This window comes from Coptis chinensis, chromosome 9, assembly GCF_015680905.1.
Source record: "Coptis chinensis isolate HL-2020 chromosome 9, ASM1568090v1, whole genome shotgun sequence".
Lineage (NCBI taxonomy): Eukaryota > Viridiplantae > Streptophyta > Magnoliopsida > Ranunculales > Ranunculaceae > Coptis > Coptis chinensis.
This window is the reverse complement of record NC_141464.1, coordinates 37,541,913-37,613,318: the sequence shown is the minus strand read 5'-3', so window position 1 is coordinate 37,613,318 and position 71,406 is coordinate 37,541,913. Positions and strand designations below refer to the sequence as shown.

The window sequence follows — 71,406 nt, the reverse complement described above, 5'->3', positions numbered from 1 at the left end:
TAGGAAAAGAATACGCGTAGACATACATAATACATGTCTCAAAATATTGTGTTACCATAAGTTTTTACTTTGACACATCCGTATATTTGTATTTTAGATGGGTAGAGGGAATGGCTCCAGTATTTTCAAGATCTGCTTGGCGTTGTACTTGGAATCTTATTCAGGTACACTTCCTTGGTCTAATCACAATTCTAACACAAGTTTTTATTTTCCCTTTTCGGTTGTACTAAGGTATGTTTTCTATTTACAAATGATTCTGATAAGAGGAAGAAGAGTCGAGAGTAGCAGCTAATTATGAAAGAAGACCTGGAAATTAGATTAAAAAAGAAAAGGAAAGAAAAAGAAATGCTGCATTAACTGACCTTCCAGCTAAAGTAATTACAACTATGATTCCCCTCCTATGGGTAATTTTACTAATTTAGGACCTATGAAACATGATGAATCTAACCACTGGACTAACTTTTAAAGTATTGACTACAGTGGTTAGATTCATCATGTTTAGATTCATCCTGCTTTCAAAGTTAGTCCAGTGGTGAGAAAAACAAGAACAGAAGTATTGATTTTTTTTTGAGTTTTTCTCAATCATGGTCCAAAATAGATTACCATTGTTGACAGATCAGATTATCTTTGTTATGTACTTAATTGTGTTGGTTAATTTTCTCAACTTCCATTAGTTGAGTCCTCTTTCCCATTCTTCACAATTGTTTCCCAGACTTACTATTTTTGCCTATTCATTTTACCATTTGGAAAAAGTCGTAGATGAAAAATAATTGTTGAGCACTAACGAACATAACTTTCTAAGTCATTAACCATATGTCTAGTCTTTTAACTTAATGTAGTTGCTCCATGTTTGCCTTTACATTTTTGCAGAATGATCTTGTCCATGGATGGGGATTAGACATGAAACTTGGCTATTGTGCTCAGGTGAGATATACCTAGATACATTGTTCGAGTCTGAGACATTCCGAATTTTGATGTCTTTGAAGTACATACTTTTAATTTGCTACAAGCTCTTCTTTCCGTTATCCGATATTTTGGTGGATGGCATCCCACTCACAGGAAGCTATTCTGCTATGTAGATAGGTACATTCACTGTCATTCTGACCTAGCATCAGAGAAAACTCCACCCCACTCCGATATAGAGTTTGAAATAGAGGGCTTCATAAAGATGCCTTTCCCCCCACTCCGAAACCGATTTAATTTGTTAGAGAGATAGAGATGTATAAAATATTGACCATCTTTTATCTTTTGTTGACTAGTACCGTTTTCGTGGTACTGCTCTAGGTACAAAAGAGAAACATATTTTTGGTTGGTTACTTTTGCAGATACTCATACACTAATGATATGTTGCATTTACAGGGTGACCGAACAATGAAGGTTGGGGTGATTGATGCTGAGTTCATCGTACATCAAGGCGTGCAAACGTTAGGGGGATCAAATGCAAGACATGTTAGTTTCTTCTTAGTTTATTTTCAATTTTATTGTGATGGGTTGCTTATATTTACATCTTAGTTTTTGAGAAAATGGAAAATGTTATTCAATTTTTAACAGTTAACCTGAAATGGATGTTTGGTATCCCGCATTTGATAAACAAAGTCACGAAGGATTTTACTAAATTATAACTTTTGAGTTACTGGGGGTGAGGCAAATAGTCAATGGAAGTGCCAAAGACATGAGAACTCTAGGTGTGAGCATAATTGCTGGAACCATCTTCCAAAAGTTTATACTCATTCAATTTAAGCTTTGACACCTTTGGGGCTTTGAACCTCCCAACCTTTGTTAGATTTGTGGGTATGATGGTTAGGTAATCCAGTTATTTCTTAAAGACGCCTGTTTCTAGAGTAATACAGTATGTAAAATATTCGTAAGTTCTTTTGAGGTTATCAAATTCAAGCCGTGTCTTTTACTGTTTAATTTTTTTATGTATTTAGGCTAGCAGCTATACTTTACGGCTTCTTTATTTATGGTTTTGGCTCACAAGTCACATCTCATCTTCTTCAATAGTTCTATTACACTATTATCAACTTTTGAAAAACTTGGAGCTTAACCTTTTCATGTTAAAATTAATAGATGAATTGACTTTGTAGGGCCTGGCCTATACTTTGTAAGGACTGGCCCATCTAAAAACGGCAGGAAACATGTTTGTGTTTCTTCCATAGGTACATATTGTCTTACAGGGTCCCCTAAAGTTCCAATGCGGAACTTATTAAAATCAATGACAGGGTGCTTAACAAATTTTCAGAAAATGGTGTTGTCACTGCAAAAGCTGTCCCAATGTGATGCATTGATTTAATCTCTTTGTAGTATGAGACACGTGTCTTTGAAACTGGTCTACCGTAACTGGTCCATAGAAACATTTATATCAAAGATGACTAATTTATAGAAAGTTGAGATGATAATTATTATGTTAAACCAAAAGGGGTATTTCTGTCTCGACATATCTCAATTTGCTTGACCCCATCTTTCGAGTTCGCAAACTTCAGAACCTGTATTATAGTTTGTTACTAGCAAGTGCGCTCAAGCTTGACATTTGTGTCCTTGTCAGTGCTTGAAGTGTTGGTGAAAGCAGTTTTAACGATATGTGAAAAGCCTGGCGTTCAAGGTTGATTATTTGTTTTGTCCCCGGTCTCCGGAAAAACTGATTAGCTAGATTTGATCTCTCGACATATGGAAGCTACATAAAATCTGTGTGCTGTGATCTATTATGGGAACTGGGAAGTATGGCAGAAGAATTGTTCTATTAATGCCATAGTTGTTCGTTTTAAATTTCATCACCAAGATATCTTTCGAAATATGGATTGAATTTCTGATATATTCGTGTCTTTTCTGTGTTTGTTTTCACACCACATGCATTTTAAAATAAGTCCAAGGTTAGGATGCAGTTTTTTAAACCTATCACTAGTGCAACTACTAACGCCTTGTGTTTATGTGCAGGTTTATAAAGACGACTCCCACGAAGAGTCCATGCAGGTAAATTTCACATTATCATGATATATTTTGTCGTTTCCAATTTCGACGTTGCAAAGCAAGTAAAAAATTATTTTTTTTCTAAGTTGTATTTCTTTTGATTGTATCCCTTTAGGTACAGCGACGGAGTGCTGCAGCAGTTGATGTGAGGTCTGAGGTGAGCTCACTGAGCCTGTAAATAAAGCCATTTCCCCTTGCTGACTGAAATTATATATATGCACCAAAAATTTCTGTTGGTCATGTTACTCGTTCGTAATTTACTATCATAGCCAATGTTCTTAGAACTATATGAAATGTAGGCTGTGCTTCAATGATTTACATAGTTGCCGATTTTTCGCTTGTGCATACTGGTATAAATCAACATAGGTTTCTTCTTCTTCTTTTCTTTTTTCTTTTTATATTTTTTAATCCACATTGCGGATCCACTATGGATAAATCAAATTATTTGAATCGTGTCAGTAGTGCTGGTAATTTTCTATTATATGCCTTTGACTTTCGTTGTCACGTGAAGAAGCCTTTGAATTAAAAAGTAATGTGGCTAATTTTCTGTTGTATGCCTTTGAATTCAATATATGAGTTCATGTGAATTAAAAAGAATTGTGGTTTGCGTATTTTACGCAAGGTTGCTTGATATATTTTTGTTTGATAAAAAAAAATCTAGTGTGGAGGTTGTTGCTTACAGCCCAAGCCAGTGGGTGTTACAACTCTCTCTCCCTCTCCCTCTCTAAAAACATCTGGTTTTGATTGTGAATTATGTGAGTGTAAGAAAAGCATGCAACAAGAGTTCCCACTCTTGCAGTCTAGTAATAGTAACTAAAATTCAAGTCTTCCTATTGCATTGTATTCTTACTCGAGTCTCTGTAACGTGCTTGTATATCTTCACTACTAGTGTTTCAAATAGCTAGCGCATGAGAATGCATGTTGGTTATTTCCTTTCCGTTTGGTTTTACTTACAGAGTTTAATATTGCAGATAAGGAGGCAATCAACTTCAGAGCTTCAAATCTTTAAACAACGGTGGGAAAAGGCTGCTAAAGAAGACAAAAACTGGGTTGATCCCTACAGACAAACACGAACACAAACACGATACTTTTGAGATTCATCCAATTATTCCCACTGCTTTTTTAGTCTTTTTCCACCTGTGTATTAGTTTACTTAGGATTGTAAGGTTCTTCATATCCAATTCAATTCATTGTTTATAATTTGTAGCAGTTCAACCACCATCTTTTTTATATTGGAAAAACATTTTGAGTGGGCAGGTGAGGGTAATTACTCGACCAGGTTCCAGATTATTGTTTATGGAACTGCAACGTATTCCCAGGGGAAAGTTCATACCAAACATTAGAGGTAGAGAAATGAACTGATTGTCTGAAAGAAATCAATACATTTGTTATTAAAATAGGCTTTCCAAGAATTTGATCAGAGTGAGCTACATCACTAATCTCTTGGGCGTTCTTTTTAGTGATAAAACATTCTACAGTATAAGAGTTCATTAAGGGCTGATGATAAGAAACTGGACTTAAAAGGAGACTTGGCTATACAGCGCAGAGAAAAGGTTTTTGTTTAGGTGGCAAAAAGAGTAAGGTCAAAATTTTTCGCATTGCAATCTGCTGGTCGGACAACATAACTTTTCTTGCAAGTCAAAATATTATTTATTCCTTTTAAAAGCCAATTGAGGAAGATTGACTAGTCCTCACCGATGCCTCAAAAGTCATCATGATAAAAGGCAGGTACTCAGGTAGTTAGGTGCTCATGATAAAAGACAATCTTGCTAATCTTTCAAGTTGTGTTATTGGTATAATTCCCGTGGGAAAAGATGAGGAACTGGAAAGATTGGGGCAGAGCTACCTATGATTTAAGATATAGATACTTGATACAAAAGTGTATTTGATGCAAAAAATGCATGCTAATAAGTAATAACATAAGGAAGGTGCCTGATCTAGGGTTACATACTTACATATACTCAGATACTAATAGTGAAATTCGAAAATTCAATGGGTTGTAAAAGTGTAAAACTAGGACGGATTATGTGACCTTTCTTTCTTTTTGAAAGGTTAGAGTCGTCTATTCCATCTGGAGAGAGAGAGATTAAGCGTGTGTATATTCTTTTGCAAGAAGGTCTAGTGGTCTAAATAAAAAATTGGTTTCCTACATTTCAATGGAAAATTCGTTGTGTGGGGGGAGCTCTCCTTCAGAAATAAGCTAAAGTAAATCACCTCGAAATGTTGTATCGTCCATGTCTAAGTCATATACTAAAAGTTAGAACAACTTTACATATTTTTTCATAGTAATCTACACCAAGTATAATCTTTGACAACACTAATTACCTTACATAAACAAGTTCCTGACGAGATCCCACTTGCTTGGACTGTATATAGGAAAAGTTAATATAACTTAGACATATTTTTTTCATAGTAATCTAAGTCCAACAAACCATCAAAAAAGATTATGTCTTCTAGTAAACGAGTAGCGATGACCTCAAACATTCCCTCGTTCTTGCGTCTCCCCAAATTAAAATTCGAAACAAATAAGTTTATTGAGAGTTTGATTGGCAAGCATATTTTAAATGAGATCAGTAACTCTCTTCAAATTAAAATTCTAAACAAATAAGCTTATTGAGAGTCTCAACCAAGGTTAACAATCTGCTTTTGTCTCTCCCTGTTAATTGGTTTCCACCTTCTCTGAACATCTTAAGTTGAATGTAAATGCTAGTTTTCTTAAAACAAATAAACAAGAAGGTTATGGGTATGTGTTGAGAGATGACAAAGGCAAATTGGTGGGGAAACAAGGAGAAGCTGGTCTTCCAATGCAGAAGAGTCGGAATGTAAAAGACTTCTCAAAGCCCTCACTTGGTGCGCAAACAACCACTCCATAAAGCTTCATGTGGAGTTGGATGCGAAAGCTGCAGTTGATTTTCTGGGAAACAAACCATCAAATCTTTTTTGGACAGCACAAATGATACTTTCGGATGCAGCAAAAAATTTTGAACTTTTTTGTTCTGTAGATATTACTTATGTACCCAGAAGTGGCCTTAAGCTTCTACAAATCCACATTACAAAAACTGGACACTCATCCCACTAAACAGCAAAGTGGACTATCAATTTATTTTTCCTAGTATTCCCTGTTAGATAGTTCCAATATGGCTGAAACAAAGCCTAGAGCATGACAATGCGTATGTAATCCCTTGTTGATATTAATAAAACAGATTTTGATTATCAAAAAAAAAAAAAAAAAAAAACAAGGCAGAGTGAGCATGTCAATAGTAAACCTTTTTCCAAGACTGAAAAACAAGTTCCTAACGAGATCTCACATTTTGTATACAACAACAATTTTAAAGTTTTATCTTTAACTCCACCGGCAAAGAATTATTGGACGATCAATTACTTCTGGAAGAAGTGCTTTTAGTTGCGTCAAGCAATATAATGCTTCTCTTTGACAATAATGACCACCTTACATAAACATAGTTGTTAAAAAAAAAACACTAGTGCATCGGGCTAAACAATGGGCTGGGCCCGTGTTGTTGGGTTGGGCTAACCGATTAATTTGAAAGGTCAAAGTCGTCTATTCGAGCAACATATTTTTCTAAATATTTTCTCTCTTTCATTTCTCTCTCTCTCTCTCTCTCCAAGAAAGCAGATCGTCAGAATGGCTGGTCGTTACGACAGAAACCCATTCGACGAAGAAGAAGTGAACCCATTCGCGGTACCCATCTTCATTTTCATTTTTACTCGACGTACTCTTTCTTGTTCGAGTTAAACATAATTTTGGTTTGATTGTTTTTTTAGAATCCTGGAAACTCAAGGCTTTCACCTCTCCCTCCTGAACCTGCAGGCTATAACAACTATGATCGTGCTGCAACTGTTGATATTCCTCTTGATTCTTCCAAGGTCAACATTATTTTATTTTATTTTATTTCCCTTTTTATTAACTCCCAACTCATCATCTTTTCCTTTATTATTAGGATATCAAAAACAAGGAGAAGGAACTCCATTTCAAGGAGGCTCAATTGAAGAAAAGAGAGCAGGTATTATATTAACTTTTCATTTTCTTCTCATTGTCTTTTTTGCCTTTGCCTATAAATTTATCTCTTCTTTCAGGAACTCAAGAGGAGGGAAGATGCTGTAGCACGAGGTATTTCCATATCAAACAACAATATGTTTTTTACTTGTAGCTTATGCTCATAATTGACTGACTATATATATATATATATATATATTTTTTTTTGCCAGCTGGAATTGTCATTGAAGATAAAAATTGGCCACCATTTTTCCCTATAATTCATCACGACATTGCAAACGAAATACCAATCCATTTACAGAAGATGCAGTATGTTGCTTTTACCACTTGGTTAGGTATGTTTATTATTTGATTCTTCTTCTTACATTGGAAATCTTTATTTGCTCATACATTTAGCTTCTGATAATATATTGGAGGCACTGTAACCAAATTTCCGCAGTCAAAGTCCATCACCCTTCAGCGCCTTCTTTGCTATGCTATCAAAGGCATTATGCAGAGCGAGGCGGTGAACTATCTACAAACGCTGAGGCGCTAAGCTACAGTGTTGTTCAGGGGGTCCTATGCATAGCTATTATACAATGTGTATACGCTTTTTCGTATAATACGAATAATACAGGGAATGCTTTGAACCTAAGGGTTAATATGTGAATTCTATTGTACAGACTTTTGATTGACGAATAATAAAGTCCATATTTTTAAATGAACAAAAACAGATTATAAAAAGTACGCTAAACCTTCGAAACGGAAGGTTTTAACGTTTTTTCGTTGTTTTGGACCAAATTTTAAACAAATTATTATCCAGTGATGTAATTATCTATAGTGATTACAATTGATACCAATTTGATGTAACTTGTTGGTGGAAGCTTCAATAATCGATAAACATCAATTAATTTTAATGAAAGAAAAACTAAACCTTCGACAGGAAGAACAATTTTCTTAGAATCAATATTCCATAAGAAGGCCTAAATGCCTTTATATAATAAACTTTGTTCTTAATAGAACATTACTAACTAACCTAGTTCTAAAACAATTAGGAAACTCAAAGAAGGACAATTTTCTTAGAATCAATATTCAATAAAAACCAACCTAACAATGAAGGCCTAGATGCCTTTATATAATAAACCTTGTTCTTAATTCTAGTTCGACTCCAAAATAGAACATTACTAATTAACCTAGTTCTAAAACAATTAGGAAACTCTATTAACCTATTAGTAATTTTATTAGAATAGTAATTAAGTATTCTTCCATGCTCCTGCATCATTCAGACTTTCAAATTTTAGACGAATAATTTCCGCATTGAATTCTTGCCGTCCATGGATTTACTAGTTATGGTCCTATGTTCTATAAACTCGAAAAAAAAAATCTCCTATAATAATTTATTAAATTCTTATGAACATAATGAGGTTTTGTGTTTTTTTCTCATTTTCAAAGAGGTTTTAACTTTTACTGGAAAAAAAAAGCATTATAGCATAAGGCAAGGTATGTGAGGCATTCCATGACAAGGCGAGGCAGTTTGCAAAGAAAAGCACCGCCTAGGCCTTGTCTTTGACCGCATATCTTCTTAGCACCTGTGCCTTTAACTGCATAGGTTTTAGGTTTGCAGCTCTTTGAACGTATAATAACTTGCTGCTTGTCGATTATTTAAATAGGACTTGCTAGAGATCAATGCTGTATATTTTATTTGTGCAGATACATTTATTTTACTGTTATTATTTTATTCGTTTATTCTTTGGTAGTACTCTACCCTTCCGAAATCAGAACATGGTATTTTTCTCCGTTCTGTTTGCCTTTTTGTGTTTTTATTTTGAGCTTGGGAATTCACAACTGTTTAACAGGTAGTTTTTGTAATTGGGATGCCAGATTGATATCTGCAAAAGACAGTCTATTCTTTCCTGTTTATTAGTTGCAGCATTTTGTCATTGAAAAGTGTTTTCCTTTATTCTGTCTGTACTGTCCAGCCATATCTCTCTGGTTTGTCTGTACTTTGTACCAAGGCTTTAGCACTAGTACTTATATAATCAGTCTGGTTTTTCAAATCTAAGATCATCCTCATCAAAACTATTAATGCTACCAATTGTTTCAGCTTTAGATACAATTGAAAAGTTCCAATCACGCAAACAATGGAAGAGAGTCCTTCAAGTTCTTAATACATGTGTGGTAGTCACAGCATGTGCCTTGATTGTGATTTTTGATAATATTTGTCCTTTTGAACTCTAATTACATACAATTTTTGCCTTTTGGATACTTGATAGTTTGATTTTCCTTGAGATTGTTATTTGGCTACCTAACAATAAACCTTTTTAGACACTTGTATTTGTAAAAAGTGATGATTGAGTTGACAAACAAAAGTGACAGGATCTTGATTATGTGCAGGATTGGTAGTTTGTCTTCTTTGGAATATCATAGCAGTTACCACAGCATGGATTAAGGGAGAAGGTAGTTTGGAAGTTAAAACAGAATATTTGCGTCTTCCTTATCCATAGACTTCTTTGCTGTATTGCTTTATGCCAAATGGACTCCATCTTATTTGGATAACTTGCAATTCTGATTCTACATGGTAATTTTGTAGGTGTAACAATCTGGTTTCTGGCTATAATTTACTTCATCTCTGGAGTTCCAGGAGGCTATGTTTTATGGTATCGTCCTCTCTATCGTGCCATGAGGTATTATTTTCACTGATAATCTTTTCGTTTGAGGCTTAAAAACTTTGAATGGCTTGTTTTAAAATAGTTAGACACAAAAGCTACTTTTATATGTGTTTGAACTTTTGGTTGAACCAAAGTTTTTGCTCAGAAGGCGTTTTAGAAAAGGTAGGATGCTGGGAATGAGAGAGAGAGAGCAGCTTCCTTAATGCAAATTCGGTTACTCTTGAGCTGCAGGGTTGTGTTCTATGCTGGATGCCTGGACTTTTTAAACCTGAAGGCCACTCAAAAGCAGAATTTTTGAATCTAATAAATTTTAACTTTTTTTTTTATTTTCTACTTTTCTAGTACCCACATTAGATTCACACACAACTTGCCCTTCCTTTTTTCCAGGACAGATAGTGCCTTGAAGTTTGGGTGGTTTTTCCTGTTTTACTTGGTAAGGTTATTTTGTTATTATTACACTTATAAGTATTTAAGTCATCTATGCATTGTGTTGAATTCCTATTCCTTTTGATCATTGAGTAGTTCTCTGTATTGAGGATCGTCTCACATTTTTTTTTCTTTTGGCCTCAGCTTCATATTGGCTTTTGCATCTTTGCTGCTGTAGCTCCACCTATTATTTTTAAAGGGAAATCTCTGACGTAAGTTTCTTCTATAAAGCTAAATGACAGTCAAGATATGAGTTTGTACGTGTTTAACTTTGTGTTTGATAGGTCCTACTTTATATTTTTATTTATTTTTATGCTAGATATACTTCACAGCGGGGGGTGATAAAGTGGCTCCATTTAGAATAGGCTAACTTAGAGCGTTGGAGAATATGGATGAAAGAAGAAGTGGAAACAGATCTATCTCTGTACACTCGTCTTCTCCTTCCTCAATGCCAACGTATCCAAAATAAAAATAGAAAAAAAAAAAAACCGTTTGGAACTCTATAAAGGGTAAAAAATTCTTATAAATAAATATTAAAATATTTTCGACGAGAATGGTATATGTGTTTTTTCGTATTTTCCAAATTTCTTGTACAGCACACAAGTCACTTTTCACATGTCCTACCACTTGCTGCATCCACGAAAATTCTTAAGATATGTTCAAATCATCAGACCAAGTTGATTTTGAAAGTTATATTTGGCGAAATATCATGACCATGGGAGATACTCTTACACAGTTTAAAACTCTCGAATGGGTTGATATTTGGAACTTTGGAAGTGCTGAAAAGCTGGAACTTTTACTGATTTTCAACAATATTTTGGATTATCGATACTTCTCAAAAGCAGTGTAGGAACTATGGTTATGTTTTGTTTTATATTAAAAAAGCCTAAATATTTCGTGAAGTCGTGCTAATTTCCCGGTATTAGTATTAATGGGGATATTTTTTCTAATCTTCTGGAACAGAGGTATACTTCCTGCAATAGATGTGCTCAGTGGCAATGCTTTGGTTGGGGTAAGTTTCACTTTCTCCCAGTTTGTTTGTTTCTCAGTTTCAGGGATCATCATTATGCTTTTTTGTCGTGGCATAACCATCAGTAACTTGCAAGAATCTATACAGAATGCCAACTCTATCTGATGTACTATAGTGCAAAGCATATTAGTGTCTAACTTCAAACATCGCTTTATTCCTGTTTGCCTTAGTTGTTTGTTTTTCTTACTTAGGTGTTATTATTATTATTGTTTTATTTTGTTCTTTTATTTTTATTATCATTTTTTATTTAATTCAAATTGTAAGAACTAAGAACCAATCATTACCTACTCAATGTCAAGTATTATTGGCCAAAACATCTATAAATATAATTATATAAGACTTGTGATGGTGGTTACTCTATAAGTTCAATGCCAGGTGGAGTAGGTAATGATTTACATTGTCTCAAGGATCTCCTGATGGATTAATATATTAAGGAGGGTTTATGAAGCCAACAATGATATTTTGGCTGTTGTGAGAGCCAAAAGCACAGTTGCTCATTTATATTCAGTTCATATATTGTTTTTGAGCGAGAGTGCTATAGACTGTGGTTGTCTACATGAGTCTATAATATGGAGGGGTAGGCTTCAACCCCTTATTTGGAAAGTGAAACCTACCCATGAATTATAATTTTCTTCATGTCTCTCGTGATTATCTCCAATCCATTGACATACAAAGATTTTTAAGGATATCTATTTTATTATGGATGGAATTATGTTATATTTGCATTAGTTCTATCACTATTTGTTTGGTATCTGTCATTATTAATAATATATACTTGGATTTAATTGTCAAGTATAAAAAACAGGTTTCCCGTGATTTATTGTGCTTCCTTTAGTAGTGGAAATGGAATACGTACAAATTCTATATTAAATGCTAGATAATGGACTACTGTTTACTCCCTATTTGAAGCATCAATTTAAGACTAACATTGTAGAATTTGATGTAGATAATAAGAATACTAGAATAGATTAATAAACGGAATCCATTTTATCCTGGAGAGTTAGTAACTTTCCTAGGGGTTTCCTCTGACTATTTGATCTTAAATATCAATCGTGTTAGTTCATTATTTCTTTGCAAGTAAATAGTTCTAGTTTAGATTAACAAAAATTAAAAAATCCAGTCAGTTGTTTCTATGAATTTAGTATGTTAATGGTATTTCTTATTTCTTTTTGCCGATTTCTTACTTTAAGTTAGTTGTTCAACATTTTTCTTGTTAATATTCTGTTTTATTTGTTTGCAGGTTTGGGATTCATTGTGAATTGCAAATTGAAGACGACTAAAGAATCATGATTCTTGATTAGATCTAATTTGTTGAAATTATAATTCTTTAGTCGTCCTAAATCTGCAATCAACAATTACTCCAAACCTGCAAATAATTTAAATAGAATAGTAGCAGGAAGAATGTTGAATCTCGAACTTGAAATAAAAAATGGACAAAAAGAAATAAGAAACACCATAAGCGAACTAGTTTATTCAAAATCATTGATTGGTTTTTTATATCTAATCTAAAAGCAATGCGAAGAAGTAATAATGAACTAACTAATACAGTAGCATGATTGATGTTTAAATTCAAAGGATCAAAGGAAATATGTGCCATTTGTTATTGTCCTCATTGGGAAACCTACATCACATTCTACGGCACTAGTCTAAGATTAATGGAATATATAGCTAAAACAACAACCTCTTAATTTGATCATAATTAAAAGCCAATCCTTCACCCTCTCTAGCATCTAATAAAAACTCATAAGCATTTATTGTCCTCTTATAAAAGAAGCACAATAAATAGTAGGAACTAGGAACTCTTATTATACCTTATAGATCCAAAGCATAAAATACGTAGGAAAATTTGGCTGATCAACAATGAGAAATACCAAAACGAGTAGTGATAGTACTCATGCAAATATAAATTATTTCTTCCCTCCATTTATAAGAAAGGTTTTATCGGATTTCTTTACATGCTCATAGATTGGAGAAAACTACAAAAGAATACAAAAGATTAATAAACCATGGGGAGTTTTCACCTTCATCCATTGGGTGGAAACCTACCCCTCAATGGTAGTACGTACTGAAAATGTAGTATAAAAAAAATAAGAATTGACATTAACATCACCTTAAATCCCTTGCAATTGATCTTTAAAAACTGGATTACACACTCTAGGATCTCTCTCTCACACCATAACAATATATGAACTGAAGACTAAAAGTCTCTGCAAAACAATATATGTACAAGTCATTATCTCAAAAGGTGAAGATCACATGAAAAAAAAATGCTTCGTGGACATTACTTGTTTGCATTTTAAATTCCCATATGCTTGAGTTCATACTAAGCTGTGATGAAGTACAAAATAGGAGGTACAAAATAGTTCCATTCCTGTTCCATAGCAAGACTAGCAAGTTCTCCGCAACACTATTTGTCTCCCTTTAGACATGTTGAAAATGCAGGATTAAAAATTTATACATTTTATCTGAATAGTCTACAACAGTTAGATATCTGAACTCTGAAGTACCCTCCTTTGGAATATACTATCCTGAGTAGGTGGCTCCCTAAGAACAGTTGCCAGGAGGTGAATACTTAGAGATAACCAACTTACCCTATACTAAGCTAGACCAAATAACTTTAGCCCTAGGGTCTTGAGGATTTGATATGCAGATTTTGATCTGTACCTACCGTTAGGTTCAGGTGCCCGCCCTTCTAATATCTGTCCTAGCAAGAACATGAAAGAAGGGCAGAGATAGAATGGAATCGTAGAGAAAAGCATTGGCTTAGTTAAAGGATAATCTTTCTAGAAGAAATTGTAAGGTTAGGCACCAGGATATCTGGTCCTAAGTTATGGAAAATTGTCCTTGAAAAAGGAGAGTTTTGAAATACTTGGACCAATTGTTCGGAAGGCAACAGTCATCACCTCAGCGTAGGTTTATTTTTGGAACTTTTCCATGTATTTTGTTATTGTGGGACATGCCCAGACCATTTTCACTGATAATTTTTTCTATCAGATTTTCTATTTGATTGGATTTGGATTGTTCTGTCTAGAATCAGTGATCAGCATCTGGGTTATTCAGGTATGCGATCTATTTTCGTGCCTGTGCATGTCGATTTCTATATGTTTATATTATTTTTATTTCCCTTTCCTTGTTTAAGATTTAGTCTATTATTTTTTAATGGTTCAATGTGTCGATGGGTTTTTGGGTTTGCAGCAAGTATACATGTATTTCAGAGGTAGTGGTAAAGCTGCAGAGATGAGACAGGATGCAACAAGAGGAGCTATGAGGGCAGCAATATAATGTCATATGACAACATACAAGACCAGCATATAGATGGATTGAAGATGTCTTCTTTTCATCAGAGAAGACATATAGAACTATCTTGCCTCAGCCGAGGTTTCTGTCACACGTGTTACATAGCTTACATGATTTATTATTTCGTTCATCGTGATGTTGCTGTTTCATAGTGTACTATGGACAAATCAGAAGTTTAAAAGGAAGTTAGAAACACGCTACAGTCATGACTCATTATACTGGTTTGCTTGAAATACGATTTTATTGAGATTTTTTGAAATGAGTTTTTTTACAAAATAATACACTTCATTTGTCTCGCAATATTAATGGGGTAAAGATGGTTTTTTATTACAACTGCAGAAGGATGATTCAACAGTCAGATTTTCTAGTTTCTTGCAGGCTCTTACCATGGGAAGAAAAGGACGTTTCAATTTTTCAGTATTTTTGTATATGCAGAACTGCAAGATATTTGGAGAGAAACATTTGGAAATAATTAACTTCGGTTTACTGTGTGCTCTGTCGTTCGACAGGATCTAGGCACTTTTCTTTTGCCTGGTGTGCATTGTGTACTATACCATTCTGCTATTGTTCCGTTGGCCTTCGTTTTTTTCTTCTCTTTTTATTTTCTTCAAGTTCCAAGGAAATTTTTTCTCGTCATTATTAATTTGAAAAAGGTGAAGGTAGTCGATTTGTATGTAAGATGATCTGTCTTCCAGTGGGATTTGAATGACTACACTATAAGAAATTATCTGAAGACCTTGATTTTTCACCTTGCCTACTTACAGAAACTACGTATTGCACATTTCCTAATGAGGCATTCAAGAAGCAGTATGGCGTTGATTGATTTCGAGGATAAACAATTGCAGAGTAGAGAAAAGAAATTTCTTATCTTCAATTATACGCTTTGACAATCTTGGTGTAAACAGGAATTGGAAGACGTCATAGTCACCTTTGTATTGAGTTGGTTTAGACAGGTGAAGGACTGGGTGTGTGTGATCATGTGGGTGAACAACACTGGTTACAACAGGGCGTTGACGTCCCATGTATACTTGATTCAGATGTCAGAGTCAATTGATTTGAACCCCATAGTTAATGTGGCGCTCTATATACCGTACGAATCACCCCTTTGAAAATATTATCCTGCTCTTGATGGCACTCATTTGTTGAGCTCATATTGACAAATTAAACTTGTGTAGTTAGAAGCAGGGACACAGGATCTAGCAGCTGAGTAGCGTGAGATGAATAGAATCATTTCATTAAAATCTAATATCTTATATTAAATGATTTCTTGTAGTTTATGCCATTGCAATAGACAAGGTCACAAGGATAGCCATTTTCTCGAAGTATCTAGCTGTGGGCACTGGGCAGTACACAGATTCATCGTTAATGGCAACCTGCCCTATGGTTGCAGAATATGAATGGGTAGGCTACTAGGCTGTAAGAGTCCCAACTTTTGGGCTATTGTCTGTTGGACTGCATAATAGAAGGCAGAAAAAAAATCTTAAATTGGACTTCCGTCTTTTAACAACATGGGATTCGAGCAGAAGGTTAGAAATGAAGAACACATAATGTGGCCATGTTCAATAAGGCCTTAAAGATTGGATAAGTTAGAAGAGAACTACAACTTCAGACAAATGCAAAAGAAAGATAATAATAATAGACAGCAGGAGAATCAGTAGCACTATGAATAATTGAATGTCACAGTTCACTTCTCAGAAATACAACAACGGAGTTGTTTGTTGAGAGCCACCTGACCAGTAATCATCAAGTTAAACACCTTAACTATGCTGATGTAGCCCAAAAATGAACAGGACTGACTATGAAAGTATGAAGGCCTAGTACGATGCAGTGATGGACCACCTCCTGCTACAGCATTTCAGTGCTGCAACTGATATGATTGCACATTCTAAGAGTTAAAGAACATCACGATTGAATCCAACTCAATAAGGGTAGCTATTGAGTTAAGATTATCGAAAGGATATACAGAATACGGGTAGCTACATATGTAGAGATGTTTGTTTCAAGTGCTGGCTCTGATTGCTAGTTGGAAAGTCTTTGGCTGAAAACCTTGTTTGTGAGCTGAATCTGGTAATACCAAATGCATTTAGTGTTAGGGTTAACTAGTATTACCCCCTAGATGAGCCAATTAGGATTCCCATTCCCCCCTCCCCTACTAGATGGGAAATTAGGGTCTCCACCCCAATACACTGAAAAAGAAACACGGTCGGGGGTGTTAACCCTTAGTGTGATTAAGCAGAAGTTTCTGCTCAACTTCTAGTGCTGGTTGCTATAAGAAAGCTGATTGAGGATTCAACATATTCAGCACTCAAAAACCACCTACCTGGTGTTGAAGTTTGGGGATCATGCTGCTGCTCTAAAGGGACATAATAAGTTTGGGGTAGCTTCAAATTGAACAGTGTCCTGTAATAGAAGAGGATAAATAAAATACTATCCATGATTTACTTGCAAGCAACTATTTCATTCGGAACTCTCTCACACACACACACAATATTGTGCTTCATTTTCTTGTCCTATTTCTTGAGTCATTTTCAATCCTTCAGAGATATATGCCAAAAGCCCAAAAGTATACACCAAGAGACTCATTTGACACGAGTTGCATTAATGATTAATGAACGTGGTTTTGACCTGTTTTCCTCTTTCAGTTACATTGCTCAAATGGTTATAATTCATCAGTGCTTTAGTTACAGTTTTGTAAGTTCAAACAGTACAACATAAGCATCAAGTACCTGTTTAGGCTAAAGCAAGGAAGCACTTCACTGTACACATATATCATGCTAAATACTCATTTATAATTTTATTTATATAAAATATAATAGACCAAAAAGAAAAATGAACTGTCGAAGTTCATAAAACTGCAATATCAGCAGAATACCATATACATACCTGCGTTAACCGGTTTAATAAGGAGCAACCAGAAAACTAATTATATATACATGCTTATAAATCTAACAATAAGCAATACACTTCTTTGTGCAATCCATGGTGCAGCCACCACCGCCACCACCTCCACCATAATTCTTACCAGATCTGCTATAAGAAGTGAAGCATTTAGCAGGACAAATGAGCTTCTTCTTGTAACATGGTCCCCTTTCGTTACAAACCACTGTAGGCCTAACAATCCCATTCTTGGAGCGACCACCACTTGGTGTTCCATAACCCCCACCATAACCCCCACCATAACCACCACCATAACCCCCACCATAACCACCAAAACCATTACCTGGTACTCCTGGTATATCTGGCATTCCTGGTATTCCAAAGCCACCTCCTGGTCCCAAAAAACCACCTAGTCCTCCATCATTACCACCACTGCCACCTTTGTTATTGTTGTTGCCTTTGTTTTTGGTGGGTTTTGGGACAGCTTTGGAAGGTTGGCTGGTGTCTGGACGAGCTGAAGTGGAGAGAGTGATGGTGGTGAGAAGCAAGATTGCTATGAGAAAAGAGTAGATGGACTTCATGTTTGTGAATAAGGAGAGGTGAGAAGAGGTGGAAGTGTGTATATGTAGTGGGGTGTGGGGTGTGGGGCTGTGGGAGGAAAAGGAGGTAAATCATTTAAGGAAGAGTTGAGTTAGATGACAGTTGAGAATGCCGACTTGGCATGAGTAGGTTGAACGCATTTAATTGGGTGCTAAGTCTACCCTATTATGTACTTATGGGTACATGGTGCAATGTTCTATTTAGTTTTGCAATATAATACAAGTATACAACCATGGCCTAGTTTCTCTAAATGAAAGGAGCTTTAATTTGACTCTTTTGAGTAGTTGAAGTGCGATCACTTTATGATGGTATAAACCTCACTTTAGTCATGTAATCCTGTTACCAATCACTCAATCAGTTCTGCATGTGCAATTGTCGTTTGGATGCATGTTGTACGTTACAACATTTGCTTTGCTGTTTTAAGGTTAAAATACTTTAGCTTTTGTATTTGCGCGAATAGAAGGATATTTTACACGGAAAATAGTGTACGTACAGCTTTTGGAATTGATATACTGCATGCTCTACTTCAGGTGTACGTAGAGATCGATGGGAATTGATATATTGCATACTCACACCGCCATTTGACGCGTACACGGAGATCTTCTGATCTGAGAGTTAATCTGCTCGGCTGTGTAGACATTAAACTACTCTGCTTGTTCTCTCTTTCATGGTCAAAACATACATTTATGATGGTTATACTTATATGCATCTCTTTACTCAAAGGTTTACCATCAATTTGATGGTTGCATCCATTTATCTGTTCAGGTAGGACGGTCAATCAATGACCCACACTGAAATATGAGAGTAGATCTCATAGAATGGTTTAACCGTTAAAGCCCTTGTTCACATTGATAGGATTCAGGAACGGCTCTTTGGCGATGAAATACAAAAAGTGTTTTAGGCTTTTAGCATATCACTAAACCATTTGGGCATGACCGTTCCTATTTGGCCAGTCTCAAAATTAGGCTAAAAGTCTAGCAGTTTTCTTCACAATTTAGGGACGGGCCTAACAGAAACAAGTCCTAATCCATTGTTGTTTGGTCCAAATGGTGTAGTGAATAGTGTAAAAGAAAATAGTCTAGTGGACCAATTTTGGGCCAAAATCACTCACAAAGACAATTTTCTGGTGAAAATAACCCGTAAGGGAAAATAGTCCGGATTTGAAATAAATATTTTCCTATTTTACCCTTTATATTGTTTTGTTATGAACAATGAGTATTCATACTTTATGTTGATGTATGAAAGTGATTGTTCATATCCAAATAGGTGAACGTACCTTATACACTATATTGATGTATGAACAATAATTGTTCATAGCTCATGTTAAAGTATAAACAATGAGTGTTCATAGCTCATGTTGAGGTATGAACAATCCTTGTTCATATCCAAATAGATATAAACAATCATTGTTCATACTTCAATAGGTGTTCTTACTGATTATACATTATATTGAGGTATGAACAATATTCATACTATATTCACCGAGTCGTTTCGATTGGGTCGGGCCATTTATTATTTGGTGTCATGAGTATACTTGACTTTTCATCTACTCTGACCACTTTTTTTTTTATTTCGCGTCAAGGGTATACTTGACCTTTTATCTACCTAGTCCTTGTGAGTAATTTAAAATAAAAGGTTTTGAGAATGATTTTTCCGTCCGTTTTGTCCTTAAGAGTTACTCTCTGAAATAACAAAGCATCTGAGTAATGGCATCTGCTTTAATTTGCATGTTTGAACAAATTAAGTTGCTCATAGAATGTAATTTAACTTTTTTTTCTTTTCCAACTTCATGTGTATAACACCCTTATTTTTTTTATTCCCCTTTTTAATTAAATATATGAAGTTAAGTGATGGTAGCACTTTGCGGTGTAAAGAATTGAAGTTCCTTATCCGTTTCGGTGCTAACTCAAATTCCTTACGGTTCTTCGATTTTCTAATTATAGTAGAGATTCGTTCCAACCTAAAGTCTAGGACAAATTACCAAGTTTTAGTTGCTCTTAGGAAAACTAATGACTAAGGCTTTTATGCTAAGTATTGATTTAATTTACTTCCTACGGACACTTACAATGCAAGACACGAAAACGGATCAATTAAGATCTTTAACAAGATACTTAAAGAGAGAGAAAGGGTAGAGGATTATGCTACTCATGCAAGGTCTCACTATATTCTCCTATAATCAGATTACTACCATCTCTAATCCATTTTGGGTTCATTATCACCCCAAACAAATTGAGAATCGATCCCTAGCGAGATGAACTTATCTTTAAGTCCATCTTACTAGCATGAGGAGTTGAACTAATATTTCATCTCTGAAATACCATCTCAACTCCTGGACTCATGAAACAGACTCCGATCCTGTCAAATAAAGGAATATGATGTCAAAGGTGACTTGCGCGCGCAACTATCCTAGGCGTGAATTGGGTGGCGCACGCAAGTCATTCTCAACTTCAGGCCTGAAATTTGGCCGGACACTACCATTTTTGGGTAGGGTGTTACATGGGTCCTAAGTTCTAAACAATTAATCTTACTTCTAAAAAAACATATAAGGATCCTCACATAAGCATCATTAACCCTCCACATTATAGGGTTTTAGCTCATGATCCTTGGATTAATGAAATTCTAAAAGTATATATATATTGAGAGAGGGGAAAAAGAAAAGTGATCCAGTATCTTTACCTAAAGGAATTGAAGTTTTATTCAATAACTAGTGTAATGTTTCCACCATTAAAATGTTACAAGAAAGCTCTAAACACTTAGAAAAGAAAAGCATGAAAAGTAAATGACTGAAAAGTGAGTGTGTTTAAAAATGAGAGAATGAATGTAATATCAAAATGTGGCTAAGGACTTAACTCCAAAATCAGCCCACACTTAAGCTTTTTCTCCTTTTTCCCCACGTGAAATCACCTCCCACCTTTATTACATTTATTACAAACCTATCTTCAAAACCAAATCATGTCAAAATTACACTATTTTGGATAACCATGCATTTAACCACATGCAAGGTGTCCATTTGTGCTAATAATTTGGCACTTTTGTCTTGACATACTCCATAATTGATGACTCATCTCTTCTTGTGGGCTCGTAAGGTGGGTCCATTTGTTATGTCCATTGGTGGGCCCGAACGTTGATTTTTGCAAATTCTGGCCTGAGATAGAGCTAATCATACTGATCATCTGTACAACTTACTTACCGAAACCGGAGTCTAGGTTCAAGATATATGAGCTCGAAAGTTGACGCTTTTCTTTCCCGTCTTTATTGAGCTTCACACGGTGATTTGGAAGACTTCAAATATACATCGTTCCCGTGGTTTAACGCAGGTTTAACCAATATTTTCATGTCTATTGTGAAAATCTGCAAAAGTACGAAAATATAATTATTTCATAATTATTAAACACATAATTAACCAAATTGATATGTCTCTATGGGGTTTAATATTACAGTTTGGGTGCTTATCATTAAGTAAAAATAATAAGAAAAGAAGATAAAGAAAAAAAAAAAAATGTGGGGAGAGAGAGAAAAGGGGTTTAGTTACAACCGAACCCTCTTTTGCTCCCTCTTGGATATTTTCAGGGTTTCAAAAAATAAATAAAAGAAATAAAAGAAAATGAAAGTTAAGAAAACAAAAAGAGACGTAAATAGTGAAAAGAGAGAGATAAAGTGCTACTGCCTTGAGAGTGGTAGAGAGAAAGTTTCAAAGGAGAAAGACTATCTTAACGCCGGTTTTCGAGTTCGCCTGATTTCGAGTTTAAATTGTTATGTAAACTAACGTTTTCGCTTTTCGATTAATTCCAATGAGTAGTCTAAACTTGCTTAATTCTTTTGAAATTTTATTGTTTGATTATCACATAATTTGTAGTAGTTATACATTTTATTTAATGGATTTGGAGATTTAAAAAGGTATTAATTAATTTTATCAAATTCATATATTGTATATTATATGTTGCTCAGCAAGGTTGACAATTTGACATACTGTCCTTCTGTCGCAAGGTTCACAGTTGCTTAAAAGATTTTTCACAGATTGTTAAGTGGTCTTTGGTAGTCTGCAAGATGCTGATTACTTTGAATGCATGGTTTATTAGAACATTTGGATTGTTTAAAAGGTTGTCTAAAGCTACGTTAAAAACCTTATAGATTACTATTTTAACTAAAGGGTATTGTTTGATTTTGATGCATGAGATAAGTACAGACACCAAAATTTCCTTGTTGATATACGTGTTTTGATGGGTATTTTCCATGTTAGTTTCTTATTAGCAATTTTCACATGCTAGTTTCTGGTGGTGGGTTATCTAACTTCATTTTTGTTATATATATATATAACAAAAATGAAGTGTGTCTAATTTGTGGCTAAGAATTGTTAACTTCAATTAAACAGGAATGTGTGGATTTGGTTATTACATTAAAATAAGTCATGATATATGATTTCTATGCATGGGAGAAACGGGTTTTGAATACCAGGAGGTACAACACCCTTTGTATTTCTCCCCACCTAATAATTTTGCAAGGTTATAAGTCTGACTTTAATGTGCCGCATGAGCATAGCCTATCTATTAGTTTTGAACCATTTTCTTGGTGTATAAGGATACTACATGAACACAAACCCTTCTATTAAATTTGATAAGTACTCAAATGGGCATACTTTTTATTCAAATATTGGTGCGTGTTGTTTGGTCCTATTCAAGTCATGAATTTTGTCTGATTTGGAGATGAATTTCAGTGTGTTTAGAGATTGATTTTGGTTTTTTTTAAAGCATGTTAAGTAAGTGTTATCCACCCTCTTTCAAACTCAAAAACCCCCATAGCATTTCGGTTTATGTAGAAGGAGTTACACCCTTCGGAAGTTGGCATGTCAAAATTTTCTGACTGCAGAAATCCAGTCTGTGCCTAGTTTGGAATCGAGTTTTCACATAGTTAAGATTAGATTCAAACTCTCGCCAAAACATGAAAAAGTGAGTTTTCTGAGTCTTCTTTCTATTCCAATTGGCCTCATTGCATTCGAAGTCCCGTGAAATTAATTATGATGTCTGGAAGTTTGACTGGCAGAAAACAGTGCATCAGAATCAATTTCTATGCACTGTGTTCGAGTTTAGTTTTCTTATATTTAGATTGAGATTGAGTATTTTTGTAAAAATATAAGAAAGTAAGTTCTGTGTGTTAGCTTTTCAACGCAAAAAGCCTCGATGCATATGGATACCTGTGGAAAAAGTTATGCCATTCGGAAAATAGTCCATCAGAAATCTAGTTTGCTGAAAAATTAGGATTTTTACCGTTTTCGACTTAAGTTTTCTTCTAGATGGGCTGATATTGGGACTTCGAGTTCTATATAAAAAAGTAGGTCTACATACCCTACTTTCTAAATAATTAAGTTACATGTCATTTGGATTGCATTGACAAGTTGGCTAGAAAACCTACCGTGTTATCTTTTATGTGCATGAACCTATTTTGGGAAATATGTCTAGTAATAAATTAAAAGTCTCTTAAACTCTTCTTGGGTGTTTTATATAGTGTTTTTAGCCTACTTTTAGACTGCGGTTTTATTTGGAACCGACATGGTTGATAAGATCGTTTTTTTTAGAATCAAAAGTAGAGAAATATTCATTTATGAGTTTTTGGATTTAAAGGTTCATAGTGTATCTCTGGGTATGAAACTTTACATATATGATTGTGGGAGTATTTGAAACTTATTGAATGTAATTATATATAGTATAAATTGTTGTCTTCCTTAAAGGTACATACAAAGATGTTGATATTTATTGGTTAAGAGCTACGTAAGGCTTGATTCTAATCTTAAAAGATTGGATATGTAGGCAGCCTTATGTACAGGTGCAGTCACTATATTATATATTATATATTAGTTTTTGTGATAACTATATGTGTATAATATTAGTATTTAATTGTGTACGTGATTGTGGATGTTTGAATTGTATTTGATTGATGACCATTCGTGTTGGGTTCAATGCTATTTAAATGCGTGATTGATTTGCATTGATACGTGAAAATAACTTTCTACATGTGTGATTAATAGTTGTGCATGATTAATGCTAGTACAATGATAAGTGAGCTAAGAATAATATTTTCAATGAGTTGACCACACCTTTAGAACTCTCCACACCTCATGATTTGGTAATGATATATTATGACTTGAGATGTCATGTGATAGGAAGGTATTCATTGAATGTGTCATGAATGACTTGTTAGTGTTATGATGGGTATTCCTTGAATGTGGTAGGAATGACCTAAGGTATTCATTAAATGTGTCATGAATGACTTGTTAGTGTACGTATGATGGGTATTTCTTGAATGTGGTGGGAATGACCCAAGGTATTCATTGAATGTGTCATGAATAACCTGAGATATTGAAGGCCCATAAGAGGCTGTGATTATGCGCATGAAAAGCCCAGAGATGGCTGTGACTCACAAGTTATGAGTTTGCAAGATGTAAATATGTTCCTAGAGGCGATATCCCCACTTGGGACATATGTCTTATAGTGGTACTCGGTGTGAGAGAGGCACACGGGTATGTGTAATTTGGCAAATATGTGAAGTGCAAATCGTGAAGTAGGAACTAAAAGTGAGGTCAGTAAATAAGTGATTAATAAACCAGATACATTGTGGAATTGAATGAACTAAAAGTATGTGAATTTGTGTGATGTTATGGATGTGAAGTGTGACTGTGAATAATATTAGTGAATGCTTGTGATCTTTTATGTAATTGCGAAATGACTATAACTTGATATGTTATTACGAAAATATTAATGATTTGTGATAGTTTGAGATCTATGGTTATGCACGCAGAATCGTTATGACGTAATGATGTCATGTGAATGACTACCCTTGATATAGGTATTATGATAAGTGGTATTTCGAATATCTTGAGGGCGAACCAGGGTTGTATCAATTAGACTTAAATGTCTTAAATGAGGTTTGATTATGAATAGAAATTTGACTAGCTGAGATAAATCATTTTATTGTGATGTCTAACTCTGTTTTGCAAGAGGGTAGGATCTATTAATCTTTTATGCAGGGATGTAAATATCCTACCCTAAGACGACGTGTTGGCTTAAAGGTGTATCAAACTCATATTTAATTAGGTTATCATATGTGCATTTAATAAGTTGAATGTAAATGATATTTATGTTGTGAGTTATTTTGGAAAGTGGGAATGATGAGTACTGTGATATAAGATTCTTGGAATTGTATATTGGGGGTGAAATCTTACTTGGAAGTAAACTACATGCCGTTTTGAGAAAACGGAACTAACTTGTCTTCCAAGTTAAAATGATTGAATAGTATATTTCTTTATTTAAAAGATATCAACGTATTGCTATTTTATATTTAGTCTTACTCATAATACCAGCAAATTCAACTTGTTGACCCATGTTTACTTTGTTTTGCAACGTGGGCATGTTCTTGGAAACATAGATGGTATAATGTAGTGGATGATGACGCTTGGTTTGGATTTGCTCTTAAAGTCTTTCTGGGACACAGATGTAATAGAGTTGGTTAGAAATTTTGGAATTCGTGATTGAAGAGTTGTTCTTTCAGTTTTAATTTGATTCATTTTTCTATGTCATGTTTGATAATGGGTTATTAGGGTTTCATTTCATTTTGGGTTTTCAGATTATTGAGTAGGGTGATGATTGAGATATTTATATCTTGGTTAATTTTCTATTTTAAATTTTCTGTAAATTTGGGGTGTGACAATGTGCTACCTAAAAGAAAGGGTCGCGATATTTACACCTCACTTTATAGGATTGACACCTCTTTGGCAAAATGGTACATGAATAATGGTTATTCCCTATAAGTCATTTTACACCCCACATGCACGATATTTCTACGGTAATGAGTTGCCGCGAGATCTCACATTCCACGTACAACATCGAGTTGCCGCAAGATCCCACAATCCACAGCAACAAGTTGCTACAGAGATTTTTTTTTTTCATTTCAAATTTTGAACACACACGGCATACGAATACCTCATCTTTTTCTTTAGAGCTTATTCATAGGCTCCAATAACAACACCAAACCCATGAAAAAAAATATGTACAATCGAGGCAGTCTTGTTATCTTGCAGCAATTTTTTTCATATGCTTTAAGAAAAACTTGTGATCGAGTTAATGAAAAAGAGTTTTGGTAATTAATACAAACAAATACTCTATTTTGGTGAATATAACAATTCCGTGTCAACTGACTTTTTTTGTGGTGGTTATAAAAAAAAAATTAAAACAAAAAAAGACTCATCATAACAACTTTCCATGGATTTGCCATCTCACGACAACTCATTGTTGTGGACATTACTTTTTTGCAATAATTTCTTGCCGTGAGTGATTTTTTTTATAATTAATTGAAGGGTGCCAATATCTTAGAATTAGTGAAATAAGTGTCAATCCCATAAATCCCATCAAGTGGGGTGTAAATACTATGACCCTTTCTTTTAGAACCACTTATGTAATAGGGAATGAATGGACTATAAAACTAGCAAAGTTGGCTAGTTTTTATGGTCCTAAACAGTTCTTTTTGTATTGGCCTAAGGCTATTTTGAATGGTTTAATATAATGTACGAAGGTTTTATAAACAAAAAAAATCTTACTCTTGATCCCACACACATACCCAAGTGCCTCTATAATGTGGTGGTCCGTGCATAAAGCCACCAACTAAGAGCACTACTCAAAGATGGGTGGTGGTAACTTAACTTTAAACCAAATTTGAGAATCGATTATGAATTATCTACAACAGCAGCTTTGATGATGAAGGGGTCATTTAGGAGCTACGAGAGATGCTACAGCGTAAGTGCCAAAAAATCCTGAAGAAAACATGATTGTGCGTTATCCATTTCATAGAAAAGTCAAGGATACAGACAAAGTAGAGAAAGGATAGATATTTCAAGACCACAAAGGCAAGCACGCGTTAACACCAGAAGTCAATGCTACAGGAATAATCTCTCTGTCAAATTCAACATCAAACTTAACCTGTCTCGCCCGATGTGTGAGCATTAAATCAATTTTTCTTGTTGGAGACTGGCCTATAAGCGTAAGCCAAGGTCTTTGATAACAAATTAACAACTACTAACTTAATGATTGACTCTGCTGTAATTGACGGTTGATGGAGAAGTTTTTGAATTTTTTTTTGGTCGACAGTGCACATTGGACAGTCTTCTGGACAGGAAAAAGTGGCCTTAGTATGTCTATGCTCAAAACGTCTCTATCTATGTTTGAGTGCACACTGGGGAGTTGGGATAGACATGAATAAAAACTTCTAGTTAGAGTATCTATATGCCAATTGAATCTTCCGTAAGGTAAAAGGGGTTGATGATGTTGTAACAGTATATCGATAAAAAGTAACTGGTGTTAGAAACTCCATTCAACTATGCATCGAGGCTGATGTCAAAACTCAAAACAAGTATGATATCACTTGGAAGTACATAATGCTACAATGACCTCAAAATGGAAACGAGCGTACAGAAAAGAACTATCGTCATTATATGATCTTTGAGTAACAAAAAGAAAAGAAAAACCTAACTGTAGTATGCCTGAACAGAGCCAACATACTCCTTAAGTTGGGAATGCTTTTCCACTTTATGTTTACAATTACAACTACAATGCCAATCATGTAAACAAAACAATTCTATAACACCAAGCACAGATAAGGTGACCAAGTTGTCTCAAGTTCAAGATATTTTATCCTATAAGTCAAAAAGCTTGCTCCATATTTTGTAAAAAGATAAAGGTTCAGTGTAAAAGAAGTGGAGAACAAACTTCATGGTATTTTAACAATCTAACCCTCAGCCTGAAATTAAGCTTATTAGATGTCAATCGGTATACAAGATGCAAACGTTTTACATGCTCCTAATGCAAACTTAAACAACGCAACTTGAGTTCTAAAGTTTTATATATTATTAAGGCATATGCGGACCTAGTTCCTAGAAAACCAATAGCATCAAATCCTAATGTATATATAATACATACTTTTCTAATTTGCCCAAGTGTATAGGTACTACTTTTTTGCTTCGCTTATAAGTTTTAGCTGCGAACTTACGATCCTACTTTTACCTTAGAATAATCTGGCGTTATTCAGTTGTTATTGACAGTCTCATGTTTATCCCACCAGACCTCCCCTCCTAACACCATTGCATTTATCTGATCTCTTGATCTGCAACACTGTTTTTTCATGTCTCAACTTAAATAGTGTTAATAATATTATACATTCAGGGAACGATTTTGAACCATTATAGTAGTAATGAAGACATTTCGTTATCTGGAAAAAAAAAAGAATAATAAGATGAGAATGTAAATGTGATGTCTACCTCGGCTCTGTACACAATTACATGCAAAAATGGTCAGCATCTATTAATTGACTATGCTCAGCAGTTTATATATGCCATATTCTTGTCTAAATCGAAAGGAAAAACATAAAAGAGGATCATACCATTTATAGTTAATCGAACAACTTTACAAAGATATATGATTTGCTCACTGAGTCAGGGAGCACATCCAAGAAACAACATACTTCTTAAAAGGTGAGGCAATCCCTTGGCGGTAGCACTAACTGGTAGGGCATCCTTTCATTCTTTAGGTAAATGAAGAGTGTAAATGAGTAAGGTCTTAGTGAGCTGACTGAGCTCCATAACCAACCCTCTTCAGCATCGTATCCTGCAATTTTTCATGAGTTAACGTCAATGTAGAACCTCAATTGATGGAAGAAGAATTGACAGAAATTAACCTGGTGGAAGAATATCACTAATAACTGTGTAATTCTGTGGGACCCAGACCATGAGGAACAACACCGAATTGGCTGGCAGATTGGTCATGGGGTGAACTTTATTTCGGACCGGACTCATAGTCCAGTCGTAAATGGAGCGGACCATGAACACCAAAAGAAGCCCAAGCTCAAAAGGGCTTACGTCAGAGGTTCTAGAAGGTCCAATAATACACCGGGACACAGGGTCAAAATTGCCCTAATTTTGAATAACCCACGTGGCCACCAATGAACAGGGCAAGAAACCCTAAAGAGGGTCTACAAAAGAGCATTAGATCACAACCCATGAACAAGGGCTAGATTCCACTAGGCAACCACCATTGTGGTCCAGCTAAAATCACCATTGACAGACCAGTTCGTCTCTCCACCCTTTTCTTCAACTCAAACAAAACACTTCTTCTACAGTCCGAACAGCCACAAACTTAGTAGTGATGAATCTTCGCGACCACAACAACCAACACTCCTGGCTCGCTGCCAGCAAGCTCAGAATGTAGTCACAGGCTCAGGCAATGGCTAGGCGCCGCTGCCAAGGTTGAGCCGAGGCGCATAGCCTAGAGTCTAGCACATGATAGTTTCTCGACTACACTGTGTCATCTCCTTCTGTCTAACACATTTTATTATTTTAAATATGGAAACAATACATACAGATATGTGTGGCACATTTAATACAAAAATAAACACAGTAAGTTATTTTGCTAGTTAAACATGTTTCTATTGAACAAATACAGATGAATATTAATAGAGAAACTGAAAAGTAGTCTATGGCATTTGGTTGATAACCTATCCCTAAAAATTAAAGAAAACTCTTTGTATCCTAAATGACAACATACTGATTGAATTTCTCAATCACAGCTAGAGGTTTATTGTGACATGGCTGAAGATTAACATGGAAAGCTTAAGTTTGTTTTTCTATATGCCTAAAACGTTCCTAGTGTTCCAAAGTTTTAAGTATCAGTAGTTTATCTGAATGCTTTGGAAAAAAAAATTCCGATAAAAAATGATGAAAAGGGAAGAATAAGCAGATAAAAAAGTTAAATGAAGTAAAATAAAAGAGGAAAAAAAAAAAGGGGAATAGGCAAATACCACTTTTTCGGTTGTTTTCCTTTTCTGGCTAAAGTTTTTGGTGTATTAAAAGTGATGCGTATAAAAAGAAAGAATAAGTGATGTAGATTAAACTGGCGGAAGCTTCAGTTTATCAAATCTACTCTTGAATTAAACAAAACAACTAAAACTAAAACAAATCTTTATTTCTCTCTGAAATATTCTCAATAACACAACTCTTCCAGAACCCTAATTACAAGTCCATTATTTATACTAATCTTAAAAACTATAAGCTAATAGGAACACGACATGTGTCAACAACTAAAATAGAATAACTAAACTAGTGGGCTCACGACCCATGGGATTGGACTCAGCTAAGGGGTGCACACGTATAACACTTGACATACGAACTAATGCTCTGCATCATTCTCCCTGGGTTGAAAAGAACTCGTCTCGAGTTTGTATACGCAATTGACTGATGAAATTCGCTGTAGCCGATGCCCATCACTCTCCCGCTATTCAAACGAATTCGACCTTGAATTTTGCCCAGATAATTACTCACAAGAATAAGAATGCACCATAATGTCTCCAATTGTAACTTTAGATGCACATAACTAAAGAGCCTTGTATATTTAATATCAAAATCCTCCCAAATTGAATCGGCATACTCAACAAAAAGATTCCTAAGCAAAGAGGGAGTAGGCACACAAAATTCAGATTCATCTGCTCCGTATTCATCAAATATGGGTGGAGTATCTAAAAAACTATCATGTTCCTCTTGCGCAGAATTAGGTCTTCCCCCACGCTGAGGAGGAATAACAGCTGGAAGATTAAAAGGTTCACGAACTAATGGAGGAACCTCGACTGGATAGTCATACTGGAGCCATTGTTCAACTCGTTTCTGGTCTGCTGTTGCAACTGTATCAATAAGACCTGGGTGAGGAGTCGAGAGACCAGACCGAATATCAAAAGGACACAGTGATTGGTATTGGTCTGCAACCTGTTCTAGCAAGACAGTATCTGTTGGTGCAATAGTAGTGACCAAGATAGGAGGCGAGAGTACTATAGTCACAATAGGCGCACTTACCACTTCAAGACCCTGCGGCGCTGGAGCAGTCTGTAACCTAGAAAATTCTTGTTGAGAATAACTTGGCATAGGCGCATATCCCAGATTATGGTTAGGCACATACTGTGGCACAGATTGATACTGACTAGGATTCCAAGACTGATAATAAGGAGAATAACCCTGATACATCATCTACTGCTGATAGAGATCTAGATAATAGCCGAATGGCATAGAAACTGGCGGTGTCTGAAAACTCTGAGAAGGCGCTATTAATGGTGGAACTTGTGACTTGTGACGGCTGCTGATAAGGTAAACTAACTTCTGGAGAAACCCTAGAATTTTGTTGTTGGGCAGCTAGAAGTGCATTCAAGGTTTCTTGCATAGCTTCAAACTTGGCATTCAAACCCTGATAATTTTTTTCTAGGTGTTCCATCTCTGGTTTCTTGATATACGGCATAAAAATTAAAACTTTGATCTTGAAAGAAGACAAAGACATAAAAATAATTTTCAGGCGAACAGTAACGCGTGAATAGTGTTCCCGATGAACAGTGTTTCGTGAACATTACCGATGAACAGTAACACGAAAAATTAAAACGAATAAGAAAAAAGAAAATTGGATTTTACTCAGGAACGATTCGTGCTCTGATACCAAATGATGTAGATTAAACTGGCGGAAGCTTCAATTTATCAAATCTACTCTTGAATTAAACAAAACAACTAAAACTAAAACAAATCTTTATTTCTCTCTGAAATATTCTCAATAACACAACTCTTCCAAAACCCTAATTACAAGCCCATTATTTATACTAATCTTAAAAACTATAAGCCAATAGGAACACGACATGTGTCAACAACTAAAATAGAATAACTAAACTAGTGGGCTCACGACCCATGGGCTTGGACTCAACTATGGGGAGCACACGTATAACACTTGACATACGAACTAATGCTCTGCATCAATAAGTGCAAAGCCGCCAGGGCTAATGTCTGAAAATAGTGCGCCTATACTATCCCTAGGCGATCCCCTAGGCTCTCATGTACCTAGAACCTGTAACTAGAGCCTAGATCTGGCTCTCAAGCTTAGCGTAGGGCCAAGGCTCGCCTTGGTGCGCCATTGACTGCATAGTGCATACTTAGTAGCTCAGGGAGTTTCCTCAGAACATTCACTTAGTAATGATATAAGGCATGAATTTAAATTGAGAAAACACAATTATCATTGAAGTCAATGCACTAGAGTGGTAAATTGGAAATTTACAATTTTTATTAGAATAGGTATTTACAAAGGTACGTCAGACCTCACTCTGTCATGCCTCTGTGAAAAAATAGCTTTAACTTATTAAAGTCGCAGATAGTATACATGAGATCTTCAAGTATGGCTAAGAATGATTTGCTCTAGTAAGCTTACCCCGGCAAATGATGGAAATGGCATTCCTTCCACTGATAATTGATATAGCATTGAAAATTTCATAAATTAGAGGAGTCCCAGCTAGCATAAACAGCTCCAATAATCTTTTCATGAAGTATGGCTCCAGAACAAGCAATTATGCCTCGATCAAGACCTTCTAGAAAGATACCCTTCGAAAAGTCTAATGGGCGCCCTCCCGCATCAGTAACAACGCCACCAGCCTCTTGTATTATAATAACACCTGCCGCATGATCCCATATTTTTTCTTTATATCCTGCCTTGGCAAATTTCATGAATATCTCAGCATCTCCTCGAGCTATGGCTGCATACTTCACCATACTGTAGACACGCAATGGCTGCTTTCTGCAATTTGGCAGCAGGACGAGAAAATTGTTTATAACAATTGATGCGGAACTAAGCTATTCCACGTAACATAGAGAAAGCAAAGAACATTCCATGCAACTGTAGTCTAATATCAGATCATACTGATTTGGATGTTAAGAACTATGATACCCTCAACCTTGTAGTGAATTTTTTAATTTTATTCCGAAGTTAAACATATATCTGCATATAAATAAAATTAGGCGACTAAGCTTTACCAGCCGAGTGCCTGTAGAATATTAGAACCAGAAGTGCACATGTCAATAATAGAGGATAAAACGAAGCATCAGTCATTATGAAAGGAAAAGCAATTAAAAGTTCGTTCGTTTGTTAACTTCAACACAGTAGGAAAATACAAATATATCTGAAACTAAAAAGTTATCTACAAAGCAATCATATAACTAATATTTACAAACATTTCTACCCTGACTTCACAAACACATTTCCCACTTCTATGTGACTAATTTTATTGGTTGAATAGGAAAATAACTCTAAGAATCTAAATGTTGAAATATAAAACAGAAATATTTATTTGCTTATATCTAGACAGTAGTAGCGTTAAAATTGTTGAAATATTTTCTACTAAAACCCTTTTCAGGTTAAATATTAACCAAACATATCATGCTATGTAGTTTTGTTATGCTCTCAAAATAAATGTTTTTGTCTACACCCTGCAACTGTGCAACTGAGGAAGAACAAACACACAGAGTAAATAGAATTATTAGTTGAGAAAGATTAGAGGAACAAATTCTTAAAGCATAGACAAGTTTAGGAGATGCACCTAAGTCCAACACTGTGAGCCAGTCCAGCTGTGAAGGAGTGGCTTGAATTGGCCTTTTCAACTGGTTCACAAAATGTAGCTAGTGTGGGGTCATCAATGGGGGATACACGAATTGGCCTTGCTGAGTTTGGCCACACGTACTCCATGTTGGTGTTAACTAATGGCTGCATCCACGCTTCTCCACTGCCTCTCTTTGCATACATCACACAGCCTTGGTCCCATGATTCAGACGAGGATGGAGACAACTTAGACATCATCCAGTAATAGCGATGGTGATAACTGAGCCATTCTTTCTTCATTGGATAATTAGGACAACCCAACACTCCAAGCACAACTTCTCCATCCTCTATCATGGCTAGAGCTACAGCATATTGGTCACCGCGAACAAAACCCAGTGTTCCATCCACAGGATCAAGTACCCAATGCCTTCCTTTGGGACCACCAGTTGAGTTGCATCTGCTGATGGCCTCAAGAACCTCTGATGTCCCAAGGGATTTGACTGGACAACTAAGTCCAAATTTAGGTGCTTCAGCTAGGCAAGCATTGACAGTCTCGACGACAGCCTCCAATAGGCTGATATTATCAGATCTCGAAAGAGATTCAACATCTTCTTCGGCAACAATCGATACATAGCTACTCCCAAAGCACTCCGAAAGTACCCAGCTAACAGTTGCTTGGACACTCCAGTCTGTTTAAATAAACAAAATCAGACACGTTTAAACAGTGAAAATCAGACTTTCATAAGTCTCTGTATAAATGACATGGACCAACATAAACCTGATAGACAGATTCTTTTGAAGTTTGTTAGTGCATTTGAAACACAGGGTACAAAATAGTATGAAAACAGCACTTTTCATTATGAGCATTAAGGCAAGTCAGCAATGATATAGACATTCTGAGGAAGAAGTTAAACTGATAAGTTCACACCCTCAATACTTTATGTTTCCAGAGACCGTTATTATTCATGGTAATGTACTCAGTGTATGTTTGTTCATCTTACCATGAATCATGTTCAGTTGATGGTTATCATGTGAAAAAAAAACAAAAACCTTTTTTAAACAGTTTTAGGGCAGAAAAAAGAGCAAGCCCATATATATAGGACTTGCAGCAAACCACATCTCAAACTGGCAATGTTACACATAAATCTTCTCACTGATTGAAAATATAAATCTTCAAGTGAACTAAAGTTCTAGAATATACAATCAAAATTGGAATTTTAAGCTATTGACTGACACTTGTTGCCTAAATTAAGCACTAACACTTCTCGCAGAATCATAAAGTCAGTAGTCGGTGAGTGCTCAGGAACCTATTCCACTTTTTCTACTTGCATGTAAGAAGTATCCAGCCAATTTTCATCTCAAGGAAAAACCACCAATTCAGATACTTGGCAATCGTATCTTTACTTCAACAATTTGCCTTAGCAATCACATCTTCATGTCAAAAGCAGATAAGTCCATCATCTCTCTTCTATGACTTAAATGAAACAACTCATCCTAGCTTGAAGCAGAGCGTCATTCTTATGTAGTGACTCCAATTTCCACACTCATATACAATCAAATGGTATTCATGCCAGTAGAGACCTAACTTTCTGAATTATCTTTCTAGGTTCTTTTTAACCATTGAATGACAAAACTTAGTATGTGCCTTGAGCACTAACACCTGTATCCACCTACGATACTCGGATACCTCTCCTTACTACTTAGTTTTCGTACCCGTATTAGCACGATAAGACACTGATGTCAGTCAGATACTTGTCGATACATATCCCTCACTTACCAGGAGACAAAAAAGAAGAGGATGATGAACAGACCTTGTCGTGTTAGTCCACAATACATATCTCTGTACTTTTTTGTGTCAAGAATCATTTCTTTTAACCTGCTCACGTAGTATATACTACGTTAGTGTGTCTTCTGCAAACACTGGACACGTCGGCACAATGGCACTTTCATGCCCATCTTAAAACTTTTAAATCCAGTTAACTGTGACAACTCTGTGTGGTACCAAATATACAAGTCCGTATCCGGGAATCATATGTATCCCTCTTTCAGTAAAGTCATGGCGAGCGTTTTTGTAACACTTGCTCTAGAATGAAGGAATTATCCTTCTAACTTGCATCTCATGGCCCCAATTCAAAAAACATTCTAGTAGGAATACATATAAGTGTAACCATACTTTCACAACATGGCAAACAATCCTATCATCTGAGCCTTGGCGCAACGACATAATTTATTTGAAATGAAAGTATAACGATGACTTACGAGTACTATCTAATGCAAGTAAGACCTTCGAAAGCAACTATGCTCCCGTTCTTTTGTATTCTAAGAAGGAACATCTGACAATTCACCCTCTAGCATCAATATGAATAAGAAGGAAAAAAAAAACAATTTCCAACGAATAAGTCTATCCTCTATCATCTACAATGTTTCCCAACAACTTCCTCCATTCTATTATATACAACTTATCCCTTGAAAAAGACCATTAATGTATATATATATATTTCATATTACCTTAAACAAATTATTCCAGTCCAAAAGTTACCCATTCTTAAAAATAAAATATTAAACATGGGCAATTAAAGAAAAAAAAAGTATATACCTGCAACAGTGACAGGAGAATTATCATCTTTAGACTGAACCTGATCACTATTACTTTTATTAGAAACCAAACTCTCTTGCACTGTTTGACAAAGAGAACAAGCCATCTGCACAACACTAACAGCAATTCCCAATTCTTTACTGTATTCCCCTTCTTGTTTCTTCATCTCTTCTTCCATTATTATTACAGAAGAAGAAAGTGTAGAAGCAACTTTGTTGTTATTATTATTATATGATGAATTTAAGCGCCATTTATTGCGAAAATGATGATGATGATGATGATGAGGATGTGCAAATTTTTGGTGCATGGGGGGGAGATATGGGTTTGTCTATTTTTTTTAGACCCAAGCTTAATGTTGGTATTTTCGTTACACAAAATAAAGGCATGAATATATAGGTGGTCTTTTGCTCTTTGAGTATGTGCCTATGTGGTGTGTTAGTGTGTACACAATATTTTGTGAAGTTGGAAATTTATAGGGTTAGTTTGAACTTGCACATGTTGTGGATTTTTATGTAGAGTTTGCTTTTGACATAATGTTTTTGTTTGGTTCATGACTTCATGTGGCGTTCAGGTGTAGTTTTACGAGGATAAGAATTATATGTTGTTTAACCTTGGGATTGTTGGTCATTGTGATCTGTGACACATGTTTTGGGTTTAGTACAAGGTCAATTGTCATATATATAGCATGTTTGGCAGCCACCCCTTTCTTAGTTGATTTCTATTTACATCTACCATTTGGTTGCCAAATCTTGATGGAAGTTGTGACTTGTGAGATATTTTTTAGTTGATAAGAACTGGGCTCATATTCTAAGTTAAAAACTTCCAATATATAATTGTACAACGAAGACTGAATTCTTGCTTTGCTGCTTGGAACCCAAATGATGTGAGCATGACATATGCTTATGACGCTATGGCACGAATACGCAAAAAACTTCAATTGACAAGTGAAAATAGAACGCAACGCACGAGTTGCAAACTTTACTAGGAAAACTAGCAATTCTAGAAAACAAAAATTGCTTGCTGGCAATTTGTAGACGGCCCAATACCAAAGAACACAAACTTGTTGCTCTGGTATCCATTTGCAATTGGACTAATTGAGGTGCTGAGCTTCTCCATATTCCCGACCCGATAATTCTGGATGTGCTGACATTTGATCTGATTCTGAACGGAATGTCAATATTTCGGGTTTTTTAAAAAAAAAGAGAAAAAACAACATAGAATCGAAATATTGACTATTTCAAAACTAGCATTCTGGGCATGCTCGATGAGCACGCGCCTGTTGTTTTTCACACTTATTTTATGATACCTATCCGAAACCGAAATTAATCGGGTTAATAAAAAATTCCGATTCCAAAATTCAAATTTGAATCCCCGACCCGATTTGTTGCTCTAGATGTAAGGAGGTCTTACTAACCATAGTTAGCAATTTGGTGAATTATTTGCGAATTATTCGTTTAATTCGAAAAACATTTAAAAATGTTGTATTTATCAATGATACGGAATAATTTGTTAATTCGGCAAGAAATCATTAATTTGCGAATTATTTGTGAATTATTTGCGAATTATTCGTATTTTCACTATAAGTTAGCTGAGTATGTTGTTAAATTTCATCGTATTTTTTTATTTTTAGCTTCGTATTATACTCGAATTACTTACGAATCCAAAATTTGGCCGTTTTCTTTTTTTTTTAATCCGAATTGAAAAAACAAATTCTTATCGAAGTTCGAATTTTATTCGAATATTTTCTGTATCGAATTTTTACCGTATTACGAATTGCTAACTATGCCACTAACTCACTAATTTATACTAAATATATTAAATTTGTTGGGATAAAAAAAAAATCTGAAAATTTGTCCTGAATTTATGATGAAATTATCGAAATTTTGGATAACATAGGTTGTGGCATGGGTTGTAATAATAGTGTGAAAATTTGTCTGGAATATCCAATAAAATTGTCAAAATTTTTGATGGCATGTGCTGTGGCATGGATTGTAATAATAGTATTTGGCGAGAGTAAAATTGGAAAAATGAAAAAACGACGTATGAAAAAATACTGTAGGTGGGGCGTGTTCTTTAAAGGAGAGAGATTAGTCGAAATTAAAATATGACATGAGTTGAAATATTATTAATTTCGGTTTTTGGATTTATTGGAATTCCAAAAATTCTGAAATCCCGAACTACTATTGGATCCATTATAACAATGTGACCTCAGACACACGCAAGGATGAGAGCATCTATAATCTATACCAATTTCAAATTCTTTGACATGAAATTCACTGAATAGACTTCTCTGCCCAATCTGCATCATGTTGGACACTCTATATACCATATCCAAGAATAAAACAAGACCCTTTCTTTGTAGGAGATTCTCTTTATCCTTACAAAACTACATCCACATCAAAATATCAAATAACAATTATAAGTGACAAAGACATAGGGGATTAACAATCCAATTCCCTGAAAGATGATTTGGTAAGAACTAAGAAGTACTTGTTATCATATGATAAGATCACAAGCAAATAGCCTTCAAGTTTCAGTGTTACAAAATATACTGTCATCTATAGTATCAATGTGTTTTACAGTTGTTGTCGACAACTTGTTAATCTTAATTACCAGTGAGTAAATTCAACCTATTACAGAGTTGGATTCTACATTGTAGTTTTTTTTGTTTATCATATGGTATATGGCCTATTAAGGCAAAAAGTTGCATAAAATAGCTAGCGAAGTTCGTTTTGTGATGTTCAGAACTCGGAGTCTGATTCTTGTGGCCAAAATGATTCAACTAGCTGGAGTGGGATGTGGTTATATACTTATATACTTATATTGCATATTCATGTCATCATTTGCTCATCACCATGCGTCTGGCCATCTAAGTACGTATCTAACTGACTAATTTTTTTTGTTGGATAACCAAATCTAACTGACTAAATAAGAGAGTGAAAAATGCACAGGGCGATAGGTTGCTTTGAGCCTGTGATCTTGCAGTGTACCAAGCAGGCCCATAGCACCCATAGGGTCATAGGCAATAGTCCAGGTTAAGGTAATGCGGTTGTGGTTTGGATAATTGTCGTTCAAAATTTTCTCACAAAAAGATTGTGATAAGAAATTATACGAAGTAGCTGCTTTTGCCTTTTGCTATGGCATACTAGACTTATCACTTATGGCATACTGGACTAACTACCTAACTAGCATGTGTGCACGTTAGAATATAGTGTTTCCAATAATGTTGCTAGCCGCGTCCATTAGTGTGCATTTAAGTTAAACAACTACTTACGATTCCTTTTTTTTTTTTTTCGCTAAAGACAACAACGTATCATTCGATATGCAGAAAATTGGAACTTGAGAGAAGGTCACACTAAAAAGATATTCTTTTATATGCATTCTTAGTAGGGGTGACAATGGGTACCCGATTACCCAAAACCGAATGTTCGGTTATGGGTCTTAAAAAGTTAGACCCATTTAAAATGGGTCATTAAAACCGAATCGATAAAGAACTGAAACCGTTGAACCGAATAGTAAAAAATCCGTGAGTGCCCCAAACCGAAACCGAAACCGATTATTATGATTTTGATATATAAAATTTAATATTATATTACATTTAAGATAATCAAACTCATACATCATAATATAATATTTTTTACGTATAAAAGTCTATCCTTAGATATATATTATAGGTATACCCTCTTAGCTCTATTTTTTTAGCATTCACAGAGTCTCCAATATTTATAAAACTCTTTGGCTAATTATGAAAAAGTTGGAGACAAATAAAATAAAATCAGACAAATAAGGAATTTCCAACTTTGGGCTGGATGTTTATACTCTTTTTATTTCCTTGATTTTCAAGATGGTTAAGTTGTCAAAATTAAGAGCGTATCTCATTTGTTTTTTACTAAGGCAAGCAGCAAAATACTTTTCAAGACCAAAAGAGATATGTTCTAAGCTAGGGTATCCTATGTTTAAGCCCTTCTATGCTAGAGAATATGATTTGAATGAACTCATATAACTATATAATCTTCATCAATAGATTTAAGAGAAGGCATGTCCCACAACAAAAGTAGTAAGTAAGAATTTTTATGCATGCCCTTCTACTAAAAAGACCCTTAGTCCCGTGAAATAGACTATACATGTACATGAATTAATATTGGAGATTTAGCAAAATAATAATAATAATACTGGAGGAGAAAAAAAAATCTTCTACTGACAGTTTGATTACCAAGATATTAAATCACGACAACAATAAACGTTCTGCAGTAGTACTCTTATGGAAAACATGTTGAACTGTACATATGCCTACATGGGATGATGAAAAGCCCTATTTGATATACAAAATACAAACTGTGGTTCAAGAGGCCGGTGACGATTCATCGTCTGCATTTTCAATCTCTGTGGTTTTTACACTCTTCTCTTCCACAATAAATCCATCCCTGAACCTATCGTAGTTTGTTTGCTCATCTGACTTCCAAGGACGTTCTCCCAGTACTCTAATCATGTCCTCTTGATGTAAAACCTCCTTCTCCAACAACAGCTCAGCAATCTGAACCACATGCTCTTTATGCTCGCTCCTTTATTAGTCTACATCAATAAGAAACCACTGAAACAGAAAATTTCACCGAAGAACTCTTATGAAGTTTTCAATCCTCTTTAGTTTTCTTTAAAGGGAGATGGTTGATTTGGCTGATTACTTCTACACAACCATTGACTTTTCCGGATTTCACATTGGCTGATTGCTTTTATGAAATAATGTTTATCACAGAGATAGAATTTGGTTGAATTTCATGAGTAATCACCTTCCTAAATGTTCCATGTGCTTATTAAAAATAGCCATTTTGAACGTATCCTACAACCATTGAGCTCCAAGAAATCACATCTCGGTACGTAGTATCTTCGAAGACAGAAGCAACATATTGAATTGAATAACATTTTGTGTAAACAGATAGAAGAGCATTTCTAATCCTTCTTTCAGGATCCAATATGTTCCTATAGGAGTAGCCATGGATTTTTGTATCATTTATTTACAATTATCAAGCTACACTAAAGATATTGATGGCAGGGAGGACACTTACTAAGGTTACGACATTCGGCTTCAAGCCCAGATCCAACATGTCAATGAAAATGCTTACGACATCACTAAACATAGTATATTGAGCAAGAGAAGAAACAACCCCACTATATATAACTACATCTGCGTATATTGTATATTGTATGCTATCCTAAAAAAAACCGTTTTGAGCATAGCTATAAATTAGAGCATTCCACGCCTTATTTTCTCTTCGGGCTTGAGATTTTTAGCACTAGATGTTGGTATTCTCCTCTTATAGAATTGAAAGCATCACAAGTACACATAATTTGGTTATAAACTTCAGTTAATAGTGAAAATGATTAATGTTTGTCGTCTTTACCATGGCCATGCATGACTTTATATCTGATGGGATTTGCTTGCTATGGTTTGAATAGATTTAATGATAGTTTTGGATATCTAAATAGGGCTAACAATATATTGTCAAAGTTAGAATCAGAACCCGCCCTTGACTTGCTTCAGCATGAGCTAGCAGCTTAAACGAATACCACAACTTCAATTATTGCAAGTATCGAGCTTAGTGTGCATGATAGGAAATTAGCCGACGCTATTGAATAATAAAAACACACGTTTATGTTGCATTGTTGATTAATAAAGAGGTTTTGCCACATTGTTTGTAGGCATTGGAAATATATAAAGCTCAATAAGGAGATGATGATTCAGTTGAGGTTGTCCATTTAGGCGTCTTTTTAAAGTTGTATATAAGAATTGAGGAAATGAGAAAGCTTTAGAGCAGAATAAACTGTCTCAGAAGGTATTTAAGAATTGGGGACTGAGTGCTAATGTGTAGAAATTGACGTTGTTAAGTTGGGGAGGTTTTATGACACAATTTATATAATTCTTATTAGCAAAACACATGAGAAGAGTATGGCTAGAGTCTAGAGCTATGACACTTATTGCTATTTTAGAGCCCCTCTATAACCACAAAAAGTTTCGAGCTTCTAAGAAGTGTCTTACAAAAGGGTTTGATTTCTTTTGAGTGTTTACTTACAAGGTTTTAATCATACTAAGATTTGTGCCGCGAGACATTGAACTAACCTAAAAAAAAAATTAAGTTAAAATTAAAAAATGGGTAACTAATATCAAAGAATAATTAACTGAAAATCGAAAACTGGATGCAACTACACTGAAATAACCTAAAAAAAAAAATTAATGGAAAATTGGAAACTGGATGCAAATGCATTGAACTATGTAACCTCAAAGAATAATTAACATAAAATCGTAAACTGGATGGAATTGCAGTGAACCTCAAAAAATAATTAATGAGAAATTAGAAATTGTATGTAAATGCATTGAACTAACCTAAACTAACCTCAAATAATAATTAATGGGAAATCGAAAACTGGATGCAAATGCATTGAACTAACTTAATTAACAGGAAATCGGAAACTGAATGCAAATGCAACAAACTAACCTCAAAAAACAATTAACGGGAAATCAGAAACTGGATGCAACTGCATTGAACTAACCTAATTAATGAAAAATTGGAAACTTGATGCAAACGCAACAAACTAACCTCAGAGAACAATTAACGGGAAATCAAAAATTGTAAGCAAACTCATTGAACTAACGTCAAAGAATAATTAACAAAAAATCGAAAACTTGAAGCAACTATATTTAACTAATCTCGAAAAATAATTAATGGGAATTCGAAATCTATAAGCAAATGCATTGAATTAACCTCAAAAAATAATTAAAGGGAAATCAGAAACTGGATGTCATTGTATTAAACTAACCTGAAAATATTACTCACAGAAAATCAGAAATTGGATGCAACTGCATTGAACTAACTTCAAATAATATTTATCGGGCAATCCAAAATTTGATGCAAATGCATTTAACTAACCTCAAAAAATAATTAATGTGAAATCGGAAACTGGATGCAAATGCATTGAACTAATATCTAAAAATAATTAATTGGAAATCGGGTTCAATCGGTGCATAAAATGTATTGAACTAACTTCAAAAAGAATAATTAAAGGGAATCAGATGGTGGATGAAACTAATATTTTTTTTTTTGCATGGAACTAACCTCAAATAATAATTAACGAGAAATCGAAAACTAGATGCAAATGCATTGAACCAACCACAAAGAATATATAACGGGATATTCAAAACTGAATGTAACTGCATTGAACCAACCTCAAATAATAAATAACGGAAAATCTAAAACTAGACGCAACTGCACTGAACTAAGCTCAAAAAATAATTAACGAAAAATTGGTTTGGATGTAAATGCATTGAACTAACCTCAAAGAATAATCAATGGAAAATCGAAAACTGGATGCAAGTGCATCAAACTAACCTCAAAGAAAGTTGAAAATTGGATGCAAATCCATTGAACTAAACTAGAATAATAATTTATAGGAAAACAAAAACTGGATGCAAATATATTGAATTAACCTAAAAAAATAATTAACGGGAAATCAAAAATTGGATGAAATTGCATGGAACTAACATTTTTTTTTTCTTTGCATAAAACTAACCCCAAAGAATAATTAACGTGAAATCAGAAACTGGATACAAATGCATCGAACTAACCACAAATAGCAATTAACGAGAAATCGGAAACTGGATGCAAATGCATTGACCTAATCTCAAATAATAATTATTAAGACATCAGAAATAGAATGCAAGTGTATTGAACTAACCTTAGATAATAATAATTAACCTATAAATCATGACTGTATGCAAATGCATTAAACTAACCTTAAAACGAGAAATCGGATACTGGATGCAAACACAACGAACTAACCTAAAATAATAATTAACGGGAAATTAGAAACCTGATATAAATGGAACGAACAAACCTCAAAAAATAATTAATGAGAAATCGGAAACGGAATACTAATGCGTTAAACTAACCACAAAGAATAATTAATTAATGGGAAATTGAAAACTGGATACAAATACATTGAATTAACCTCAAATAATAGTTAACGGGAAATAAAAAACGGGGTGTAAATTCTTTGAATTAACCCAAAAGAATAATTAAAGGAAATCCGGAAACTCAATACAACTGCACTAACCTAACATAAAAAACAATTAACGAAAAATCGAAAACCGGATGCAAGTATGTAACTGCATTGAACTAATCTCAAAAAATAATCAATGGAAAATCTGAAACTAGATGCAATTGTGTTTAGCTAAACTCAAATAATAATCAACATGAAATCATAAACTGTATGCAATTGCATTGACCTAACTCTTAAAGAATAACTAACGAGAAATCAAGAACTGGAAGAAATTGCATTAAACTAACCTAAAGAAAATCATCGGGAATTCTCAGAAATTAGATGCAAATGCATTAAATGAACTAACCCTATTTATTTATTTATTATTATTTTTTTGCATGGAACTAACCTCAAAGAATAGTTAATGTGAAGTCGAAAACTAGATGCAAATGCATCGAACTAATCTCAAAGAATAATTAACGTGAAATCGGAAACTGGAGGCAAATGCATTGAACTAACTGAAAATAATAATTAAAGAGAAATCGAAAACTGGATGCAACTGCATTGAACAAACTCAAAGTATAATTAAGGGGAAATTAGAATGGATGCAAATGCATTGAACTAACCTCAATGAATAATTAATGGGAAATCAAAAAATTGGATACAATTGCGTTGAACTAACCTAAAAACATAGTTGTATTATATGTAGTTGGAATGTTCGACAAATATAATTTTGTATTTAAAATAGTGTTTATCATATATATATCTATTTTCATATGATTGGGAATGACTTGGTATTTAAGTAGCTTAAGTATGATATTTGCCTTATTGGACATTCTAACAAAATTTTAATCAAACTTCTATTATGTAACAACAAATAGAAGTCGAAAGATTTTATCGAAGTTGTGCTCTATCTTTTTATAGAGCATGGGGTTTTCACGTTACTAGAAATTTGGATGTGTGATCAATATAACATTTATATATCTTATAACTGTGCATAGTTACAAATATTTTTCATAATAATTTAAGAATAATTTAATATAATGGCACCTGTTCGTAGGACGGGTTCGAAAGCTAGTTAAATATATATAGCATAATAGTGAATGTGTGTTGTTAAATGTATATTTTATAATTATACATTAAACAAGTGTCATAGATTGTTAATAATAATGTCAACGTGTATATTATGAATTAACTAATACATTTTATATTTATTAACTTATGCATGTGTATATTTAAATAGAATACACATGCTTGATATATTGTGGTACACGCACTTATTATAAATCAATATATAGTGTTCATGTTAAAAATTAGTGATGAGATATAATTGTAAGATGCATGCACTCGCATGTTCGATTTAAAATGCGAGTTAATACACATGTACAAATATATGTGTATGTATGTAAAATATATCAATGTAACAAATATATGTGATTGCACGTGTACACGATTGAGTTAATACAAGAAAACAAATATATATATGTACGTAAAAAAAAGATCAAAATAATAAGGTTAGATATTTGATTATTTTAATTTCTATATCAAAGGTTTAAATTATCACATTAATAGTAAATGTTTTAACGTGTATGATTGATACATATTCATAAATTGATGTAAATATGATTGTTGATACATCACTAATTATATATAAAATATTATCGTGTAGGAAAATAAAAAAAAAAAAAAAAAATAATGCAAATTTTAGTATTTAAATTATTGAAATTGTTTAATAATCATAATAAATAATAAAGACCCGAATTAGAACTGAAACCGATAAAAACCCATGAGTTTTTATGGTTTTGGCACCGAATTATAATCACATGAATTTTAGTATTTGATACATCGCAAATAGTAAAACCCAAACCGAAACCGTTAAGACCCGACCCAATTGACACCCCTAATTCTTAGTTTGTAACTAGTAATATGTTTTGCTTTGGTGCCATTTGGCTAGAAGTATGCCATGATACATCATACATGACATAAAGTAATGTAATTGGTGAAAATTTTGGACTCCCGTAATCTTCCACGACCAGTGGGGATTGGAAAGAATAAGAGGTGGCAATTAAACTGATGAGGTGCCTATGTGATCAAATGAGTTATTGAGGATCAAATAAAGAAGTACGAAATATTGTTTTCATTTGCCGGCAAAATGAATATTTTCTCAAACACTCCCAACACTGAACAGCCTAGTAATTTTTTTTTGACGGTGGGAGAATTTGCCCGATGGAAGAACTCGACGGCTGTTCTTCTATATTCTCAAGGTGACCTCCCTAAGCATTCATATATTAATACAGTTTAGATTTATTCTATTATTATTGTTATGAATTACATTTTCTTTTTCTGTGTTTTCTTTTCTTTTTATAGGATTTGTTCAGTTATAATGATCTTTCCTCTCAAAATGGAATCAGGTAATAGTTATTGCTTTTTGTGTGTGTAATCGTATTTAGAGGTCTTTGTGGAAATGTAAAAAATACAACATTATTATGTTTGTTATCTTTTCTCTACACTATCTATCGAGTAGGCTATTTCTGATTTCGTATATTTTACAATCTAGAAGCACCTCCAATTATTATAATCTGCTCCCCCCTTGTATGACTAGGACATTGACTTTCTTTTTTTGCTTTGTTCGGTGTAGTAATGTACTTTCTTTTATAATCTGGTGGCATTGTGTGTGTCTTCATAGGCTTCTAACAAGTAGGATGATAAATTCTAACACTTTGTCTTTCCATTTATATTTTTTTCCTTTCTTCTCAAAGCTCTCATCAGGAAAAATTGTTGCCGAGTTAGCTGCTAAATATTAAGGAAATACATAATTGTGTTGGAAGAGGGATTATTGTCGGTGGCATTGCTCCCACTGGATCTGGTTTTGATTTCCTTTCTTGCCTTTTCTTTCTCAAGATGGGTGTTAATGAGGTACCAACATTGACATTTTACATGTAACCAGTCATCTATGAAGCATGGACACTGACACCGACACAGACGCGGTGACACGATAATTTCCTAAATAAGTAGGGCGCGAACACAGATATTAAATGATATTTTAATATATATTTTTGTTGGTGTAATATTAGATTTTAAGTCATATCATATCAATTCAAGATTCATAAACATAGTTACAACAAAAGGAGACATAAAGACATCTCACATAACTAGACAAGTCATGTTGGAGTCCAAACCATGTCCAAACTACCCTAGCACGTGGGACACACACGTGCCGCATCGGACGTACACGTGTCCAAGCCGTGTCCGTGTCCGACATGGACACAATAAAATTTTAGACGTGTCCGTGCTTTAGAGCCAGTCATCTTTTGTTTTTAAGGACCTCATATATTTTCTTTATTGCTATTTATAGATGAATCTAACAATATTAGGGAATCTCCAATGGAGAGTGTAAAAACCCACCTCCACATAGGTGCCATTAGAATTATATGCTCTATCTACCTCCCAAGTAAATAAGGTCTATATTTACACCTTGTGGCTCTTCCAATGGTAGGTAGAAGAAAATGTGTAAAAACAGATAACAACAGATTTAAATTGCCGTTTATTTAAAAATAAAGAAGAGTAACAGACTTGGCCCGTCGCAATGATATTTAATAAATGTTGAAACGTGTGTTGAAGTGACGTCCGTGAGTTCCATTTTCACTTAAACCCATAGCGACGGACCGGATCCGTGGCAAAGCCATTAAATAATCTGGAGACATGATTTCAAGTGATGTCCAATTTTTTTTTTCTTTGGGATGTGTGTTGGAGTGTCGCCCGGGCTATTTTATCAATTAATAGCGGGATGGGAAATTCCCCACTCCTTTTATTAACTGATAGGTTATTATTACCTACGGTTTAACATCCCCATTGGATAGAATTTTTTGACACTTGGAGTGTAAATTTTCCACTCTATACGGTTTACACCCCCATTGATAATTAGAAAGAAGTTTTTCAGAACTGATATATACGTATCCCACTGCTTAGATCAGTTATACTTTTAAAGTCTCTTATTTAAATGCAAATTATCAATTTTGTTTCTTGATCGACTATGCCTATAAGTGTGTAAGTATAGGATTATTTTGTGCCTCCCTTTTGAACCTATGGAGTATGGACCCAACTCAGTAGGATCTGTTAGGACGTTATTCATCTTAACCATCTACAGAATGAACTCCGCCTTTTCAGTTGAACTTGAGCGTCTGTGTGAGGCTGTAAGCATTCTAAAATTGTTACAATGTTCTGAAGACTTCTACTTGAACCCCAGTGACGCATCCAAACCATCAGTTGTAATTTTGCCCAAGCTACGTTGCCACCATTTGGCCAAGAGGATCATTGAGGTTTCAGTTCAATGTAACACTATAGACCTGATCTAGAGAAAGAGAAAATTGTGAAACCTGAAGGCTAGCACTTTTCTTTTTTGCTTTTTCACTTTAATTGTGTGAGCGGATTTCCCTAGAACTTCTCCTAGCTTTATTCAAGAGGCCAGTGTTTTGTACATGCATTTATATCAAGTAGATTTTTATCGGTGATTTATGGAAGATTCTTCAATTATTGGATGACAATTATTAACCTCTTGATTAGGTCAAAGAAGGATGTTCATATTTTTTTTAATGATGTATCAAACTTGTTATTATTATTATGTTGTTTAAGGTTGTGGAAATGTGTATGGTTGAGTATTGTGCTGTTTAAATTTAATTTGGTTTTCTTGTTTATTTTAAAGGGATTTGGATATTTAGCTTTGAATGGCTAAATGTTTTAGTATGGATTCATTTGACGTATGCGTACTTTTGATATTAACAGTCTTATAAGGCATTTATGTTGAAGGCTTTTGTTTAAAGGTGTTAGAATGTTGCTCGAATGTTTTCACATTTATAGTACCAAGTTTCCAACTTCTAAAGTTGGAAGCATAACACTAATATGGTTAAATTTCAACTTTGATCATTTCTGAGTTTCGAGTAAGTTTCGAAGAATAGGTGTCTCAAGGTTTTGCTTTTGAGACACATTGCCTCGCTCGTGCATTAATACTTAAATAATTGCTCAGTAGTAACATGTCACGGTTGAACAAGTGGTTTCTGATCGAGCTGTGGGTACACAGTCAAAACATGCTAGTAAAAGTGTGTTGCTTAACATGTTTCATTGGTTTTCATTCCTCATTGTGACTCAATAATTTAGCATTTTTTTTTTCCAGTAATAGTGTTATTGATAAACAAAATGCAGGTAAAGGCGTCAGGATTTGCAAAAGAACACAAAGTAAACATCAATTGCCAACTTCCTCTGCTGTTTGTCAACCTATAATAGTTGATTCTGACAGTGACAGTGAAATATTTGGTTCAGTTGTTCCTAAAGTTACTAAAGTTTTGGAAATCACTGTTGAATTTAAAGATGTGAAAATTCTAGAGAGCTTTGTCATTGCAGTGAAGGGATTGATCCTCAGTTCTCTACAAATATGCTGAGTAAGTATTATGAAGCTTGCAAAAATCAGGAGCAAATCTTTCAGAAAGCATCAATCCGAAGCTCGCTGCAGAAGCAATTTCCCAGACTGTAGACACTGCTGATGCTATAAAAGCCTACAATCTTGGTAATTCTCAAGATAACTTTGTAGCATTGCTTGAGATTCTTGGTCAGCTGGAGCACCTGGGGACGAATGTACAACTTTTGGCGGTCTCCACAAAATCTGAAGATGCCGCAAACTATTATAAGAGTATATATATAATAGCAAATATTGATATTAGGCAGTGTGTGAAACTTTCAAACAAGTGTCCTCCAAAACCCTATGAACATTGTTTTGATGGCGGGAGAATGCCCCTAATTTCCCCACACTATTAATGTAAAAAATCCCTATTGCTGCTTTCGACGGCATTAATTTGCCATGGAAGAGGTCAGATTTTTTCTTTTTAGTTTTTCTCAAATTTGCATATGTTATTTAGATAGCCGTTCGTGTTTAACATTTTGTTTTTCTTGTATTTTTGTTTTCTCTATTTATAGGATTGTTAGTTATAATGATCTACCCTCTCAAAATGGATTCAAGTAATAATTGTTTCTTTGTGTATTGGGTTTTCTTCATTTTGGTATTGTAACATTTTGCAGTGTTCAACGTCAAATTTATTCATCACCTTGTCTTGTTCTACTACACTTTTATAGAACAGAGTTTTAGTCCTTAAGCTCATCTGTGTCAGAAGACATGTCTGTAGGAACTAGGAAGAGTGTGTTCAATGAAATGTCTGTAGGAATTGGTCTGGAACCAGGATCTGCTCCATGGGGATAAGACATAGGAATACGTTGAGCATGTTTTACTGGTTTGTGTTGCATTCTGTAATTGCCTATACGAGTGAAAGATTTATCGTCTCAAAATGATGTCTCAGTTAGAATGTTTAAGATGCCACTTCTGGTCAAATTCACCTTGAGTTGTGCGTTGTTGTTGTAGAATTATTTTACTGCTAATTCACTCTGAAATTAAGTTTTGGTTATCTGCTTTTGGTGTGGCCAATCTTTGTGTTATATATGATTGAGCTTAAGAGATTTCCCTTCTACGTATTTTTATTCCCATCCGTGATATAGCAATTACAAGTATACATACTATACATTCATAGCACCGCAGATATCCTATCACTAGTTATGTGTCTGACCAGGAGCTTCTGTTTCAGGATTTAGGCACAAAATGTAATCAAGGCAAGGTCGAGCAAACTCAGGCACAGCTGTTGCAAGCCCTTAACACTGCTCTCAATACTGATATAACCGATGAATCGAATAGAAGAAAGATAAAATCAAATCGAACATGCATCTCCTGGGTCCTGGCTGCAATTCCCAGTTTCCACCATCTAACAAGAAGTTAAATAAAGGAGAAGTTACACTGGGCTCCTTGTCTCTAATAGAAGATACCACAGGAGCAATGCCCACCAGAACCATGCCTAAGTCAGAGTCATTCTTTAATCTGAACAGCCCAACTACAAAGGGAGACGGAGTTCTCTTTGAAAAAAAGGCGGCGATAGTCAATTTTTTTTAAATAACAGCTTCACATGTCTATCAGACCAGTCGATCGAGCATCATCCTACACTGCTTATTTGTAAAGAGGAAGTTAAAATTGATTTTGGTTGTGACAACTCTGTTACTCACAGGACCAGTTGCTGACACTAGCTTTTCATCTCTTTCCAATATCAGAATAGAACCATCTGATTCGTCTAAAACTCAATTGTAGTACATACAAAACAATCTTCCAGTTCATTCCTGAGCACATAGCATAACCAGCTTGGGTGGCAATGTAAGTTTAAGCTCCAATTAGTGTTTGTCTTTAGCTGAATGATCTTGTCATAATATGATTCTTTACCTTGAGCAGAAATTCAATCAACAGAAAGAAGGGATAGGAAAACAAACAACTATCGATTTGGAAACAGGAGGTCAATATGTTTCAGAAGGTATGCAGTAGGTCAGATTCTTTTGTAAACATGAATTTTTATTAGTATCAATGGGCAAACAACTTTAGGAAGAACAAAGGTCCTCTAACAAATGCATAGCCACTCGAACGAATGGTGAGTAGTAAATATGTTCTTTTTTCAACCTGTGTCCATCATAGCTTTTTCACTCCCTTGAAAACCTTTTCCATATAGATTTTGTTTGGTTCGATGCCATAATATTTCCTCAGAATTATTGCTTAGTTGGCTTAACTTGCATTGATTTAACTCTCTAAGAAAGAGGAAAGTGCTTCATAGATCCCAAACTCGACATTTCCAACAGAGACATTAATGATGTTGATCAGACAACACATACATCAAAAGAAGCTGAGATTAATTTGGCAGAAATATTGACCAGTTGAAGATTTGCAACCTCTATCTATGTAGACTGGTGGGTTTCATTTTTCTTGCACGTTTGATAAAATTAAGCTATATGAATAACTGAATGCCTTTACGTAGTAATTATTGTATTTATCATTCATGACTTGTGCAGGAAATTCACCAAGATAGCCAACTTATATCTTCCAGCATGGCAGTCACCTTGAGAGAAGAACCAATGAAGGTCAATCAATTTTGAGAGCCCTTGTATGTGGATAACTGTTCCACGAGTTGGCAAGAGGATAAAAATACACATGACCAGAGTGACAGGGCTGCAGAAGATGGAGGAAATGAGGTAGTTATGCATCTGGTTTTCCAGTTGGCTAAGGAAAAGACATTTCAGGTGCAGTTTAGACAGTTTTGCAATACCCTATCCATGATTATATTGATAGCTTGATATTCCTAAACTGTGTTTATATTGTGTTCATCCAATCTAGATATAGTAACTCTTTCGATGGCATAAGTAATAATGGTATTACTAGTTTTGGGGAAGAAACATGCCATCTTTTTTAATAACACAATGTTTCCACAAGTACACAACAGTAGATTGTGCTCGGCGGAGGGACTAGGATTAGGAGCACACACCTCTTAACTATCTACATTTTATTATCAACGTCAAATAAAGGACTAAGAATATGAACTTTGGGCCAGGGATGATTATGTTTAAACTAATTTAGGTCCCAAAGTATCATCTTCGTGAGTATACGAAAAAGTATACTACGATGTGTTTCTTTTTATTTGGAAATTTGGCTTAAGTTCATTTCAAGGAGTCAAATCCTTGCAAAAGACAGCCTTGAATTCCTTTTCAGATCTCATCCTTGGCCACGTTTTTGAGTTCAAGTGGTGTCCTTGCATGTGGGGAGTTGTAAGGGTGCTTATGGGGTATTTTAGTTGTTTAACCATTGAGTTATAATACTTTAAAAACACCTGCTGCCACGTGGCCATGACTTTCGAAAGGCTCATGCCGCCAGACCAAGGAGGTTGGTAGCTGGTTATCCCACTACTATAAAGAAGTTTCTTGATTTCACAAAAAAAGGGAAAAAGTTTCTATGTCCTCTAGGTGTGTTTAAATTTCATTCAAGGATGTTTAATATGACCCCCCTTTTTTATCTGCTTGTTTAGTTGTATTCATCTATGTTATGAATGCCACCTGATTTTTACGTCTCCTTCATCATTTTTGTACGTTTATATCATAAGAGCTAATGGTCTTAGTGCAACCGATCTTACTAAAATCTTCCATCCAGAACATGGTAGTAATTTAGTCAACGTATGTTGATTGGAATATGATTGTGATCTTCATTCTTCATTGTAAATAGATAATCAAGCATTTTGTTTTTACTAATAGTGCCATTGAAATACAATAATGTAGGTAAAAGCATCATTTCTGAAAAAACATTGAGTAAACATCGAAAGACTGCTTCCTTGGTTCACCAATCCCCACCGGTAGAGTCCGGAAGTGACAGTAAAAAGGTTGGTTCAGTAATTGACTAGTTCCTAAAGCTATTAGGTTTTGGAAAACGTAATTGGGTTTGACTTCTAAAGTTGTAAGTATGTTGTTTCTTCCCTTATGTAAAATGGATATTTGTGACGTACTGAGGACTAGGCCTTAGGCATGTTAGGGTTCTCACACAGCCAAACCTTGGGCCTGTAAAACTTCATGGATCTCAGCCAAGGCTGATACTGTCCACTACCTTAGCCATCACATCAGAGACATGGAAGTAGTCAAATAACCGAAACTTATGTAAAATCATCAAATGTAGTTAGTGACTTGTGCATCAATGACCCTTGATGACAATAACAAGAGAATGATTATTGTTGATAGTAGCAAAATACTCTGCAGCAAGCATGATTTCTAACATCATAGACACCCAATTTTAAGAGGGTTGGCTGGGAACTACTCTAACATTTTTGAACAGCTATGTTGTCGGATCAACTCACATTGTTATCCTTGGTATTGTGTAGACCTGGTCAGTTCTATACATAGCATCTGTATGGATTTCAACTATGTTTCCTTTAGTCATATGTATAGGAAAGCAAATAGTGCTGCTGACTTATTTGCTTCTCTGAGTTGTTCTTTGTATCCTAGTTCTACTTTTGTTTTTCATCCACCAATAGATAAGAGATTAATTGAAATTGTAGAGGCTGATGCCTCAGGGACCAATTATGTAAGACTCTCTTGATAAATAAACAGGTAGGGGGTCTGCCTAAATCCAGCTTAATTCTTGAAAAAAAATGTCCTCTGAAAAGATGATTTGGAATGGCAAAAGGCTATGGATTCTCCAGTGCTTCCTTAGTCCCTTTACACCATTCTCGATCTGCAAAGCAATCTGGTAGCAACCACTTGATTTTCTTGATTAGTAAAGAATGTCCCGTGATTGTATTAAACACTTTTTATTTTGGTATTTACCAGTGTAGATCATACAACTAATTGATTACTTTTGCATACTCAACTGGGCTATTTCTGTTAAGTTCTAATTCTCAACTCTCTCAATCAGGTAAACCCGTTGTAACTCTGCCAATGCAAAACTGTTGATATGTGTTGTCGGTCCCAAGCCCAACTAAAAGATGAGGGGGACGGTTCAAGATTCTCCGACGAGCCATAAGTAAGGCATGTCTTATAGTTCTTTACGTGTTTATGTCTGTATTTTGTTTTCTTTGTAATGATGACGTATGGTCCTAGAGTTACGAATTTCATTCTCATTGTGCCATCTTCATTGCACTGAGCGCCTTGTGTTCTCCATGCAGGTAGGTATTGGAGGAGGATCAATCACTTGTTGAGGATCAAAAGGTGTTGGGGGCGTTGATTTTAATTGGCGTAGCTCATTTGGGACATGGTTTGTTTGTATTTGGTAGTGATTGTATTGTTGAATGAGAACACTTGTTTTGATGTTACCCACAAGAATATGAAATATAGTTGGTGGGAGGTCCAAAAAAATCTGTAATAATTAACTCCCTACTGTCAGTATATCTCTCCAGTTAGTTTAGTGGCTGAAAGTGTATAGGGATTATGGACTCATCTAACAAAGTTTCAATCATTGTAGAGAAATAGCATTCTGTAATACCGATGTAAATGATTTGAGCACTTGTCATTGGCCTTTAAAGAATAGTGAAAAGAGTTCAAGAAAAAGTTTGCATTAATAAAATCAATAGAACGATGTAGCTCCAAAAAAACAAACTTGTTAACAAAGTTTGATTCTTCTTTTTTATTTTTAGATATTTTGTTTAAACCTCGAAGTTTTGTGCATGAATCATAAGAGCATTTTGACAACCAAAGTACGTAACTATAAAAATCATCCTGAGATTATCAGATCTAATTCTGATAAAAATCGTAAAATTTTGAAATTTCAGAAACCAAAAAACCAAAAAACGCAAATTCAATATTATGGTATAGCCAAAACTCGATTTCCCCACTCCTCACAAATCGCGATTTGACTCTATTACTGCCTTTCTTCGCAGTACTCAATCAAATACTAATCAAACACAGGAAATGTACGTGCTCCCAACTCAATATACGTGTTTTTCTACCTAGATCACTGAAGAATTTGGTGGAAATTGTGACTTTGATGTGGATGATGCAGTCCAAAAGTTATAGAAGATGTGTGTTGTTGCTCGGGTAAGCTTTTCATATATATTATTTTCTATTACTTTTACCTAAATTTTCTGAAATTGTCAGTTGATATCGTTATACTTAGCTTAGAAAATGGAAAGATAATACGTTGGATCCCAACATCTCTTACACATAAAAAAGTAACTAAAAAGAGGGAAAGGAATTGGAGCAGCAGCCATTTCGCTATATGCATCTACTTTACAGACTGGTTGACATTGTTACCTTATTATATGTGGAAACCATTGAACCAAATATTTAACAGCAGGGACTGAATGTTTACAACGGAGTGAACGGACTGATAATGAGTTATTAAGTCATGATTCATGAATGATTTACACAATATTTTATTAAAAGAAGTCATGAATGATATACACAAACAATGACTATTAAGTATTAATTTTTCACACTGATAACGTTATGGTGTTTACTAAGTTGAAAATCACCCATATATATAATACAACACAACAAGGTAGAATTATGATCTAGTTAATTCAGTTAATAATAGCATCTAATTTACATCACATATTAGGAATTCTAAATAATTTAAATCCATCTCTCTCCTAACTTTTCTTGTCATATGTACTTCATTCAGTTGATTTTCAAAATGTACTTGACTTTCTTACAGTGTTCCAATAAAACACTCAGTATTATTTGTCTTAATTTAGCACAGTAGTTGTATGAATCAAATGCACTGTTCTTGTCCCAATAGGCAATAGGTGACCTCAAATTGAGATGAGTTGGCCATGTACAACATAGACAGCCAATTACCCCAAATAAAAGAAGTTTGCAAGTTCAGCTTCATAAGATTACCATGTTTATTGATCAAAAGAAAGATAGAGCCAGAAGTAGATCAGAGATAACAAGGATTTTGGTTGGTTAGGCAGCTTTCGGCAAACTTTAATTATGAAACTATGGTAGCGGACACAATTGGGGGAAGAAAATTCAGCCAATCCGAGATATATCTAGGACAAGGCAAAACAGAAAAGAAGACTCTGATAGTTGTACATAGAAGAGTAGACATTATCAAGTGAAAGATAGATGCATTTCAGCATGTATACTCAAAACATAGTCAAAAGAAAACCTGTGAAGTGAGAAACTTTACGCATTTTCAAATTTTATATCCATATAACTCTAGTTTGTCTGTTAAGAGTGTTAGTTGAACATTTGGCTGCTTGATTTCCTTATTTCTAATTCACTAATCTTTCACTTAGGATTCTATTGGGAGATGCTACTGCCAGAGTTTGAAGCGTGCTAATGAGACCATTGGCACCACCACTGATGAACTAGTGCTGAAGGCAGCACAGGGTACTATGAGTACTTGATGCCATCCTTAAAGGTAACAAACTTGTTTTCTATGTTTGTACTCGAGCATTTTGGAGTAATTTAACTGTTAAGGGTATCTACAGGTCGTACGCTGCATCTTCCAGCTCGTCAAGCAGAGAGATAATAGGCTTTCCATCATGCAGAGTTATATAATTTTTGGAATGAATTTTTAGTCTCTGAAGCATCAAGAAGCTATCGCGTGTGTATAACCTTGGAACGAGACCTTGTGGCAGAAATGATTTGTATTGGTGTTACATGCACCACAAATGTTATTGAACGTATTGCTAGAAAGCCGAAATAAAATATGTTAAAATTGTCTATTTTATTTTCTTTCAAACAGAAAGCAATGCAAGTAAGCAACATTGTCACTGAGAATGAATTGATTAAGTAAACACCCTAGTTTATTTCTCATCATCAGTTCAAACAGAGATGAAGTTACATTGAACTCTTTAAGAAAGGAGTGAACCTCGGAAACATCCTTTTAAACTTTCAGTGATAATGAATTACATTGAATTCTTTAAGAAAGAACCTCCCAGAACTCCTTTCAGTGTACTCTGAAATCCGTCTTTCTTCTCAAAACAGTACACAGGGGCTTGCCACTTTTCATCTTCAAGCACCGCTCCCACCTCAAATGTCATCACATCTGCAGCTCTCCCTGTAGAGATTAAAATGTAGGATTAGGTGTAATAAACTTGGACAAATTCATTACATGCAACTCTATATAGAATATTATAAAATACCTGTATAGAAGAGCCAGTGAACAGGCCTCTTAGTAACAACGTCTTCATAATACTTCATAATACCAAATGAAGTCAACCTTCTCCCAGACATTGCAGAGGAAGCCATTAACATATTTCTATCCAAGATAGGTTGCACCGTCGAGCTAGTTGGGACGAAGGATGCCTACCTCTAGTTAGGCAGACCTGCATTCCTTGAGTCGTCCTCTGAAAAGTGATATGAAAATAATATATATGAAAAGCTTACTCGAGCAACAACACCCATCTTCTCTAACTTTTGGACTGCATCATCCACATCAAAGTCAGAGTTTCCACCAAATTCTTCAGTGATCAGCCATACGTGCTCCCAACCCAATATACGTGTTTTTCTACCTAGATTAATTGATAAGATAGTAGGAGCATGTACATTTCCTGTGTTTGATTGGTATGTGATTGGGTACTGTTTCGACAAAATATGATAAAAACACTAAGTGGTGACGAAAGAGATGAATAACTTAGAAAAGTAGCGAGAAAAGTGATGATGATTAAGTGAATGACGAGATTGTACATTTCGGTTGCCTACGTACCGAAATTATCGATGAGATTAAGTCTCAAGAACGTAATTCTGTATGAAAAATAGTTTGATATTTATATAGGTAGAGTAGAGACTTCTTGTAGCTTAAGTAATTGTAATTGAATATAACTCTCAACTGATAATTATCTCTTTGATAATAAACGAATCTAGACATAAATTAATGTACATTAGTGGCAAACCATGTGGCTAAGGTTCAGCCTTAGACACATGAGTTAATGGGCATATACATTGATCCATGATATTGTAAATTGGGCTTTAGCCCTGTCGATTAAACGTATAAAGTAGAGACCCCTACTAATGGACGTTTACAACATAGGTGGGGGTCGAAACACCGCCCCCTCTTTGGCATATGAACGAAGTTCGTATGACAAAGAAGAGAAAAAAAATGAGTTAAGAAAAACGAGAGCATGTAAAAACGGAAATTTATGCGTTTGACACATAAATTCTGTAAATGCGCGTGAACGAAACGAAAATATTAAGGGAAACCAATATAAAATAAATGTAATATAATTTTTTGTAATTAATTTAATTTGAGTGAGATGCATAATTTAAGTTGGTGGCCTAGGGCAATTAGAGAAAAAGAATTGGCGAATAAGGGTGTTCTTAACCAACAAGGGCTTGGAATATGATAGTGAGTAAAGACAAATTTTGGCAAAAACATGTGGGGCCTAATAATGATTGGAATTGGTGTGGCTAAGAAATTAAACCGGTTTGGAAAAGATATAGAGCTAGTGTCCATACAAGTTGAACTTGAATAGTAAGTGCACATGACTAGAATATTGGACTAACACGTGATTCTACTAAGATATGAAGGGAGAGAAATTGGAAGTAGAAAAAAAGTCACCTACTTAATACTGGACGGTTTGGTTGGGATAATAGATTTAGATAACAGGTAAAGCTACCTTAAATTGTTTTGGATAACTGGATAAGAATTGTTACGTCAAATATGAAATGTACGCTTTTCATAACTGGATAATAACTGGACAAATATGAACTGGACGTTTTCAGTAAGTATCGAAAAAGCTCAAGCTCAAGGAACATGCTTTGGAAGTCAAATGAAGTTGGACCAATGTTTGCATGGCATCATATGGGCAAGAGGATTCAACGACGAAGATCAAGCAAGTGCTGCCAGATACTGGACGAGCTAGGCCTCAAAAACCAATGGACCAGCTACGGATTTCAAACAATAACGAAAACAATATCGAAAAAGCTAGTCAGCGAGGCAGCATTGAAGCCAATCCTCAAGGCAATCTAAAAGTAAGTATCGAAAAAGCTATATATGTCCAAGTGTAATGCACATTGAAAGTCATGATGTTAGATTTTCTTCTCCTATTGTTTTGTACACGATACTGAGCTAATGAAACTTATAGGTGGGGTTGAGATATTTAATGCTGGGGCTAGACGAGGAGAACTATAGATCACTGACAAAGTCAAGCACATTGCAAACGAACGTGTGTCTAATTAGAGAAGAAATCGTTGAGATGACGAAAAAAAATTGAAAAAAGAAATGAGCGTAGAAAAAAGGTCCTTGCGCGCGAGCGAGAAAAATAAAAGAACCGTATTGTAAAGGAAAGAATGATAGAGAATGTCAGGGCTACTATTCGAAAAGCAATGGCTAAAAAAAGTGTTGTTCACTGTGGATGAGCTCAAAAAATACTATAAACGGTGTCAATGATTTTCGACAGTATGAAACATGTATATTACTATTTGTTATCAGTTATCTTAAAATTTTGGTTAAGTCTGAAAGATTGATGAAAAGATTTGTATTTTTGTCGTAGGTTGAAACGGAGGAATTACAAGCAAAAGATATTGACGAAAAATGTCGAGCAGAAAGATCGCAATGCCTTAGAAAAAAAATAAAGAAGCGGAAGAAAGGTTTTGCTCAGGGTGATCGCTCCGCAATGCCGTAGAAGAAATAAAGAAGCTAGAGAAAATTTCGCTCATAAAAACTGACGAAAAGTGTCTCTTAGAAATATCGGCCCAATGCCTTAGAAAAAATAATGGAGCTGACGGAAAGTTTCACTCGAAAAGTTCACTCAGAAATGTCGGCTTAATGCCTTAGAAAAAATAATAAAGCTGTCGAAAAGTTTAACTCGGAAAGTTTCGCTCAGAAAGTTCGGCTTAATGCTTTAGAAAAAATAATAAAGCTATCGGAAAGTTTAACTCAGAAAGTTTTGCTCAGAAAATTCGGCTTAATGCCTTAGAAAAAATAATGAAGCTGTCAAAAAATGTGGCTCAGAAAATTTCTCTTAGAAAGATCGACATAATGCCTTAGAAAAAAATAAAGAAGCTGGAGAAAGTTTTCGCACGGAGAAACGACAGTATTACGAGCAAAATATATTCACAAAGAGTCGACAGAGAAAAGCTTCGCACAGAAAGGTGTCAATTAATGTCGTAGAAGAATTAAAGAAGCTGACAGAAGTTTTGTTGAGAAAGATCGGTGCAATGCCTTAGAAAAAATAATAAATGCGGAAGATAGCTAACCGAAAGCGCTAAAGGCTTAATGCAGATTTCAAGAAAAAAACGAAGATTTAATCGAGTTTACCGTAGAAGAAAAACGAAGATTTCATTGAGAAAGATTTCGCACATAAAGGTGTCAATTAATGCCGTAGAAGAATTAAAGAAGCTGACAGAAATTTCGTTGAGAAAGATCGGCACAATGCCTTAGAAAAAATAATGAATGCGGAAGATAGTTAACCGAAAGCGCTAAGCGAAACAAATACAGATTTCGAAGAAGAAAACGAAGATTTAATCGAGCGACCGTAAGACAATCGACAGAGATAATTGATTAGGTAATTGTGTGAATGTAATACCATAGAGCTAAAACTTTTTTTGATGAAAAATAAAAATAAAGTACGAATTTGCTATTGAATATTATTGTTATGTCAGAGAACATACCTACTGACAGTGTTGTTGATTGACGGAATGGAATAGAACGAGATGCCTCCATATAGAGAAAAACGCCTCCAATGCTAACTTAACTTGGAAAAATTAGACTAAGCGAGCATAAAATCTGTCAAACTTAGACTGACGAAGCTAAACATGGTAACTTGGGCGGAAATTGTCGTAGCGATAGTAACGTACTAAGTGAGTGTAAAAACGTTCAAACTTAGACTGACGAAGCTAAATGTGGTAACTTCATCAGATTATGTCGTAGTGATAGTAACGAACTAAGCAAGCGCGAAAAGCCGTTCAAACTTAGATTGACGAATCTAAACGCGTGGTAACCGTTAGATTTTGTCGAAAGCGATAGTAACGAACTAAAAGCGAGTAAAAGCATTCAAACTTAGACTGACGAAGCTAAACGTGGTAACTTCGTCAGATTTTGTCATAGTGGTAGTAACGAACTAAGCGAGCGTAAAAAACGTTCAAACTTAGATTGACGGAGCTAAACGTGGTAACTTCGTCAGATTTTGTCGTAGTAATAGTAACGAACTAAGTGAGCGTAAAAACGTTCAAACTTAGATTGACGAAGCTAAATGTGGTAACTTCGTTATATTTTGTCGTAGCGATAGTAACGAACTAAGCGAGTGTAAAAACGTTCAAACTTAGACTGACGAAGCTAAATGTGGTAACTTCGTCAAATTTTGTCGTAGCGATAGTAGTAATCTAAGCAAGCATAAAAGCGTTCAAACTTAGACTGACGAAGCTAAACGTGGTAACTTCATCAGATTTTGTCATAACGATAGTAACGAACTAAGCGAGCATAAAAGCATTCAAACTTATACTGACGAAGCTAAACGTGGTAACTTCGTCAAATTTTGTCGTAGCGATAGTAGCGAACTAAGCCGGCCGTAAAACGTTCAAATTTAGACTGACGAAGCTAAACGTGGTAACTTCGTAAGATTTTGTCGTAGCGATAGTAACGAACTAAGAGAGCGTAAAAGCGTTCAAACTTAGATTGACGAAGCTAAATGTGGTAACTTCGTCAGATTTTGTTGTAGCGATAGTAACGAACTAAACGAGCGTAAAAACGTTCAAACGTAGATTGATGAAGCTAAACGTGGTAACCGCCGATTTTGTTGTAGCGATAGTAACTTAACTAAGCGGCGCGAAAAACGTTCAAACTTAGACTGACGAAGCTAAACGTGGTAACTTCGTCAGATTTTGTCGTAGCGATAGTAACGAACTAAGCGAGCGTAAAAACGTTCAAACTTAGATTGACGAAGCTAAATGTGGTAACTTCGTCAGATTTTGTCGTAGCGATAGTAACGAAATAAGCGAGCGTAAAAGCGTTCAAACGTAGATTGACGAAGCTAAACATGGTAACTTCGCCAGATTTTGTCGTAGTGATAGTAGCGAATTAAGCGAGCGAAAAATTGTTCAAACTTAGAATGATGAAGCTAAACGTGGTAACTTTGTCAGATTTTGTCGTAGTGATAATTAGGTTGCGATGGAAACATAATTATACCATTAGAACTGAAATGAAAGAAATAGAAGTTTTGTCTATTTTTTCTTTCAGCTTGTCTATTTTCTAAAGGATAGTACGGTGACAAGAAATTATGACTAATCTTAAAGTTAAAACAAAATTTTTAAATTTCTATGACGGCGTATTATTTGCCATTGTCAGAAATCAACGATGCTGGAATACCAACATGGCAAATAATGTCACGCCATAAGAAATTTTGAATGTCTAAAGCATGGATCTGGACTTCTGCTCACTTAGTAAAATAATTTGTTGCGACGAGCAAGAAACGAACATTGCAAGGGGCTGTCGGAAATAAATCAACAATATCAAGGCTTAATTTCACAAATGACCAAGGGTTATGGATTAGATGACTCTTCATCGCGGGAAGTTTGACCCATATCATTATGTTTTTGACAAGGCATACACTTCTCGGATAGACGCTTAACATCCTGTTGCATGTATGACCACCAATACCATTAGGTCATTGCTCTGTGAGTGAGACTTCGCCACCGGGAGTGGTGTTCACATAGTCCTGAATGAATTTTTTCGAGGCCTAGTAAATCGTTCGTTCTGCCCAAATAACGAAGGATAGAATTGAGACTTGTGCCTTTGTAATAGAATTTTTGGTCATCAAGAATTCCGGAGCATTGTCAGCTGCATGATCGTCGTCGGTAGCCACGGTAGATACCGAGACATTATCAGTGCCAAGCTCGTTGGGATCATGTGACAACATATATAAGTTGTTGATCTAGTGTTTTCTTGACAATGACGGCTTGATTTTCCACCGATAAGTATGCGATAGAATCAGGATACCTTACATCATAATGCAGATATTGCACAATACTAATAGATGCAAAATTTCATGCAATTCGTTGACTTAAGTCAAGAGAAACGACTATTCTATCATCACGAGCCGCATATTATCATTCAAAATGGCTAGCGACTAACTTAGAATTAATTATAACTTAGTCTCCCCCAGCTGAAGAGTTGTGTGCATATCGTAAATGATAGTATCGTACCTGGCCATATTATCTGAAGTGTCAAAACCCAAACGTAGAGACCTCTCAATTATGTCTTCATTTAGCTTCAAGATGACTAAACCAAGACCGGAGCCAGACTTATTGTGCGAACCATCGGTGTAAATCTAGCAATCAGCTGATACATCCAATAAGTATTTCAAGTCATCGCCCCCGGGAGATAATGACAATTAGGGATCAACGTTTTTCTAATCGAGTAATGCAGTTGACATAGGAATATCATCAATAAGAAAATCAGCCATTAGCGAAACCAAAGTTTGTCCCTGTTGAACTGTACGAGTGTCAGAGACAATGTTGTAAACGTTAAGGTAACTTTTTTATTCTGCGACTCGATCCGTGGACATTGCGAAAAAACTTGCGTAAGAGATATTCAGTATAAAATTTGACTATTCCTTCCTGGAAATAAGCTTAAGACGTCTGGCAGCATGAAACAAGGCCAATGCAATTTTCTCAATGCAAGACTGCCTCGATTTAGCTGATATAAGAGTCTTGCTAACAAAGAATATGAGACGACTATCGACACTATCAAACGGCAATGGACAAATATGAATTGGATATGTTTCATAAAAAGTAACCATTGCGAAGTCCGTATGTATTGTCTTGAACTTGTGGGTAACCATTGCGAACAGCGAGAATCTAATCACCACCACATAAATGATCCCACGCGCAACTATGTTGTTGGCGTGTGTTACGTTATGGTGTGACAGATACAACACCATTTTCGAGAACTCATGAATGACCGTACGTTGTGAACAACATGAATCTCATCCTCACCATGTAAACGATCCCACACGCTACAATGTCATTGGCGTGTGTTATGTTATGGTGTAATAGATTTCACATCATCTTCGAGAGGAATGGTTCATTTCAAATGACGTTTGTAGTAATTGTTTTGTTTTCGTACATACTTGAACTATCAAAGAAGTGCTTCGCGAGACATTGAACTTACATTATCCACAATAGACGATAGAGAATCGTCAGAGGCAATAACTTCATTTGAATAATTTGGTGCATCGGTGGAACGGACAGTAGGGTCACGTGCAACCTTTTATTGAAAAGGAGTAGGAAAGATTAGTTCGTTATCGCTAACTTGACCTTGAGCATCATGTTCGCGATGATCGCCGATAATTATATCGGGGAACTTGAGCTATTCTAGTATTCGTCATAATTTTTGCAGAACGTGATGGAGAGTGTTGAATAAGAACTGCAAACGGCGCCAATTATATTTCGACCAAATATGATCAAAACACTAAATGGTGATGAAAGAGATGAATAACATAGAAAAGTAGTGAGAAAAGTGATTGTGATTGAGTGAATGATGAGACTGTACCTTTCGGTTGCCTACATACCCAAATTATCAATGGGATCAAGTCTCAAGAATGTAGTTCTATATGAAAAATAGTTTGGTATTTATATAGGTAGAGTAGAGACTTCTTGTAGCTCAAGTAATTGTAATTGAATATAACTCTCAACTGATAATTATCTCTTTGATAAGAAACGAATCTGGACATAAATTAATGTACATTAGTGGCAAGCCATGTGGTTAAGGTTCAGCCTTAGACACATGAGTTAATGGGCCTGTACATTGATCCATGGTATTGCAAATTGGGCTTTAGCCCTGTCGAGTAAACGAATAAAGTGGAGACCCTTACTAATGGACGTTTGCCACATAGGTGGGGGTCAAAACAGTCTTAATGAAGCTTTTGAAAGGCAAGAATGGAGTCAAATTGTGATTTATGAGGAGTGGGAAATCGAAGTTTTGGCTATACCATAATGTTGGGGGCTAAAACCGGCGATTTTGGTGGGGTTTGGTCGTTGGTTGAGTCTTTGTCACTATAGCTCGTGGTAGTTAATCGTCAAGTGAGCTCTCTCTTGAGTGATGCAATTGGGTTTTAGTGATGGAATTCGCATTTTTTGGTTTTTTGGTTTATGAAATTTCAAATTTTCGTGATTTTTATCAGAATTAGATCTGATGATCTCAGGATGAGATCTGAGGGACCAGGAGGGGTGTGAGATAAGAGTGGCAAAATAAGGGTGTCACTATAGCCTAATATATATATATATAATATACGAGCATGTTCCATTTACCACACTTTTTATACCATAGTTTATACCATGCCCCACAACTTCACCTACAACGCAAATTATAATCTAGTTTTTTGTAGATGTGTTTAACTAACCATGAAGATCACCTTTATAAAATTTCAACTCATTTGATAGTGTTTAACTATGTCAAAAGATGATTGCAAAATTGAATAATCTGAGCAGTTAAAAAAAATTCAAAGTTGACAATGATTTTTAACTAGGTTAGAGATTTCCAAATGAGATTAATTTTTGTGTAGATGCTATCTATGATTAGTATATCATATCCACAAATTATTAGCCCTTAACTCATTTTGTAGGGGGGTGTGGTAAACTATGGTATAAAAAGTGTGGTAAACGGAACTTGCTCGAGATATATATATATATATATATATATATATATATATATATCAGGCTCGCTACGTCGACATACTAAATTGACATACGCATTCCAATAGCAGATTTTCACATTGAACTAAGGGCTGATTTTTGGTAGAGATGACTTACCTACTATGGATAGTATCTCCACAAAAAATCAGCTCAATTGGCCACAAAAAATCAGCTCAATTGGATGTTTCATAGTAGGTAAGTCATCTCTACCAAAAATCAGCCTTTAGTTCAATGTGAAAATCTGTTTTTGGAATGCGTATGTCAATTTAGTATGCCAATTTAGTATGTCGATGTAGCGAGCCCGTAGCTATATATATAAACCCTATATATATAACTACTTAAGTTAACTTTAAAATAAGTATCTAAGTAAAACTTCACCTACAAAATGAATTTAAACCTATTTTTTTGTGGATATGATATACTCAATATTAAGATCATCTCTACAAAATTTTAGCTCATTTGGAAACCTCTAACATTGGTAAAAAATGATTACAAAAATTCAAAATTTCTAGACCGTTAGATTTCTTTTTAAAGATGACAACAATTTTTATCTATGTTAGAGATTTCCAAATGAGATGAAATTTTGGGAAGATAATCATTATGGTGAGTGCTTCATAACCACAAAAAATTAGGTTTGAATTCATTTTGTAGGTGAAGTTTTACGTACGTACTTATTTTAAGTTAACTTAAGTAGCTACTTCTCTACAAAGTAGCTACTTAAGTTAACTTTAAAATAAATACCTAAGTAAAACTTCACCTACAAGATGAATTTAAACCTATTTTTGTGTGGATATGATATACTTAATATTAAGATCATTTCTACAAAATTTTAGTTCATTTGGAAGCCTCTAACATTGGCAAAAAACGATTACAAAAATTCAAAATTTCTAGACGGTTAGATTTATTTTTAAAGATGACAACAATTTTTATCTATGTTAGAGATTTCCAAATGAGATGAAATTTTGGGAAGATAATCATTGTAGTGAGTGCTTCATAACCACAAAAAATTAGGTTTAAATTCATTTTGTAGGTGAAGTTTTACGTACGTACTTATTTTAAGTTAACTTAAGTAGCTACTTTTTAGAGAAAGATTGTATACTTTAAAATAAGTACCTAAGTAAAAATTCACCTACAAAATGAATTTACACCTATTTTTTTGTGGATATGATATACTCAATATTAAGATCATCTCTACAAAATTTCAGCTCATTTGGAAACCTCTAACATTGGCAAAAACGCATTATAAAAATTCAAAATTTCTAGACCGCTAGATTTCTTTTTGGACTGTTAAATTCAAAATTATTTTTGGAGTAGAACTTGTCATATAAAGGGATGAGTAATTGGAATGATGGTAGTGAGATGATGATACTAATCCCAAATCTCAAATGAAACTGCCCCTTGTTTTGGTTTTCCATTTTAGACTGGTGTTGATTATTTTGTGCAACTCTAAGCATTTTGAGTTCTGACGGTTTTTTTTTTTGCTTGCACTAGGATTTTCTTCAACATCTTCTTGGGATAAATAACATGGGGGTGATTGTTTCATGATCAAAGATGGATGGAATGATGCCCTTGGACTATGACATGTTCTATAAGAGTGGGTATGGGTAATCTATGGGTAGGCAAAGGATTTATTAGGCTTCCTAAAAGATATGGGCTTATATTGTGGGAAATAAAAGAATATGCTAAGGCTCAAATGGGCTTCAATCGGGAACATATGATATTAGGTGGGCTTTTGAGGCTAAAAATAAAACGATAAAAGATGGCCTGTTCCATCGTCTCTCTAAGATTTCCACTATACTCTCCGTCTTTAAAATAAACAAAGTTGGGTAAAAAGTAGTATCTCTTTAATTGGTCGACATTGGTAGGATTTTTCATGTAGAATCTTCATAGTGAATGGACATTCACTGTTGGGTTTAAACTTTCTGGTTCATTGATTCCACTCTAGTCTGGATCCGCTTGCTCAGCTTTACTTGCCACAATCTGTCTCCATTGGTATCTAAGTCCCAGTGGAAAATCAATGCCCTCCTTCATATATCTCGGCTCTTAAGAATGTTGATCATAGATGAACTCCTCTTAGCATTCCGCTCTTTGATGTAGTTAGATTCGAGTCAGCTGACTTCTTTGATAGATAGCTCTCATGTCTTTGATGGATGCAAATGGATGCTGATGATGCAATATGGAGTTTGCCCTCTTCACGGTAGGGTAGCTGATTGGATGATTGGCTAAGTAGTCGTTGATTGATGGAATGCAGAATTTTCCCCTTATTCAGTAGGGTAGTTTATCAAATGATGTTGTGGAGCTTTGCCCTCTCCAACAAGGGTAAATGCATAATGTTGAATGCTGATGCTAATGCTGGTGATCTTAGACATTTGAAAAATCTTCTCAAACATAACTGCTAAACTTGCTTCCTTATCAATTTCTTTTTCTTAGTGAGTGATTCTTTCATCTTCGACCAATGGAAATCATATACCACCTTGAGATAATTTGGTTGTTGTGGCTCTCAACACTTCACTGAATTCATTCAATAACTCATTTAGGCTCCACACTCAGAGGGGATCACGGTTATACCAATCTGCACATATAATGTGGTTCATTTGTGGTGCTAAGGTTGATGGTCTTTGTCTCCATAATGACTAGTGTCTGTCAATCCTCAGATTGCTTATGACAAAGAATGGACTCAGTAGATTCATTGTCCATTTCTTCATCATTGTCGGGGGAGAGGGGATCATAATAGCCTGCACAAGTCATTCAATCATCTTGCACTAAGGCAAGTCGGTAATTCATATTCTGTGGGATTTTGAAAACTTTTTTTTTTTTATTTTTTTTTGAAATATTTGATTTTTTTTTTCATCAAATAAAAGAACAAAACAAACTAATTGAGAGTAGAAAACTTATCCAGGTCGAAAGCAAACGAACCGGGATCAAATATATGAGATACATTGATCCAGGAACCCCTCAACCAATGTTGCAGACTCCATGCATGAAAGTGATGAATTTCACGAATGATGCGGTATCTCCATGAGCAACATATCAAATTTCTTGATGCTCTGTGATTTTACGCCACACACCCTATGAAGTCACTTTCCATCCCGGGTTTAGTGCATGAATGCCATCAAAGACACATGAGTGCCTAGGACGTGCCCCCTAGCTTGAAAATAGTGGTGATGATCGAATGGCCATTTCATATGACCATGGTTGGTGGTGTTTCCCAACCCTCTATTGTCAACTTGCTCGGGTTTGATAAGAACTAGATCTTGAAGAGACAACATAGAGTAGTCTCGTTCACCAAATACCAATAAGGTCATTAGAAGAATAACCTGCTAGAATATTGCAATGGAAAATGACTTTGATTTTCTTGAGCTCGGCATCTGATCTTCCAAGTGTGAGGAAGATGTCAAGTCTTTGGGACTAGGAGTAAGACTCTCAAAATGCCTAACATTGGAATCCGGCTTAGCCATTATGAGTTGGTCTTCAGAGAAAAGTGCTGCGAAAGCATCACTATAGTCCTCTTTATTGTATTCTAGTGAAGTGATCTTGATAGCAGAAATGGAATCTTTTCTTCATAAAAATGGGAGGACAAAACATGTCAAAAGAGCTCGATACCATAATCTTTTGCATCATCTGTTAGGGAGATGTTTTGAGAATCCTGGTCACCCGGTTCTAACATAGACTTGGTAGACTTCTCAAGTACCACTTCTTGGACCTCTTGGTCTTCTAACAAACTTGACTCACAATCCTTCAACTATTGTAAAGAAGATGGTGAAGTATATACCTTTACTTTGGGCTTATCATACTCCTTATCTAGAACATACAATAAAGGTGGAGCCGGTAATGGTGTCTTCTTAGTTGGTGATTCAGCAAACAGAGGTGCCACTTTTTTATCCAATGATATGGCCTTGGCCTTGGGCCTTGCTTGTGTCTGTGCCTTGTAATCTTTAATTACATCTTGAAAACTGAACGGCTTGGAAAGAAAGCGACATGGCATTAACCTTGGATGCTTGCTCGAAAGTGGCGAATGAATGAGGTCGGACTTTTCTTGACTGGGTCTAATGTGTGAACTTCTCCATTATAGTACGGTAATGGATTCGTCACAACATTTGGAGTACCAAGATGTGATGTATCAATTCTCCCTGATTTGATCAAATCTTGTATCGCATGCTTGAGAGCTCCACACTTTTCTGTAGGATGTCCAATAGACTGATGGAAATCACAATGTTTAGAAGCATCATACCAATATGGTAGTGGATTTGGAGGAGGCCTTGGCTGCTTTAAAGTAAGCATGCCTTGTTGGACTAAAGCCTTAAGAATAACTTGTAATGGGTAGCCCAATTATGTGAACTGCCTCTGTTGCCTGGGAAAACCCCTGTCTTGCTGTCTTGGAGGGAAAATGACTTGATTGGAAGAAGGATTGAAACATGCACCGGATCCGGATCTCTGTGGCTGAGGACCGGACTTGTGTGGCTATGATGTGTGTGTCCTTATTGATAAGCACCCAAAAGTGTATTATGAAACCCCATTGAGACATATAAATTTGGTTCATTATGTGTTTAATAATTATGAAATAAATGTGTTTTCATACTTTTTGCGGTATTTGCAAGAAACATGGAAATATTGGTTAAACCGCAATAAAAGCACGAGGAACGGGCGATATATGAATTCTCCCAAATCCACGTTGAAGCATCAAACTTCCAAAGCTCCTACCTCTAACCAGGCCTCCGATCGCACAAGAAAGTCTCTCCGCATAATCGTATGCATTTAACTCTACGATAGGGAAGTTGTAAACCTGCCCAAAATACCGACTGCCGCCATGGACTACACATGGACCCACTATGTGGGGCTACAAGATTGGATGAGTCATCAATCATGGAGCATGTCAAGACAAAGATAACAAATTATTGGTGCAAAGTTGACACCTTGCATGTAATAAATTAGATTAGGTGTTAATAGTGAGAAAAAAGGCAAAGGTGTCACTTTGTTTTAATGTGGTAGATAAAATGAATCAATGTGGTTTGATAATTCACGGGAGGAAATGAGATTTCTCTCAAATGGAGAAGAAATTAGACAAAGGTGGGGGACACTCCATTTACTCCCTTGACTTATTTTCCACCCATGGCATTATTTTAGTTCCTTAGTGAAAATGAGAAGGAAGTTTTATTTTATTTGCAAAAAAGCTTGTAATAGTTTTAATGGAGGAACACTTGTTCTTCTAGTTCTTCGAGAAATATATAAGTGAGTTTGGTTGTGGATTCTCTCTCTCTCTCTCTCTCTTCTCTCTTTGAGTTTTAGTAGTTCATAAGTCCTTGTCCCAAGGATCATGAGCTAACTTCCCTTTTGGGGAGTTAATCCAACTCATGTGAGGGAAAAACATTGGTTGAGAGTTTGGTAGGTTTTAGGATAAACAACTAACACTACATCCTATCCCAAAAAATGATAGTTGGTGTAGTGTCTAGTTAGAAATCAAACAATGAGCTTAGAGATAAGTCATTGTTTGGTTTTCACTTGCTAGCATGTATAAGCTCTTAAGTGAG

General features: G+C 35.2%; 5 protein-coding genes and 1 long non-coding RNA gene across 17 annotated transcripts in view; 4 read left to right on the top strand and 2 right to left on the bottom strand.

The window, feature by feature from the left end:
- Nucleotides 1–4,223, top strand: part of LOC147475851 (lysine ketoglutarate reductase trans-splicing-like protein (DUF707)) — a 7,972-nt gene extending 3,749 nt beyond the window's left edge. The window contains exons 11-16 of the mRNA XM_086582337.1: nucleotides 98–164; nucleotides 871–924; nucleotides 1,360–1,449; nucleotides 2,935–2,970; nucleotides 3,083–3,124; nucleotides 3,939–4,223. Of these exons, the coding sequence (XP_086438463.1) occupies nucleotides 98–164; nucleotides 871–924; nucleotides 1,360–1,449; nucleotides 2,935–2,970; nucleotides 3,083–3,124; nucleotides 3,939–4,061 (412 nt within the window). The 3' untranslated portion in view covers nucleotides 4,062–4,223. The remainder of the gene's footprint in view (nucleotides 1–97; nucleotides 165–870; nucleotides 925–1,359; nucleotides 1,450–2,934; nucleotides 2,971–3,082; nucleotides 3,125–3,938) is intronic.
- Nucleotides 4,224–6,546: 2,323 nt separating this feature from the next.
- LOC147475850 (secretory carrier-associated membrane protein 1-like) lies at nucleotides 6,547–14,642 on the top strand. Of its 4 annotated transcripts, XM_086583287.1 has the most exons (12): nucleotides 6,547–6,667; nucleotides 6,751–6,852; nucleotides 6,927–6,989; nucleotides 7,063–7,096; nucleotides 7,195–7,317; nucleotides 9,356–9,418; nucleotides 9,552–9,645; nucleotides 10,018–10,063; nucleotides 10,201–10,268; nucleotides 11,020–11,068; nucleotides 14,081–14,146; nucleotides 14,282–14,642. In XM_086583287.1, exons 1-12 carry the CDS (start codon nucleotides 6,611–6,613, stop codon nucleotides 14,366–14,368), a joined length of 852 nt encoding a protein of 283 aa, XP_086439413.1. In that variant the 5' UTR covers nucleotides 6,547–6,610; the 3' UTR covers nucleotides 14,369–14,642. The 4 variants fall into 4 exon arrangements, with proteins under 4 accessions (XP_086439413.1, XP_086439414.1, XP_086439416.1 ...); XM_086583288.1 differs by lacking the exon at nucleotides 7,195–7,317; XM_086583290.1 differs by lacking the exons at nucleotides 14,081–14,146; nucleotides 14,282–14,642 and adding an exon at nucleotides 12,327–12,359.
- Nucleotides 14,643–17,152: 2,510 nt separating this feature from the next.
- Nucleotides 17,153–18,129, bottom strand: LOC147475849 (uncharacterized). The gene has a single exon (XM_086583292.1). It carries the CDS (start codon nucleotides 17,839–17,841, stop codon nucleotides 17,329–17,331), a length of 513 nt encoding a protein of 170 aa, XP_086439418.1. The 5' UTR covers nucleotides 17,842–18,129; the 3' UTR covers nucleotides 17,153–17,328.
- Nucleotides 18,130–28,182: 10,053 nt separating this feature from the next.
- On the bottom strand, nucleotides 28,183–36,426 carry HL (HAL2-like protein). 3 transcript variants are annotated; one of them, XR_015207689.1, is made up of 4 exons: nucleotides 35,882–36,426; nucleotides 33,287–33,974; nucleotides 32,125–32,487; nucleotides 28,183–28,506 (listed from the first exon to the last, which is right to left on the bottom strand). XR_015207689.1 is itself a non-coding variant. In XM_086582590.1 (3 exons), exons 1-3 carry the CDS (start codon nucleotides 36,186–36,188, stop codon nucleotides 32,184–32,186), a joined length of 1,299 nt encoding a protein of 432 aa, XP_086438716.1. In that variant the 5' UTR covers nucleotides 36,189–36,325; the 3' UTR covers nucleotides 31,959–32,183. The 3 variants fall into 3 exon arrangements, 1 of the variants encoding a protein (XP_086438716.1); XR_015207690.1 differs by having other exon boundaries at nucleotides 28,183–29,216; nucleotides 35,882–36,238; XM_086582590.1 differs by lacking the exon at nucleotides 28,183–28,506 and having other exon boundaries at nucleotides 31,959–32,487; nucleotides 35,882–36,325.
- A 9,480-nt stretch (nucleotides 36,427–45,906) lies between these two features.
- Nucleotides 45,907–54,847, top strand: LOC147475847 (uncharacterized). 6 transcript variants are annotated; one of them, XM_086583601.1, is made up of 10 exons: nucleotides 46,002–46,176; nucleotides 46,280–46,323; nucleotides 49,112–49,772; nucleotides 50,539–51,152; nucleotides 51,228–51,306; nucleotides 51,626–51,733; nucleotides 51,836–52,063; nucleotides 53,090–53,190; nucleotides 54,216–54,328; nucleotides 54,466–54,847. In XM_086583601.1, the coding sequence occupies exons 1-3, from the start codon at nucleotides 46,139–46,141 to the stop codon at nucleotides 49,345–49,347; spliced, it is 318 nt and encodes a 105-aa protein (XP_086439727.1). In that variant the 5' UTR covers nucleotides 46,002–46,138; the 3' UTR covers nucleotides 49,348–49,772; nucleotides 50,539–51,152; nucleotides 51,228–51,306; nucleotides 51,626–51,733; nucleotides 51,836–52,063; nucleotides 53,090–53,190; nucleotides 54,216–54,328; nucleotides 54,466–54,847. The 6 variants fall into 6 exon arrangements, with proteins under 6 accessions (XP_086439729.1, XP_086439727.1, XP_086439725.1 ...); XM_086583599.1 differs by having other exon boundaries at nucleotides 54,216–54,323; nucleotides 54,466–54,804; XM_086583602.1 differs by lacking the exon at nucleotides 53,090–53,190 and having other exon boundaries at nucleotides 54,216–54,323; nucleotides 54,466–54,804.
- Nucleotides 54,848–55,091: 244 nt separating this feature from the next.
- On the top strand, nucleotides 55,092–56,970 carry LOC147475846 (uncharacterized). Of its 2 annotated transcripts, none has more exons than XR_015208461.1 (3): nucleotides 55,092–55,333; nucleotides 56,539–56,663; nucleotides 56,734–56,970. It is a non-coding gene; the product is annotated as an uncharacterized LOC147475846 (long non-coding RNA). The 2 variants fall into 2 exon arrangements; XR_015208462.1 differs by lacking the exon at nucleotides 55,092–55,333 and adding an exon at nucleotides 55,886–56,415.
- Nucleotides 56,971–71,406: the final 14,436 nt, after the last annotated feature.

Coding starts and splice junctions, on each gene's coding strand:
- LOC147475850 (XM_086583287.1), top strand. CDS start 6,611: ATGGCTGGTCGTTACGACAGAAACCCATTCGACGAAGAAGAAGTGAAC. Junction 6,668..6,750: donor AAGAAGTGAACCCATTCGCG/GTACCCATCTTC, acceptor TTGTTTTTTTAG/AATCCTGGAAACTCAAGGCT. Junction 7,097..7,194: donor GGAAGATGCTGTAGCACGAG/GTATTTCCATAT, acceptor TTTTTTTGCCAG/CTGGAATTGTCATTGAAGAT.
- LOC147475849 (XM_086583292.1), bottom strand. CDS start 17,841: ATGAAGTCCATCTACTCTTTTCTCATAGCAATCTTGCTTCTCACCACC.
- HL (XM_086582590.1), bottom strand. CDS start 36,188: ATGCACCAAAAATTTGCACATCCTCATCATCATCATCATCATCATTTT. Junction 33,975..35,881: donor TTCTCCTGTCACTGTTGCAG/GTATATACTTTT, acceptor TTATTTAAACAG/ACTGGAGTGTCCAAGCAACT. Junction 32,488..33,286: donor GCTCACAGTGTTGGACTTAG/GTGCATCTCCTA, acceptor GCCAAATTGCAG/AAAGCAGCCATTGCGTGTCT.
- LOC147475847 (XM_086583603.1), top strand. CDS start 46,139: ATGGAAGAACTCGACGGCTGTTCTTCTATATTCTCAAG. Junction 46,177..46,279: donor TGTTCTTCTATATTCTCAAG/GTGACCTCCCTA, acceptor TTCTTTTTATAG/GATTTGTTCAGTTATAATGA. Junction 46,324..49,111: donor TCCTCTCAAAATGGAATCAG/GTAATAGTTATT, acceptor AACAAAATGCAG/GTAAAGGCGTCAGGATTTGC.